Source organism: Mus musculus, chromosome 3 (genome assembly GCF_000001635.26).
Source record: "Mus musculus strain C57BL/6J chromosome 3, GRCm38.p6 C57BL/6J".
In the NCBI taxonomy this organism is placed as follows: domain Eukaryota; kingdom Metazoa; phylum Chordata; class Mammalia; order Rodentia; family Muridae; genus Mus; species Mus musculus.
Window position 1 is genome coordinate 10,150,128 of NC_000069.6, and position 60,948 is coordinate 10,211,075.

The 60,948-nt window shown below is 41.3% G+C and overlaps 3 protein-coding genes across 4 annotated transcripts; all 3 read right to left on the minus strand.

Annotated features, from left to right (window-relative positions):
* Window positions 1–29,723: 29,723 nt before the first annotated feature.
* On the minus strand, window positions 29,724–33,758 carry Pmp2 (peripheral myelin protein 2). The gene is made up of 4 exons (NM_001030305.2): window positions 33,620–33,758; window positions 32,255–32,427; window positions 31,994–32,095; window positions 29,724–30,673 (listed from the first exon to the last, which is right to left on the minus strand). The coding sequence occupies exons 1-4, from the start codon at window positions 33,690–33,692 to the stop codon at window positions 30,623–30,625; spliced, it is 399 nt and encodes a 132-aa protein (NP_001025476.1). The 5' UTR covers window positions 33,693–33,758; the 3' UTR covers window positions 29,724–30,622.
* Window positions 33,759–43,495: 9,737 nt separating this feature from the next.
* Fabp9 (fatty acid binding protein 9, testis) lies at window positions 43,496–47,156 on the minus strand. Its single transcript, NM_011598.3, has 4 exons — window positions 46,965–47,156; window positions 44,549–44,721; window positions 43,840–43,941; window positions 43,496–43,675 (listed from the first exon to the last, which is right to left on the minus strand). Exons 1-4 carry the CDS (start codon window positions 47,035–47,037, stop codon window positions 43,625–43,627), a joined length of 399 nt encoding a protein of 132 aa, NP_035728.2. The 5' UTR covers window positions 47,038–47,156; the 3' UTR covers window positions 43,496–43,624.
* A 7,058-nt stretch (window positions 47,157–54,214) lies between these two features.
* On the minus strand, window positions 54,215–58,489 carry Fabp4 (fatty acid binding protein 4, adipocyte). 2 transcript variants are annotated; one of them, NM_024406.3, is made up of 4 exons: window positions 58,312–58,489; window positions 55,823–55,995; window positions 55,114–55,215; window positions 54,215–54,443 (listed from the first exon to the last, which is right to left on the minus strand). In NM_024406.3, the coding sequence occupies exons 1-4, from the start codon at window positions 58,382–58,384 to the stop codon at window positions 54,393–54,395; spliced, it is 399 nt and encodes a 132-aa protein (NP_077717.1). In that variant the 5' UTR covers window positions 58,385–58,489; the 3' UTR covers window positions 54,215–54,392. The 2 variants fall into 2 exon arrangements, with proteins under 2 accessions (NP_077717.1, XP_006530111.1); XM_006530048.3 differs by lacking the exons at window positions 54,215–54,443; window positions 55,114–55,215 and having other exon boundaries at window positions 55,613–55,995; window positions 58,312–58,475.
* Window positions 58,490–60,948: the final 2,459 nt, after the last annotated feature.

Below are 60,948 nucleotides of genomic sequence, written 5' to 3' on the forward strand. Positions count from 1 at the left end.
GCCAACTGTCGGTTCAGTGTATACACCTGTTCTAGGATCCAACTTAAAGTCTGGGACCAGGGGGGCATGGTGAGGTGGTAGACATGGAGCAAGATGCCAGTTATGGTAACTATTGTTCCTAGTTTGTCTTCAGTGACATCATATTCATGGGAGGAATGGAGGCATGGTGTGAAATCATGTGCTAAACAAGTAACACATATTAAAGCAAGCTGGTCCTATGGCTGATACAACATCAGGCAAGGGTGTGCATTACTGACAAGCAGCAGAAGAGCTCAAAGAAGTCCAAGGCTATGCAAAGCCTGAGGCCAAACAAAACCAGCCGAAAACCCTGTGGCTTCAAAACATAGGAAAAATTAGTGATTTTTTATCTCATATCTTAAATTTTCTAAAGGGCTTTCAGTCATGCCCTGTTCGGTTCTCCTACCAAGCCTGTGTTGGCAAAGACAGTTAGCACATCTGGGTCACTGCTGTAGTCTTAGTTTCAAGTTAGTAGAGAAATGAGAAAGACTAATTTGTTTTTTAAATCAGATTGGTGTTGGCATTGTTTTTATAATGGGCCAAATAGCACATATTTTCAGCTTTTGATTCCACATGATCTCTTAGAATTTCCCAGCCCTCCCCACAAACCCCACAAAACCTCCAAGTTAACATACAAGTGAATGGATGCGTCTGTGTTGAATACAGTTCCAGGAGATGGTGTGAACAAGCAAAAATGTCCAACGTGATGCCTGGAAGTCAGTTTGGGATCACCAGTGTCCAATCAGCCTGGGCGTGCAGGAAAGGAGAATAAGAAGGGAAGTGTCTGTCTGAAGACACAAACTACGTTATTTAACTTCAAACAAAATATTCTTGGTTTGAAAACTGTTGTTCTGTTCAGGCATATCCATCAGAGAAGAGAACAAATCTCAAGCACTTGTATATGCTCTTGGGCAAACCTGGACACCACACCTTGTTACCATAGAGAAATGAGGGAGGAACCTCGGCTTTCTCCCTGACTGAGTGAGGCTGACCTGTTTGGGTGTGTTTTCTAAAGTTCTGGGTGTCCTCAGATACACACTGTAAAGTAATTTGTTATGAAGTGGTGTGAACAATGAATATTCAGGGTAAGAAAGAAATCTCTATTTACCTTCACATTCACAATTCCACAGTTGTTTTGTGGTTAGAGAAAAATTAAGAAGTGGGAGGAATCAGAGGAATTGATTGTTTTACTCCTGGGAATATCTCTCTCTCTCTCTCTCTCTCTCTCTCTCTCTCTCTCTCTCTCTCCCTCTCCTGTGCATGCACACGCGCACACAGGCACACACACACGCGCACACACACACACACACAGAGTAATATATAACATTATATATAATGTGTGAATAACTATGTATAGTCAATTTCAAATGTGGCTTTGACCTGTTCATTCATATCTTTCCCTTTGGGAGAAGAAAATGAGAATCTTAAAAATATCTTCTGAGAGCACAATTTTCAACAAGTCTGGTCCCATCGGGGGCTGTGGTTAGATGAAACAGCTTGCTTTGCAGCTACGAGGTAGATAAACAAGTCCTCCACAGCTGGAATGATGAACCCTTGCTGACTGTTCATATGAGAAACATACACTGGCTGTGAAAAGCTGGCAGACATAGTCTCAAAGCATCCGTTTGATCTCTTAGAACCACTCCATCGTCCTGATGCATAGCTCAGGTGTCCCCAACACTGCTTATTTGACCTCAAACTTTTATTGTGGTTTTGCACACTGGGTGGCAAGGCATGAAAACCCAGAGACACACAGGGTTTCCCACAGCATCCAGCAGTTTGAGATACTGCAACTCAAGCAACTCAAGCTTTTTTTTTTTTTTTTTTTTTTTTTTTTTTTTTTTTGGTTTTTCAAGACAGTGTTTCTCTGTACAGCCCTGGCTGTCCTGGAACTCACTCTGTAGACTATGGTGGCCTTGAACTCAGAAATCCACCTGCCTGTGCCTCCCAAGTGCTGGGATTAAAGGCATGTGCCACAACACCCAGCATGTTTTTTTTGTTTTTGGCCATTAACTGGTTTCTTGGACATCAAACTCCACCAGCTTGGCTGATGCTGGAGGCACACAAACAGTGCAGATTTCACCTTTGCCGTTTCTGAATCCTGACTTCCGAAGACTTAACGAGGTTTGCTTCCTGTATGTCACAGGGGTTTTCTGTTTGTTCCTTCTTGAAGAGGGACATTAGACTATGACCTGCTGTTTTTGTTTTCCTCAGCAAGCCTTGGCTCATCTAAAGACAACCTTTATGGAACAAAGGGCATTTAGTCTATAGTTGTGTAAACTTTGACAGAACTTAAAGGAAAAGGACCCTTCTGAGGGGTCTCATTATCTGAGGAAGACCCTCTTTGGCATCCAAAATGGGTCCACATTAATCCACAGTGACGAAAGTAGATGGTTTTGTGTTTGACTTTCAGGGCCTTATCAAATTTTGTTCCTGTTATCGTGAATTTCCAAACTTTTCTTAAAAATTTGAGTTTCTTAAATATGCTACCTATTTCCAGTGTATTTCAGGTATGGATTTACTAATTGTTTTGCCACTAAAAAGCATGCACTGCCATCTTTGAAAGTCCTACCTACCAGTTTCTTCTCGAACTGCTGCTCCGTTCCTAAACCAATGCCATATATTTTAGTTTGGCACAGAACCAAATGTGTATATAACAACTTTTAAGATTATTTTATTTATAGATATGGGTCTGTCTTAATTGGCATTTCCAATGGTGATAAAACACCATTACCAAAGGCAACTTGGATGAGAGGAAGAGTTTATTTCATCTTACACTTTCAGGTAACAGTCCATCATTGAAGAAAGTAAGGACAGGAACTCCACTCAGAACCTAGAGGTAGGAACTGAAGAATTCTGCTTACTGGCTTGCTCAGCTAGCTTTCTTATACCATCCAAGATCATTGCCCCCAGTGAGCGGGGCCCACCTACATCAATCAAGAATCAAGAGAATCCACTAGAGACTTGTGTACAGGCAAATCTTACGGAGACATTTTTTCAATTTAGAGTTCCTCTTTCCAAATGACTTTACCTTATGTTAAGTTGACATTAAGTTAACCAACACAGGGTGGTTTGCTCTGTGAATGTCTGTGCACCATGGGCATGCTCTCTGCCTGTGGAGGCCAGAATAAACTAGATGACTTATTCACTTGTTACTGGAGTTACAGACAGTTGTGAGCACTACATGGGTGCTGGAAATTGAACCCAGGTCCTCCAGAAAAGCAGCCAATGCTCTTAACCCCTGAGCTATCTCTCCATCTCCTGTATATAATAAATTTTATATCCATCAAGTTAGTGTAGATTATACTGAGATACCAAATACCCTCCATAAAAATAGTGGCCTCAATATCAAAAGAAATTTCTACATGTCATTATGTTTTGGGTCTATGTTTATTCATTTTAACCCCTCAGAGACTTAATCCCTCAGTGTCTTAGTTAGGATCTTATTGCTGTGAAGAGAAAGCATGACTACAGAAACTCTTATAAAGAAAGCACTTAATTGGGGCTGGCTTCCAGTTAAGAGATTTAATTCTTTATCTTCATGGTGGGAAGCATGGTGGTGTGCAGGTAGACATGGCTCTGGAGAGGAAGCCAAGAGGTCTACATCTGGATCTTCAGGCAGCAAAAAGTGTGTGATATACACATTCTCCAATAATGCCGCATCTACTCCAACAAAGCCTCACCTCCTAAAAGTGCCACTCCCTATGTTTATGGGTGACAATCACATTCAAATTACCACAGCAAGTTAATTAAAATGTAGCTACTATGTCAAATATTGAATGCTGCCATTCCTAAGAGCAAAGAAACCTGTGAGGGTTTACACATTGTCAACTAAATGAAAAATCCAGGAGACTCACACAGCCACTCTACCTACAGTGAGTCTCTACCCAAAACAAACAGACCAGAATCATAGGCCCCCCACTAAAGGGCTGTGTTGAAGTGTTGGCTGCAACATTAACATAAATCTTCAGATAAAACAGATTCTAACTCAAAATGTAATTCTTATAATGTTACTACTTTGGTACTGTATTGGAACTGTCTCTCACTCAGCAAGGATTCAGTTAGTCTATATCCTGGAATGAGACAAAGATTATGGAAAAGATCAGTTTGAATTGTAAATATATGACTTTATTTATAATTTGTGAAATATGTAAAACTCTTCCTCCTCTCCTCTCCTCCCTCTTCTTTGCATAAATCATTATCATCATCATCACCACCACCACACTCACTCTTTTATTATTATTAGGAGCACACATGTGGAGGCTAAAGGACAACTTTGTGGAATCAGTTCTACCTCCACCTTTAGGTAGGTTGTTCTAGCCTTTTGAGACAATTGCATTTATCATGCCCATCTCCCAGCCTAAAAGGATGTAGAGTTCTGTGTAGCCATCGTATGTGGTATGCAGACTTGGCAGCTGCATCGATAGTGGAAGAAACACAATAGCCAAGCCCACGCCAAGCCGCTTCCCTCGTGTAAGCCAGCTGGCTGGGACCTTTCCTTTTCTGTCCCTTTCTCCCAAGATGATTGCCTTCATCTCTGTGATACCACATGCTCACCCACCAAGTCCACATCCTAGACAGCAGAAATGAATGGAAAGAAGTATTCATCATGAAATGCAAAAAGTACAAAGTGCCTGAAAGTGGTATTAAGCTTATTTGAAAAATCTTGGATATGACCAAGTTTTAATTGCACGTTATTGAGAGAGATCTCACTTTAATTTTGTAGACACACTTTTTCTCTTCCACTCAGATAAAGATATATTTACTTTAAATTGAAGAGGATTAACCAGTATTTCTGCTAGACAAAAAGCAGGCATGTTTTCTGTACATTGAGAATGGGCTGTCTTCCAGTTCCAATTCTAGGGTGTGGGGCTGGTCTTCTACGTCTGGAAATTCCATTATGCTGAGGTCTCTTTGTGGCATGGCTCTTCTGTGCTTCCACGAAATCTCTTCAGAACGGATGCTTATGATACAAGATCTTCCCTTCTCAATTTGTGTCCTGGTCTTTTCTACAAATACTGAGAAGCACATTTGGAAAATTTTATCAAGGATTGCTTCCCTAAACCTACTCATATTATCTCAAATGACCAAATCACCATTTATTTGCTAATGGTGAAAGCCTATAGAGATCTGCTTTGGAATAAAAGCAGGAAGGCAAACCTCCACCCCTGTGGGCCATGTACAGTGCCATGTATGGGGGACATATGCCTTCAGGACACCAAGGTCAATATCAATGACTTAGCAAAGAACTTAACAGAAGAACTTGCCTGTATTTGCTTCAAGAGGAAATCTCAAACAATAAGGCTAAATTTTCCTGAAGCAAATACTCATGCATAGCATAGGTTTGGAGAGAATCATACAGGTGTCGAAATCTGCATTTGTCAAACGAAACTTTTGCCCAAAAGGAATAGAGTTGGGAAACATGGCGTTTGGACTATTTCTTACTGGCTGATGTGAAACATATAGAGAAGGTGAGAAAAGGTTCTGGAAACTTCCACAGGACCTGTGGCAGGGTTCCTGTTTGACTGTGTAACTCTCAGCCATGCCTGAGATGAGTCTGTGCAGGCAGGGAGTGGGCTAGTACCAGGACAGCTTGTTTGCCTCTCTTCCCAGCTCATGAGGATATTTAGCTTGAAGTCAGGAAAGAGCTGAAACTCTTTTAAAAAAAAAAACTATCTCATAGATCTTGTTTGTCAAGAAGACGCTGGAAATCTGTAAAACTATTTCATAGACCTCTTTGTGTGCTGTTAGAGCTAGGATAAAGTGATTACAACACACATAACTCATTTTCTACCTATTTCCCCCAATCTACTTATGTGCTGGCATTCACCTCTCCTTCACCAAAGGCTTAGTAACAGAGGGAGCACTACGCCTAGAGCTGATAACCATGTGTGACTGGGACACTATCTTAGCTTTGATCAATCATAATATCCCAATTTGTGAAATAAAAAGCATAGACCATACCAGTAACCACAGCACTTGAGTGACAGAGGCAGGAGGACCAGGAGTTGAAGTCATCTGCAGCCTCCTAGCTTGGGCTAGATGAGACACTGTCGGGGACAACAAGGAGGAGAGGGTGAGAGGGCTCAGTCAGCACAGTGCTTACCCTCAAAGCAAGAGCATGTCAGTTCTGCTCCTTGTCTGAGCTAGAAAACACACAGCTCTGGCAGCATGAACTTCTAGTCCCGACGCCGAGGTGGTGGAGACAGGAGGATGCCAAATCCCACTGATGAGCCATCCTGGCCTACTGGATTGGCCTAGCCCAGTGAGAGAAACTGCCTCAAAAACGGGATATATGGCAGCTGAGAAACAATGGTCAAAGTTGTCTCCAGCCTCCACATACATGCATGTACACATGCTCACACATATACATGCTCACACACACAAGTAAAACAAGACACCTAAAATTAAAATCTTTACCCCTCAAGCATAGTGTATTACCTGGATGTGATTGTGACAGTGTGATTGTGACAGTAAATCATAATTGGTTAAATGGATGTTGGCTCATATCCATTTGTTTTGCCATGGGAAAATGTGTTGTTGATTCTAGAATGTATATTCCTTGGATGATTTAAAAATGCAGAAATAAAATAGAACAATTTCTGTAATTGTTGGCAGGATAAAACATATCGTCAGAAGGGTTTCCTGGACACAGCACTTGCTTGGGCGTTACCTGGAGGATTACTGTTTCAGCGCAGAATTAGGTTTCAGTGGGCCTGACACTCTGAGTTCTTGTAGGTGACATCTGACCTGCTGGTTCCAGAGCCACCGTGAGTGGAAGTGAGTGGAGGAGAGTGGGGTCAAGGGAAGAGACAGGACAGGGGAGACAGTTTCTGACCTGGGTCTTCCTGTTTGCTGACTTTCTTGCTGATAGAATGACTGGTGAAATGACTGCAGAGTGACAGTAAGGTTCAAGAACACTGTTGCTGACAAGCAGACAGGGTGTGTCTTTATTGAGCATCTTTCTTAGGAAATATATCTAGTACAAGAGAAACCAAAGAGATTGGATCCTAACTCAGAGCATATCAGTGATGCTGTGGCCTTCAACTGTGGTATGGAAGTTTGTATTAAAAAAAAAAAACGGTGTATTCTGCCAACTGGCATGTGATCCCATGATGTTAAGAGTCACTATTTTCTTTGACCTTAGCTGTATTTAGAGAGCACTCCTGGGAGTCCCTCATTTAACATGCCTTGATTGGACATTGTGAACTAACATCCTTGTAATTCACATTTAGAACCAAATGACTTCCTTTTGGCATTGGCACATCCATTTGGTGGCTTGCCATAATATTATGCATTGTTCAGAATAATTTTCCATGTTACTCAGACTGATTTCCTTGATTTACAACTATTTGTAAAAGCTGGCTATCAGCAGAGGTGGAGAAGTTGGGAAGAAAATAGCTTTATAACAAAGCTCTGTGAAGGGCAGACAGAGCCGAGCTAGTGGCATAGCTCTGATGACCAGGTTCTAGTGTGTGATCACTGAACATCTTAAACATTCTGCTTGCCTGTTGTAGGGACTCAGCAATATGCTACTGCGATTGGTATCACAGCTACGTCGTTGAGATGACTGTCTCTAGATGTTACCACACTTAGAGACTTGACATAAATGATGTACAGGGAACAGACAGTGAAATGTCTACTCACAGTGGGAACCATTAGCACAGCTTTCTAATGAAGTCAGAAAGAAACTTACTTTGTTAAGTCAATTTCAGCTACGTAATGGAAGCTTGGACCTGCCTCTGACTTCTTTTTATTGTACAGTTTACGTTCTGTGGGGACCATTAGGAAAGAACAGTTGAACATTGAGTTTTATCATTAACGCTACACACTGAAGGCAGCCCTGCAGCTGACGAGCATCTGTATCCAGGCTGGTGACTTAAGACCCTTCAGATTGATTAATGGTCTACTCTGCAGCTGTGAGACAGGCTTTATCTTCCACAGATTTAGTTTTTGTTGCTTTGCTTTTGCTTTGGGATGTTGCCTTTTGTGGAAAGGGCTTTTAACAGCTGAAGAAATTCCCAAGTCTTCCAGTTTGCAATGAGTCAGAAACCTAGTGTGAACTAGGTTACGGAGTCCATTTTTACAGCTTTAGCGATGTCTGTTCCTAACTTCACACAGCTCACAGTGTGGGGCTATGCCCGTGTGTTTATCTGATGAAAGGTCTGCTGGCAACAGGATGTTTTCTTGACTTCACATGCTGGCAAAGGTGCTACACTCTCCAAAGAAAGAGACACCTGTAAAGCAATTATAATTTGAGAAAACACCCTTAATCTGTTGTAATATGAAAGTTTCTAGATGAAAGCATTACACTTCTCCATTGACCTGTATATGAAGTGCCACTTGCAAGAGGAAATGGTTGATTTCTAACCAGTTTTCTGTTTGCTGAGATCACCTGGTCTTAATATTTTTTGTGACTTTAGTATAAATTTAATGAGAAACCAAAGCCCCTTTTTATTCCTCAAAATAAAACACAGACTGGGGATATAGCTCAGTGGTAAGGTGCCTGGCTAGCAAAGGCTGGGTTCAATTCCCAGTACTTCAAAATGTAAATAAAAATTAGGCTCTCTCTGGTAGGATGTAAGTATTTATTTTGAAAAACATATAAACTCCAAGAAAATATTAGGTCTCATCAAATCCCATCACCCAAAGATAGTGTTTGCAATTATTTGTAAACACACTGAAGTATTTGCATCATGCATAAGTTATGCAGTTTGTAGCACAAAAAGTGGAAACAAAGTACAGTCATTTAAACATTTTGAGTTAAATGAATCAACACTTACAAGCCATGTGACGTACTGTCATAGCATAGTCATTACATGTACATGTTAGGCATGTTAATTTGTTGAGGCCAGCCAGCGGCTCACATGTCCATGTTTGAGCCTGGAAGGCATCTTGGAATCTGGAAGAAAAGAGGGAATCTAGGCGACAAGAGAAAGGATGGAACCAAGACAATAGTCTGATCAAGGTTCAATTTTAATATTGGGTAACACACTCTTATAAAGAAGGGGGGCATTCCCTCCAAATCATCCTTGGAGCCCAGCTGCAGGTGACCACGTGTAGGCTCCGGAACAGCTAGGCAGCAGGTAGCAGCAGAGGCAGTGGCAGAACAATAGGGTGAACCAGGGAGGCAGGCTCCACCCCAGGTATCCCCTAGTGACAACAAGTCAAGCCTGCCTCAGCCTGCTTCAGGCTGTGGGGGGAGGTTACATCTCCTCCCTGTTATTAATATAAAAAAGAAAGGCTGGGCTGAGGTGTAAAATTTATCTATGCTCTATAATTCTGCCTGAATTCTTAGGGCCTAGTGAAGAAACCTGTCTCAGTGGGATTCCCTAACTTTTCTCATGGTAAACCCTTATTTGGTTAAGACTGTCCTTTCTGTCCTAGTAAACATTTTGCAGACTAGCCCTGAGCTGTTGGCTCCATCTTTTATAATGCTTAATTAGTTACTGAATAGGTAACTTCCTTGCTGAATTCCTACTGAATTCCAAGTTGTCAGCTTCAAGGTCTTTCTAGGACATTGGAATACTTTAAAAGGCACTATAATAAGATAACACTAAAGAAGAGCACATGGATCCTCCTTAACAGCCTTGGGTGACAGGCAGGGAACAGGGAGGACCAGCTCCTTAGCATAAAGCCATTTGGCTTGTTAGGGTGAGAGACTGTGAGGGCTTGCTTTCTCACGGTATGGTCTCTAACATCTCCCCCTTTTGAATTAAACTTAATAAGGCCACACTTAACTGAGGTGATCAAATGATCTTCTCATCCTTGGATGAGTGGGCATTAACCATGACTGGGGGAGCATTGACCCGATTCCTCCCGTGGGTGCTGTCACGACCCACAATCATGGCTATTGGTATCTTTTGGGGAGGGGAGGCAGAGCCTCAGAAAGATTCTTTTGGTTGTAACTGGAACTAGATACCAACCTCCATCCAAACCGGGTGTGTCTCTCAGGGAACTCAGAAATGGTCAAGTTGGACCTTCCCCTGCAATGCTTAGCCTCGTACCCACGCTGGTGCCCATACTGGATTTGTATTATCACGAACTAGCATGCACAGTTCTGAGTCCTGTGCAGCTCCTAAAGGAGAATTGTCAACCTCAGATTCAGCAAGGCCTCTACAAGAATTATGCCAATTGTAAGACCACAATTTGTGGCTCTTAGGCTAAATTAGGAGCTGGAGGTCACCCTCCTCATCCCTATTGTCTCTACAGCCTGAGGAACCAAGGGGACCTTGCATTTGCAGCAAGGGTGGAAAACTGGAGACCAGCAGTTGCTCTTTTTGTATCAATGGGAAGGACATCTTCTCCATCTGAGTCTCAGAATATCCAGTTGATGGTAGTGAACTGCAACTGGCTTGCTTAAAGCAGCTTCAATCTGTGACTTAAAAAAAACTGGTTAATCTATTAAAGGTCCAAAGGCCAAAAGACAAAAGCAATAAAATATCCACTAAAGATTCCAAAAGGCTGGGAAGTAAGGTAGTGAGCCAAGGAGAAGTAGAAAACCAATTTTTCTACCAATATTCTTGTTTCATTCTGTTGTGTTTTCTCTCTTCAAAGTTCTAACTTTGTCTATGCTATCTTGAACTAAGCCAGTCTTATCAGAATAAAAACAACATTCTTCTAATATCTGAAATTTCTGCCTTTCTAGCCCTCATAGCAAACCTTAATCCCAAATCAGACCAAAAGCCACAATATGTACTGGAATGCTTTCAGAATGAAAATTAGTAGCTGCCACTTGCATGCTCTTAGGGGCTGGGATGCACACCTTCTGCAGTCAGGCTGAAGGGTGTTGATTGACCTGCTTGAAAAACAAAATCCAGACAGTGAAAGGCAACAGTACAAAAGCTTCTTTTGGAGAAGTTGAGGTACTCCATTCAATTGCAAATTAGCAAAGATCAAGCTCAGGCTCTGGCCTCCCTGTGGGGGGAGCTGGCTTTGAGAATTAGCAAAAAGGCCAGATGGAAGTGGAGGCTGTACTCCAAATTAACTTTGCTAGATAATTAAGATTTTAGCTATCTTCAATAGGAATCTCTAATATTGGACTTATTACTAGACCAGTCCAAGATTGAGTTACAATAACTGGTCACATTGAAGAAAAGAGAAAAGTCATTATGACTCTATTAAATGATTAATATTACTAAGTCAGAATATACAGTCTCTGATGTTCTTTTTGCCATAAGGTTAAAAGGTTGAAAAGCAAGGCAGCTTCACTAGTCCAAACTGGAAAAATGGCAAGCAAGGATAGGTCGAAAACATGTACCCAATTTAGCTTCCTTGTCACTAAAGTCAGGGTACTGAGCCAACTTACCTGCCAGCTTGTCACAGGAATTAGCCATCATGCTTTTGCAGCATTCTGTGGAACCTATGTTTTTCCCTTTCCTAATAAGGTAGCTGTTCATGATCAAGCCATATGCCAATAAGTTATTATTAAATTATTTATTAAATTCTTTGACATCAAAATTTCAAAATTCTAAAATAAAAGTATGATTTAAATAGTGTGCATGGGAATTCACTAAATAATATGCACGGGGATATAATTCCCCCTTCTTTGTCTTTTAAGAAGTTAAAGTTTTAAACTTCCACAATATCCTGTCCTTTACAATTAATAACTTGTTGACAAAACATCTCAAATACTTGACTGTTATAGTCAGTATTCATGTAACATGGGCAGTGACTAATTGCACTTTCAATTGTTTCTCTTAAGGAGCGGTTGTAACTAAAAAGCTTGAAAGGTTATTAATAGTCACATGTGCATAATTTATTTATTTATTAAAAGAAATAAGAGTATTTAATTACAGCAATTTATTAAGTATTATTAAGTCCTCAAGAATTAACACTATTATGTGGGAACAAGTAGTAACTGAGGACACTAATAGCAAAGAAATTGACATATACAATTTCCAAGAATATTAAAATATTATCTTAAATCATAACTGTTTTGAATATATAAAGAACGAGATTATATATCCAATCTATCTTATATATAGGACCTATAGATTGCCTGAGATATAAATCTAGCATGGCATTGCTTTAAGATGATCAGGCAATCCATAACAATTTATTAAATGTCTAAAAACCACCTTCTTAAAAGGACAGCACTTTTTCTATGAGTTGTATATGCATAAGCAATTGCAAATTTGAGAATTAATAGCATCTGAAGGATGAACAATCTTAAGCAATTGTGAGCTCTGAGATATAATATTGACTATTAATATACAAATTAAGGTTTGATTGTTCAGCATTTTAAAATACCATCCACAGTGAGCACACAACTTAATTTTCTGTGCTGAAACAGGGGAAACTCAAAAGAATAAGTGTGTGATCTAATTCACATGTACTTACTTCCCATAGAGGGGTTGTTTTTAGACACAATAATTGGTATGTATGCATGCATGAATTTATAGAAGATACAGAAGCATGCATAAAAACAATTTTTAACTTATCTTTGGGATATTGATTGTCAATCTTATTTAAAATGATGGTATGTAATAGATCAATTATTAATATTCTGTAATAACCAAATTAAATGTTGATTGGAGCAAGGAACAGACATTCTGTCAGGTTCTTAAGACACAATTTTTGTTATAGGTTTCCCAAAATATACGAATATATCTTACAATTCTTTATTAGCACCACAGTAGTTTTAATAGGTTTTTGAAACTGTGCTTTGAGGTGAGGGCTACCTCGGCCCCACCCACTTGCCTTGTCGCGGCTCTGAGGTCTTGGGCCTGATACCCACTGGGTACCTCGGAGGGGCCTGTTTGCCCTAAGTCCTCCTTGGCCCTGGCCGCCTGCCACCCTGGCATGTGGAGTCACTCTGAAAATGACTTTAACCCGCTGCTGAGCCCCTCTTCTCTGAAACGGAGGCAGTACATGCCCGCCACTCTCACTGACACAATGTCAAGTGGTAGCTCTGGGGTCCTGGCACTGGCAGCAGCCCCGGCCCTGCTGTTGCAGCCGCTTCTGCCACCACCGCTGCCACCTCGGCCTTCCTCTCAGGATAGGAAACCCAAGCGAAGGTGGCAGAGCACCCCGGGCCTTAGCAGAAATAATACGGCTACCCGGCAGGACAGGTGGAGGCTCATGGGGCAATGGAGAGCATGACCCTCTCCTGAGTTTGCTACAAAGCCACCTGCTTTCTGGCGGCCTCCCGCACCACTACAGCTCAGGGAAAGCTGTGTGCCCCAAGGCCCCACCCCACAGCAGCCAGCAGCTAGCCACGTGGTAATGTTTTCTCTTGCCAAAGAATTGTTGTGGGAACAGCTAATATTTAATTACCATTGATTATAATTAATAGCAATTATAAAAGCTTTCTTTATTTTCTGCAAAGCCTTCTGTAGTAAACTAAAACTATAATTAATAAAAAGATATTGCCTCTGAATCTTTTCAGGAGCAACAGCTACTCCCCAGAACTTAAAAGCTCCTTGTGAGAGAGCAAGGATTTAAAGTACTTCCCTTGAGAGGCATTAGCTAATAAAGTATTTCCACTTAGAAAACAATATACACTAAAAGATTCAAACTCTTGGCTTCTTGTATAGAAGCAGAAATGATAAAAAAAAATTCTCACATAATGTAGATCTATATTTAGCCATACCTAGAGGCAAAATTTTCCAGTTATTACAAACTCACTAGAAGCAAAACCTTTGCAATCATTAAGATGCAAAGGAGAAAAAACAAACTTTTGGATCTATAATAACTATATAAAAAGTAGGCAAGCCAGATTGTAATGCCTTTATAAATTTTAAAGTCTGATTGACCCTTTATAAACTATGAATTTGAACTTTATTAAAACAGCATCTGGCTAGATCTGCAAAGGTGCTCTTTTAGCTAAAAGGAATTTCCCTTGGAGGCAAATTTCCAGAGCTTCCCTAGGCACTGTTTACAAGACAAAAGAAAGTCACACAAACCAAGCAGAAGCTGCTCTGAGCTTAGTTCCTCTTGCCATGAGGACAGATATTAGAATTACTAAGTTTCTTTTGTAACATTAGATTATAACTATAACTTTGGGAAAGCAAAACCCAATTTCAAAACAATTTATCATTTATAGAACTAATATTAGAAGCATTACTATCATATTACGAAGTTTGACTGCCAATTTATACCTATAAATACACGTCAGTGTAAGCTTTAATGCTTCATTAAAGAGACATTGCTTTAAATCTTATCTTTAAATTTACTGTCTAGGGTAAGAATCACATTAAATATTATCTCAGCTAAAATATCTTAGGAAGCCCAGGGTTCTTTTGGTTTTGGTTTTTTTGTTTTTGTTTTTTTTTTTTTTTTTTGACTGCTTATGAAAAAACTCCTGAGTTGCCAATTTAAGGCTAACCTTCTGTTACCAATGTAACAAGTATTTAATCTTAACCAATAACTTATGAGCTGATTGTGAAGACACGCAGAATACCTTACCAGTAAAAACAAAACAAAAAAAAACAAACAAACAAAAAAAAAAAACCCAAATGAAGGAGTTACACTTAGACCAATCAGAGAATATTAATTTTTTCTATCTATAATTACAAAATAAAAAGCACTAGCTAAAAAGCATTAGCTAAAGGCAATAATCACAAAGAATTTTCTTAGGACAAACCATCTATCAGCTTTTTCTGCCCCCAAACCATGAGCTGCAGACTCCCTTTTTTTCTTTTTCTTTTTTCTTTTCTTTTTTTTTTTTTTTTTTTTTTTTTGTCTGAAAGAGAATCATTTATTTCCTGATCCTCCTAGAAAAATGAGATATATGGGGAGAATGTGATTTAAGGTTTTGGAAACTCTTACATTTCTTTTCTTTTCTTTTCTTTCTTTTTTTTTTTTTTTTGATATATTTTTTTAATTAGGTATTTTCCTTGTTTACATTTCCAATGCTATCCCAAAAGTCCCCCATACACCCCCCCACCCAGTCTCCTACCCACCCACTTCCCCTTTTTGGCCCTGGCATTCCCCTGTACTGGGGCATATAAAGTTTGCAAGTCCAAAGGGCCTCTCTTCCCAGTGATGGCTGACTAGGCCATCTTTTGATACATATGCAGCTAGAGACAAGAGCTCAGGGGAACTGGTTAGTTCATAATGTTGTTCCACCTATAGGGTTGCAGTTACCTTTAGTTCCTTTGGTACTTTCTCTAGCTCCTCCATTGGGGGCCGTGTGACCCATCCAATAGCTGACTGTGAGCATCCACTTCTGTGTTTGCTAGGCCCCGGCATAGTCTCACAAGAGACAGCTATATCTGGGTCCTTACAGCAAAATCTTGCTAGTGTATGCAATGGTGTCAGCGTTTGGAAGCTGATTATGGGATGGATCCCTGCATATGGCAGTCACTAGATGGTCCATCCTTTTGTCACAGCTCCAAATTATGTCTCTGTAACTCCTTCCATGGGTGTTTTGTTCCCATTTCTATGAAGGGGCAAAGTGTCCACACTTTGGTCTTCGTTCTTCTTGAGTTTCATGCGTTTAGCAAATTGTATCTTATATCTTGGGTATCATAAGTTTCTGGGCTAATATCCACTTATCAGTGAGTACATATTGTGCAAGTTCCTTTGTGACTGGGTTACCTCACTCAGGATGATGCCCTCCAGGTCCATCCATTTGCCTAGGAATTTCATAAATTCATTGTTTTTAATAGCTGAGTATTACTCCATTGTGTAAATGTACCACATTTTCTGTATCCATTCTTCTGTTGAGGGGCATCTGGGTTCTTTCCAGCTTCTGGCTATTATAAATAAGGCTGCTATGAACATAGTGGAGCATATGTCTTTCTTACCAGTTGGAACATCTTGTGGATATATGCCCAGGAGAGGTATTGTGGTATCCTCCTGTAGTACTATGTCCAATTTTCTGAGGAACCGCCAGACTGATTTCCAGAGTGGTTGTACAAGCTTGCAATCCTACCAGCAATGGAGGAGTGTTCCTCTTTCTCCACATCTTCACCAGCATCTGCTGTCACCTGAATTTTTGATCTTAGCCATTCTGACTGGTGTGAGGTGGAATCTCAGGGTTGTTTTGATTTGCATTTCCCTGATGATTAAGGATGTTGAACATTTTTTCAGGTGCTTCTCTGCCATTTGGTATTCCTCAGGTGAGAATTCTTTGTTCAGCTCTGAGCCCCATTTTTTAATAGGGTTATTCGATTTTCTGGAGCTCACCTTCTTGAGTTCTTCATATTGGATATTAGTCCCCTATCTGATTTGGGATAGGTAAAGATCCTTTCCCAATCTGTTGGTGGTCTTTTTGTCTTATTGACGGTGTCTTTTGCCTTGCAGAAGCTTTGCAATTTTATCAGGTCCCATTTATTGATTCTCGATCTTACAGCACAAGCCATTGCTGTTTTATTCAGGAATTTTTCCCTTGTACCCATATCTTCAAGGCTTTTCCCTACTTTCTCCTCTATAAGTTTCAGTGTCTCTGGTTTTATGTGGAGTTCCACTTAGATTTGAGCTTAGTACAAGGAGATAGGAATGGGTCAATTCTCATTCTTCTACTTGATAACCACCAGTTGTGCCAGCACCATTTGTTGAAAATGCTGTCTTTTTTCCACTGGATGGTTTTAGCTCCCTTGTCAAAGATCAAGTGACCATAGGTGTGTGGGTTCATCTCTGGGTCTTCAATTCTGTTCCATTGGTCTACTTGTCTGTCACTATACCAGTACCATGCAGATTTTATCACAATTGCTCTGTAGTACAGCTTTAGGTCAGGCATGGTGATTCCACCAGAGGTTCTTTTATCCTTGAGAAGAGTTTTTGCTATCCTAGGTTTTTTGTTATTCCAGATTAATCTGCCGATTGCCCTTTCTAATTCGTTGAAGAATTGAGTTGGAATTTTGATGGGGATTGCATTGAATCTGTAGATTGCTTTTGGCAAGATAGCCATTTTTACTATATTGATCCTGCCAATCCATGAGCATGGGAGATCTTTCCATCTTCTGAGATCTTCTTTAATTTCTTTCTTCAGAGACTTGAAGTTCTTATCATACAGATCTTTCACTTCCTTAGTTAGAGTCATGCCAAGGTATTTTATATTATTTGTGACTATTGAGAAGGGTCCCATTACAGATGGTTGTGAGCCACCATGTGGCTGCTGGGAATTGAACTCAGGACCCTAGTCGAGTGCTCTTTATGGCTGAGCCAGCTCTCCAGCCCGACCTGCCCCTTTCTTACCCTAGCCCTCTCTCTGCTGCATCTGGTGCCCCTCTCTCCCGTTTTTCACACGGCTCAGGTCAGGTCCACCCTGGGTTCTCCCAGATTTCCTTTCTATTACATTTTTCACTCGTTAAGTAAATATTGGCCTATGTCATCAATTTACACGCTAGCTAATATTCCACAACATCAGTACAGATCTGCTTCGTGCTTATGGCTTCAAGATAGCTTCCTGTCACTGCAGCTGTTCTTCTATCCACCATCCTGGACTCTAGCCCTCTGGAATCATAACTGCAAATAATCTCTTTCTTTTGTAAGTTGCCTTGGTCACAATGCTTTGAAATAGTAATACTTAACTCCTACAAGCAGCTAAAGCAAATTGCTGTAAAAGGAACTTACTGCCCCTCAGGATCTTACCTTATTAATACGGCATAATATTTCCAGAGAGTGGGTTCAGCAAGGCTTAGGTACTGTTTTATTTATTCATTTTTGAGAGAGGCTATATATGTAGCTCAGTTGATAGAATGTTTGTCTTGCATACACACAGCCCATGGTTTAATCCAGAGTACCACATAAAACTGGGGCTGGGAGGCTCAGAAGGTGAAGGAAAAAGATCACAGATTTAAGGTCATTTTTCCTGACATAGGTTGACTCCATAGGTCACCTGGGTCAAGTAAATTCTTGTTATTATAAGACATAAGTATTTACTGTAAACAAAGTTTATAAAATTGTGAATTCCCAGGAAACTGCAAGGACTTACAGATTAAAAAAAAAAAAAAAAAAAAAAAAGCAAGGCCGCCCTCACATTAAGACTTCAAGTACATTTGTGGCCTTTTAGTATTTTTCACTTTTATTGAAAATAGATTTTTTTATTCACATAATACATCCCGATTACAGTTCCCGCCCCTCTGTTCTTTCCAGTTTTTCACCCCCCCACCTGCCCATCCAGATTCAGCCCATCTGTCTCTCATTAGAAAATAAACAGGCTTCTAAAGGGGAGTAAGACAATAAAATATAATACAATAAGATAAACAAAAATTATACATGAAATAAGGAGAAAGAGCCCAAGAGGAGACACAAGAAACAGAGACCCATTCATTTGCCTATTCAGGAATCCTACAAAAAAACACTAAACTGGAAGCCAGAATGTATATGCAAAGGACCCATGGGGTAGAAAGAGAAAAGAACAAATGTATATCTGTGTGTGTCTGTCTGTCTGTCTGTGTGTATGTGTGTGCATGTGTGTGTGTATGTGTGTATGTGTGTGTGTATGTGTGTGTTTATATGTGTGTGTGTGTGTATGTATGTGTGTGTATATGTGTGTGTGTGTATGTGTGTGAATATCTGTGTGTGTTTGTGTGTCTATGTGTATGTGTGTGCATGTGTGTGTGTATGTATGTGTATGTGTGTGTGTGTGTGTATGTGTGTGTGTGTATATCTCTGTGTGTGTGTGTGTATGTATGCATATATGCCCTGACACGACACTCTGAGATGAGGAACCTGCAGAGGTGCCCTCGAGTCCCTTTTCTGTTGGAATCTACTGCTGGACATGCGGCCTACCCTGAGGAGTTGTTGGTTTCCCCAGTGAGAATCGCTTGGAGGGAACTACATTTTCATTTGCGAGTGGTTATCAACTGGGTTAGCAATGGAGGTGTGCATCCATGTCTCCTTTCAACCTCGTGCAGACCTGTGCCAGCCCTGGGCATAGCTGCCTCAGGATGCTGTTTAAGAGGTCTATCTTCTTAGTGTTCTCCACCCCCTGTGGGTCTTCACTCTGTTTTCTCTTCCCCAGGGGGCCCTAAGCCCTGAGGGGAGAGATTTGATGGAAACATCCAGATAGGTTCCTCACTAAGTGCAAACTATCTGACTGTGGGTCTCTGTATTTATACACATATGGTGCATGAGGATGCTTCTCTGATGGTGGAGCATGGTGCTGACCTTTGAGTATAGAAAACTGTCTTTAGGAGTAATTTTATTGCTACATTTTTGTTCTATCAATCAATCAATCAATCTATCTATCTATCTATCTATCTATCTATCTATCTATCTATCTACCTAATCTTATCTTTTTTTTTTGAACCAGCAGACTTGGTTTTGCCCTAGGTCTCTAGGCTATCTAGTCTCAGGATTTTCATTATAGGACGTGGGTTCCGTCTCATGGAGTGGGCCCTAAGGTAAATCAGATACTAGCTGGTTACTTCCAGACATTTTGTGTCACTATTGCCCTAGCATATCTTGCAGGCAGGAAGACACCATTGTAGATCAAAGGGTTTGTGGCTGAGTTGGTGTTTAAGATTGCATATTTGAAATGTTTAAAATGGATATTGTCTCTACTATAGGCAACCTTCACAGCAAAGTTAGCTAACTGAACTGCAACTGTTGACTCTTAGCTGCATCTACATCTGTCGGCCAGACTCCAGGGTAAGGGGCTTCCCATGTTCCTGTAACTTTCCCTGTCTTTCTCTCTTGCCGCTGCCTCATTGGCTCTCCCTCTCTACTGTCAGTTCAGTCTGTTTCTTCCTATTGAATTCACGTTGTAGTTTATCATGCAGCCCACTTGATTGAACAGTGTCTAGCATGTGACAATTACCGTGTGGAAGTTATGTGGTTTTTTTCATTGTATCCAATGGGAGCAAGAGTGGGGTGGGAGGGGCTACATGGCATCCTATGGGTTTGAACTGTTCTCTGCACTTTCTGAAGTAAGTTCTGCAAACAACAATGGCTCTAATAATTTACAGTTTGATGAGGTTGTCTTCTCTGCTTTCTCCAGAGAGCCAGCCCCTTTTCAGACAGACTTACATTTCTGGCTCATGGCTGTTAATTCTCACCTTTCCTTCATTAATGCCCAGAGCCTTGCTGATCACTGAAAACAAAGTGCTTCAGTTTATGTCTTCTCTGTCCGTGAGATGACCTGACTAAAACTCATTCATCTTATCTATGCATTAATTACTGAAAAAAAAACTAATTACAAGACATCAAGAATAATAGCATAATAACACCAAATGCCAGGGTATTCACATCACTCCAAATTCCAAGTCTTAAAATTCCAACAACATTTTATCTTTTTTTTCTTTATTTTTTTATTAGATATTTTCTTTATTTACATTTCAAATGCTATCCCGAAAGTTCCTATACCCTCCCCCCGCCCTGCTCTCCTACCCACCCACTCCCACTTCTTGGCCCAGGTGTTCCCCTGTACTGGGGCATATAAAGTTTGCAAGACCCAGGGGCCTCTCTTCCCAATGATGACCTACTAGGCCATCTTCTGCTACATATGCAGCTAGAGACATGAGCTCTGGATGTACTGGTTAGTTCATATTGTTGTTCCACCTGGAGGGTTGGAGACCCCTTCAGCTCCTCGGGTAATTTCTCAAGCTTCTCCATTGGAGTCCTTTCAGCAAAGTCTTGCTGGCATATGCAATAGTGGCTGGGTTTGGTGGCTGATTATGGGATGGATCCCAGGGTGGAGTAGTATCTGAATGGTCCATCCTTTCATCTTAGCTCCAAACTTTGTCTCTGTAACTCATTCCATGCCTATTTTGTTCCCTATTCTAGGGAGGAATGAAGTATCCACATGTTGGTCTTCCTTCTTCTTGATTTTCTTGTGTTTTGCAAATTGTATCTTGGGTATTCTAAGTTTCTGGGATAAAATCCACTTATCAGTGAGTGCATATCAAGTGACTTATTTTGTGATTGGGTTACCTCACTAAGGATGATATCCTCCAGATACATACATTTGCCCAAGAATTTCATAAAACAAATTCATTGTTTTTAATAGCTGAGTGGTATGTGAGAAGTCTGGAGTAATTCTAATAGGCCTGCCTGAGTAGTACTCCATTGTGTAAATGTACCACATTTTCTGTATCCATTCCTCTGTTGAGGAACATCTGGGTTCTTTCCAGCTTCTGGCTATTATAAATAAGGCTGAAAAGAAGGTATATCCTTTTGTTTTAGGATAAAATATTCTGTAGATATCTAATAAATCCATTTGTTTCATAACTTCTGTTAGTGTCCATGTGTCTCTGTTTAGTTTCTGTTTCCAGGATCTGTCCATTCGTGAGAGTGGGGTGTTGAAGTCTTCCACTATTATTGTGTGAGGTGCAATGTGTGCTTTGAGCTTTACTAAAGTTTCTTTAATGAATATGGCTGCCCTTGCATTTGGAGCATAGATATTCAGAATTGAGAGTTCCTCTTGGAGGATTTTACCTTTGATGAGTATGAAGTACCCCTCCTTGTCTTTTTTGATAACTTTGGGTTGGAAGTCAATTTTATTTGATATTATAATGGCTACTCCAGCTTGTTTCTTCTGGACCATTTGCTTGGAAAATTGTTTTCCAGCCTTTCTGAGGTAGTGTCTGTCTTTTTCCCTGAGGTGGTTTTCCTGTAAGCAGCAAAATGTTGGGTCCTGTTTGTGTAGCCAGTCTGTTAGTCTATGTCTTTTTATTGGGGAATTGAGTCAATTGATGTTAAGAGAAATTAAAGAAAAGTAATTGTTGCTTCCTGTTATTTTTGTTGTTAAAGTTGGGATTCTGTTCTTGCAGCTGTCTTCTTTTAGGTTTATTGAAGGATTACTTTCTTGCTTTTTCTAGGGTGTAGTTTCCTTCCTTGTGTTGTGTGTTGGTGTTTTCCTTTTATTAGTCTTTGAAGGGCTGGATTCATGGAAAGATAATGTGTGAATTTGGTTTTATCATGGAATACCTTGGTTTCTCCATCTATGGTAATTGAGAGTTTTGCTGGGTATAGTAGCCTGGGCTGGCATTGGGTTCTCTTAGTGTCTGTGTAACATCTGTCCAGGATCTTCTGGCTTTTGTAGTCTCTCGTGAGAATTCTGGAGTAATTCTAATAGGCCTGCCTTTATATGTTACTTGACCTTTTTCCCTTACTGCTTTTAATATTCTATCTTTATTTAGTGCATTTGTTGTTCTGATTATTATGTGTCGGGAGGAATTTCTTTTCTGGTACAGTCTACTTGGAGTTCTGTAGGCTTCTTGTATGTTCATGCGCATCTCTTTCTTTAGGTATGGGAAGTTTTCTTCTATAATTTTGTTGAAGATATTTGCTGGCCCTTTAAGTTGAAAATCTTCATTCTCATCTACTCCTATTATCCGTAGGTTTGGTCTTCTCATTGTGTCCTGGATTTCCTGGATGTTTTGAGTTAGAATCTTTTTGCATTTTGCATTTTCTTTGATTGTTGTTTCCATGTTCTCTATGGAATCTTCTGCACCTGAGATTCTCTCTTCAATCTCTTGTATTCTGTTGCTGATTCTTGCATCTATGGTTCCTGATTTCTTTCCTAGGGTTTCTATCTCCAGAGTTGTCTCACTTTGGGTTTTCTTTATTGTTTCTACTTCCATTTTTAGATCTTGGATGGTTTTGTTCAATTCCATTACCTGTTTGGTTGTGTTTTCCTGTAATTCTTTCAGGGATTTTTGTGTTTCCTCTTTAAGGACTTTTACTTGTTTAGCAGTGGTCACAGCCCTCCCAGGTGGCCACCTCTCCTCTGGCGTGGAAGGTGCCCAGATGTCTGGAGCCTGAAACAGTGGGTCTGTCCAGAAGCTGTGTCACTTCTCAACAACATTTTATCTTATAGGTGTGAAACACAGCCAGTCAGTCACTAGTTTAGTTTTAAAACTTTTTCAGGAGAAAAAGAACCATCAGTTCACTAATAAATTGATAGATTTGTTCTGTATCAGAAAGTAAATTGCAACTATTCTACTCTACTTGACTGAGAGAGGATTTTAGGCTCCAGGACAAACTACCCAAAGCCACCCATAGATAACTGGGACCACAGATAAGTTGGCAAGGTACTTTTTAAAAAAGATAGCCAAAAGTTCACTCCATGCTGAATAGTTTGAGTAATTATCTTAGTGAACTCCACTGGAATATGAGTTATATTTTCAAAGATTGGGGTCTCTTTAACCCCGTGTTCCCCTGTTGGCCCACATTTTTGAACCTTTACTTTTGTATATGCTTTACCCTGAATAATGACAGTCACATAGCCTCCAATGGAAACAGCAACGAGATAATAAGTAGCTGCTTCCCTAAGAAAGAACTTGAGGCACAAGACGCTTGTAAGATCATCTGCAGGCAGTGGTACCTTCTCTCCCAACAGTGACTTAATTTCATGTGGAACCCCTTGCTACCCTTGATGTCAACAGCCTTTTGCTGCATTTCCGTTGATGTTTTTTCAACTTCAGAAGACTTTGGTGCAGTGGCTTGCAATTAGCCACATATTGGGATCACCTGGGGGAGTTTAGAGACTGGAGTTAAAAAGTGGGAGGGCTAGAGAGATGGCTCAGAGGTTAAGAGCGCTGACTGCTCTTCCAGAGGTCCTGAATTCAATTCCCAGAAACCACATGGTGGTTCACAACCATCTGTAATGGTATCCAAAGCCCTCTTCTGGTGTGTCTGACTGCTACAGTGTATTCATATAAATAAAATAAATGAATCTTAAAAAAATAAAGCTAAGTGGGAGGTCATTATGCTTAGATGAACTCCCGGGATCTGAGTTCCTACTTAGCAAGCCAAAATGAACTCACGGTACAAGGCAAACTGAAGCTTAAAGCTAATTCCAAACCACCCACGCCCTGGCCCTGGAGTGCAGCTCAGTGATAGAGCAGTTACCCAGCCAGCACACGAAAGTTCCTGGAAAATCTTAGCAGTGCAAACACAAACAAACGCCCAGAAACGTTACCTTCTACCTAGAGACTTTCCACCTCAATCCATCAAATATTTTCCTTGTCTTGCTTCTGAAAACAAAGCTTTCCCCATTTCCCTCTCAGCAGAGCCTAAACTGCCTGTGGGGTAGCCCAGCCTGGCTCATGAACTGAAGCTTGCTATATAAACTATTTAAACTGTTGATATGCTTGTGCTTGCCTTTTAATGGCTGCAAAGTCTAGACCTTAGTCTTCACCCATGGCAACAAAAACAAAATTGTGCAGTATAATATTTTCTAAGATTCACTTTTATCTGTGTGTAGTGTCTGTGTGAGGTTATTCCAGGGACATTCCGGTGCTGCAGAGTCATTATCGTCAGCCGTGAGCTGCCCGAGGCACGTGCTAGAAACTGAACTCCAGTCCTCTGGAGGAGCAACACGTGTTTTAACTACAGAGCCATCTCCCCAGCACCCCAATGAATATAATCCTGAAATGCACATGGTCACCAATTCCCCAATGATTCCTAGTGTGCAACCATTGCTAGAGACATGTTGCATGGATAAGCTCAAGTAACTGTCAATTACACAGTAAATCCCTAGTCACATTAAACTGAACTCTTATATGGCAATCTAAGGGGCTGGAGAGACAGCTCAGTAATTAAGAAAGCATCTATATGGCTGTTCATAAGCATCTGTAACTCCTGTTACAGAGAAGTGTACTCTGTCATCTGACCTCTGAGGACACCAGGGATCCATATGGTATGCATACACACACACATTCAGGCAAAACATTCATACACACAAAAATGAATAAGGCGAGCCAGGCATGGTGGCGCATGCCTTTAATCCCAGCACTTGGGAGGCCAGAGGCAGGCAGATTCCTAAGTTCGAGGCCAGCCTGGTCTACAAAGTGAGTTCCAGGATAGCCAGGGTTATACAGAGAAACCCTGTCTCGAAAAATGAAAAACAAAACAAAACAAAAACAAAACAAAAAACAACAACAACAAAAAAGAATAAGGCTTTTGGGTTTTTTTGTTTTTTGTTTTTAAATGGGAGAGAAAAAAATCTAAGTGTGATGTCACATCTCTGCAATGGCATGCTAGTGTGATGTCACATCTCTGCAATGGCATGCTAGTGAGTGATTCAATTCAGTCCCATAAGGAGCAACCCCAATGGCTTGTGCTGGACTCTCTTGTGTAAAGACTCTTGTGCCGAATTTCAAACTACCAATTCTTTCTAACATCTAGCTTGCAAATTTCCTGAAAATCAATAATGAGCCTCTAAACATTTTTGCTTGTAGATAGGGTCTCACTATGTCTCAAATAGCTGGCCTCACCTTTCCCATCTGCCCACCTCTTCCTCTTAAATGCTGGGTTATAGAGATGGCCCCATGCCAGTCTCTAGCCACCAGTGCTCAGGCCAGTTTCAGCCAGTTCCTAGATACAATCACATCCTAAAAGCTTAGTCTTAAGTCAAAAATATGCCAGTCATTATACAACTGACAGCAGATAATTTATTCCTTTAGAATCTACATTTATCTTGGTCACATTTAGGTTGGAGTAGCTAATCACCAACTCCCATTTTAAATATTCCAATTTAAGTGTTTGTTTGCTTATCCACTAATTAATGATTCTTGATTTTTTTCTGAATAGTATTCTTGAGTTTTTCGCTTGGATTACAAATTACTTAAAACATATATAGTAATAAGAGCTCCTGTGTTTCTATTCACTTTGAACATCATGTGTATCATCCAATAAATAATAGTAGAACAGCCAGGAATAGTGTTGTGAGCCTGTAACCTAAGTATTCTAGAGGCAAGGCAAAAGGATCATGAGTGGAGACCAGACTAAGCTATAATACAGAATCCTGTTTCAAGACATACAAACCGAGAAAAGAGACAAGTAAATAAATAAGTAAATAAGTAATAATAGAAGATACTTCTGCGATGTCTTTTCTGAACACTGGTCTGAGCACCTTACATGTATTAGCTCATTTGTTTTTCACAACTCTTTGAAGCGTGTTCTCTAAGGAACTCGGGTCTGTGTGTGTGTTGAGGCATATGCTTGGGATCACAACTTGTAAGGAGGGATCAGAAGCTTCAACTAACCAGTCTGACTGTCCTTCACTACAACGCTATATCAAAAAAATACTGAGCAATCAAAATTATATGTTGAGCCAAGTTTTAAATATTATGGATCCTAAAGTGCTGGTTTGATGATGTTTGTGTTCGTTGGATTTCCATCACAGCAGCAAGCACCTCAGATAAGCCAACCTCAAAGCGGGAAGTGCACATTTGGTTCACAGTTTTAGAGATTTGGGTCCCTTGGATGCTTTGTCCCATTGATGAGGCAGAACATGGTGGCAGATAGGTAGAGAGGGGGGACCAAAGTGACTTCACCTCGTGATGCCTAGGAAGCAAAGAAAGTGAGGAAGGGCCCAGGAGCTCAGTACACTATTCCATGAGTCACCCCAATGATCTTACAGTTTTCCACTAGGCACTACCTAACTCCTAAAGGTTTTGACACCTCCTAATAGTGCTATGGGCTGAGGACCCAGGCTTTAGTGTATGGCCCTTTGGAGGACAGTTGACATTCAAACCTTAAGTGTTCTCCCCAAACTCACATATGGAAATCTTAACTCCCAGGTTTAGTAGCGTTAGGGAGTAATTAGCTCCCTTGAACAAGTAGCACCCTCCTTGGATGGATTTGTACCTTATAAAAGAGGCCCAAGGGCGGGGGGCAGGGGTCATTCTCCCTGTTCCCTATGTGAGGAAGCAGACAAGTGACGCTTCTGTCAGTGGGGAAATGCCCTGCACAGAGAGAAAACTGCAGGATCTCCACGCTGAACTACCCCTGCCCAGAACAGCAAGGCGCAGCTTTCTATTGTGACTCTGACATGGGGCATAGGTTGTTTTGCTACAATACCTGCAATGGGTTCAGACAGTAGGTTTTTCCCACTCCTTTCTCTGTGGCTACTGAGAATTTTTTTTTTTTTTTAATTTAGGAACATTTACAACCTGCTGAAGTGATCATTTTCTCTTCCTCATTAGTAACATAATACTTTTCCTGTTATGAAATTTAAAAGTACCTGGGGCTTTTGTACAATAGTGTAATTATATTTATTGACGGATACATTTTATGGCAAGTCATAAACCTCTAAAAATAGAGGTGCAGTTCTAAACAATCTTTTTAATGGGTTGCCCTGGCAGAAGACAAAGAATGAAAGAAAGGCTCACAGTGCCCACCAGAAGCATGCCATGGAGACCTGGAGGGGGAGGAAGGCTGGCATAGTGTGCCTTCTTAGGAAATACTTTTAAAGATACAAGGAAGTTGGGAGAAGCATACCAGTTTGCAGAAAACAAACATGAGAAACAAAGTAATTCAGAGAAAACAAGCACGATTCCATTCAGATCATGCTACTGCTCCAGTCTACGCCACTTGCTTTGTCACTATGAGTATGTGTGTGTGCACATGCAAACACACGCGTATGCTGCTCTGAGGCATTGACACTAAATCACACCCATACTACGTAAGGCCCACTACCCACAGTTTCCTGGGTTTTCCAAGAATAGAGGTAACCTTTCCCTTCATCAGAGTTCACTGTAAACTAATCCCCAATATGTACTCTAATTCACTTCAGGCTCTTGTCGCATTTACTGTCTCTCCTGTAAGGCACACCCAGGATCATTCACTATAGCTAGTTACCATGTAATTTGGAAGACTCCCACAACCTCTCCATCTTTTATGACATTGACATTTTGAGAAACTCAGTCGACACCTGCCTTCATTTTTAAAATACAAAATTCCTCATTTTGAATTTCCTGGTTGTTTCCTCATTATATAGATCTCATATAGATCTCCAAATGCAATGTTCAGTATCAGGGCACATGTTGCTTGGCTGCCCTTCATTGGTGGGGTTAATTTTGACAACCCTGTCAAATGGCTGTTCTATTTTGACATCTCATGTGCATTCCTTCTTTTTCCTCTTGTGTGAGAACACTTTAAGACTGTGATGTCCTTAGCACCTTGAGAGGGTTTGGGGAAAACTCGGTGCTTGAAGAGTCCAGGAGGACACTTCCAGAGACATTCAACTGAGGAACGAGCCACTCTGTGTGTCGGTGGCATCGACCCATGGTTGAGGTCCCAGACTGGCTGCAAAGGAGAGAGCACAGTGAACACAGGCATCATCTCTCTCTGTTTCCTGGCAACAGATGCAGTGTGAGCAGCTGCGCCATGGTTCCATCTCTCTCTGTTTCCTGGCAACAGATGCAGTGTGAGCAGCTGCGCCATGGTCCTATCTCCCCCATCACCCCACCCACCACAATGAGCTCTATCCTGGAACCGTGAACTGAAATTAATCCTTCCTTCACAGCAAAGAGAGAAGTAACTAGTGCAATCCAGATCTAGGATGCTTCTAGTCAGTTTCTTCTAGCTTTATTGTTCATTGATAATTCTTACTGGAGTCCACGTTTGCTGTAGTCGTTGAAAAGTGGCGCCTGTTTTTCAGAACTCCTTCCACATTTACCAGCTGTACATGTGGTCTATGCCCCTTCTCTGTGCCATATCTATCATCTCGCTACAATATCAGAGTCTTGGATTACTCTCTTTCCCAATGGTTTACCATTCATAGTGATAATTTATGAATTTGTGATTTCTTAACGGTTTTAAACTTGTGATTTATCAAGTATTTTATACCCAAGCTGTCCTAAGTTTAACCAATGGAAGTTTCTTTATGTTCAGGCAACACACCTCTATCATGTCTTTGAGTATTTTAAAAAATATTTAAATCTTACAGTACCTATTCTGTCCTGGTATGTCATCATCCATCTCTCCAGGGGACTTTGGTTTCTTCTAGTGAGAAATGGCATTAGAGATCAAGCTGCGAGTACTATGTGTGCTCATAGTCCTGAGGTATCTGTTCTTCTGAGCTCTTTTGGGAGACAAAGCTAGGAGCCCTCAGCACATGTATGCATACTCAAACACACACTAGGTACATATATGGATCACATACATACACATGTAGTTATGCATGTACAGTTGTATCTACTTATGAACATACACAGAGCTTAAAAACTGTATTAGTCAGACTTTGTCATTGTGGTAAAACACCTGATATAAACAATGTGGGGGAGGTTTTATTTTGGCTGGGAGTTTCAGAAGTCAAAGTTCAAAATGCTTAGTTACCTTGGTTCTGAGCCTGAGGAACATCATCACAACTGAACTATATGACAGAGGCAACCCAAACTCATGGCAGACAGGAATTGTAAGAAGAGGAAGGGTGCTAGGAGTGACCTTTATTTTTTATTATTATTATTATTATTATTATTATTATTATTATTTTATTTTATTTTATTTTATTTTATTTTTTTGGTTTTTCGAGACAGGGTTTCTCTGTATAGCCTGGCTGTCCTGGAACTCACTTTGTAGACCAGGCTGGCCTCGAACTTAGAAATCCGCCTGCCTCTGCTTCCCAAGTGCTGGGATTAAAGGTGCATGCGCCCCCACGCCTGGCTAGGAATTACCTTTAAAGGCGTGCCCCAGTGACCTACTTCCTCCATCTAGAACCCACCTGCTAAAGATTTGACCATCTCACAAGACAGCATCAGAGCTAGGGGGCAAGACTTCAGCCTCTGAGAATGTAAGGGACATCTCATGTTCACACCGAGGTAGAACCATGGATTTGCACTGACTCCACTGGAGTTCTTCATGGCCTTTTTTTCCTGCCTTCGCTTATTCTGCATTTTGTATGCGCATTCTTCCACAGTGAACATCTGATTTCCATAAAGAATCACAAAATCATTTACTCAAATCATATATTGCAGCTTCACTCTTACATAAGCACAGTGGCTCTCGTTCTTATAAACGATTCAGTATTTTATGACTAGTTACTTAGCTAACATGAAAGAGGTCAGATGTTCAAAGCCTTGTACAAGAACGTAGCAGCTTTATTCATCATATACAAACACTGGTTATAACCCAATTGTCTCAGATTGTCTAGAAAGATGGATAACTATAATGATGCAGTTATACAATGGAATAATACTCAGCGATAAAAAGAAACAAATTACTACTGCATGCGATAACCTGGATAAACCTGAAAACCATAGTGCTAAGTTTTAAAAGGTAAAAAGAAATGAATACAGGAGGTCTGGTGCGATTTTAAGCAAAGCTCGTCTAGGACCAAATCAAAACCATCCTTGCTTCTGGTGGATTGATATTACCTGGGGAGTGAGATGAGGAAGCCTGCTAAGATGGAGGAACCATGTTTGCCTCAGGTGGGATGGGCAGGCACATAGGAACACGCACCTGTCAACATGCTTAGTGGCTGTAACAGCTGTGCATCATACTGTTTGTGCATTACAAAACTTTGGCCAAGTGGAATAGAGGCTGCTCCTGTTGGCTGAAACAAGGAACCCCACCCCCGTTAGAGCGACTCATCCTCTTGCTTTGTTTTCTTTAAGATTCCCCTGCCTCCGAACTGTCCAGGCCCCCAGGCACTTCTGTCTGCCCAGAACAAAGCTCTTACCTTCTTATCATTATTTAAATCAGAATGAGCACAGCCTAGGCTGTCACTTTGCACCAAAGATTTTTATGGGATGTCTGTTGTCTAGTCCATACAGAAGGATTAACATGGTAAAGACATGGGTGAAAATGGAAAATATCTAAATTAATATTTTAGATTAATCCTCATTTAAACCTTTACTATAGAACATAGTATGACGAGTGCAGAAGAAACCAGACAAGCCAGCTACAGAGAATTCAGGACATGCTGAATATTTCCAGTCTTGGATTAGCAAACATCATTTGGATGATCCAATGGTTTTTCTCAGACTTTCTCATAAATTCTGGTGCAGACCACACCCTTCATTATACACTCCTGAAGAGAAGAGATTGGACATTTAAAATACAAGTCAGAGAACAGGACATTTGGAATAATATAGCAGTTTACAATGAACCCACAAGATTACATTTAGAAAACACCCGGATGCTAACTTTCTAGTAGTTCACAATTACAACATAGAAACTCGAGAAAAACCATTAGAGTTGAACTGTGTTATTATACATGATCAAGCAGCAGTTTTTAATGCACAATTTAGATGCATTTAAATCCAATAAAATTGTCATAGTTATAATGCGCAATGTTGGTTGTCAGCTTTGTGGGAGTTAGAATCATCTATCACAAAGACAAACCAAACCTCTCGGCATGTCTGTGAGGGGCAGTCTCCGCCAGGGTAATTGAGGTGGGGGACCTGAACACCTGACACATGCTAGCATAGAGACATGCCAGTCATGCGTTAGCCTAAGGCAGAGGCAGTGGGCTGGGTGCCAGTGTCCATTTTCCTTTCCCCCAAATGTGCACCACCAGCTGCCTCAAGCATCTGCCTTCCTGTCTTCCCTGCCGTGATGGACAGTCTCTAACTACAGATCAAAATGAGTTCTTCTCTCTGAAGATGCTTTTTAGCTGGCTCTGGTCACAAGGAGAATAGTGACTAACATCAAAATGGCTTTCACATTTGCCTTACCCAAAGAGCAGCCAAATATACTCCCTGAGAGATTTGGCTTGGTTGATCCGTAAAAGGGACCTTGTGTTGAATTGACTCTTATACATCTGTTGTGGAGCTAGAGCTAAACCCAGTGCACAGTAATAGAAATACTCAACCCACTAGAGGACTGTATGTATATTCAGTGTGTGTTAATTAGTGAGCACAGACTCACAGTCTTAAAACTCCCCTAGAGTCCATCTGGTGGACTCCTTTGCCTCATTCTGATCTACTAACTAAAAGGTCTCCAGAGCTTAGAACTTAAATTGTGTTTTTGGTATAGTTTAGGATAAGTTCCTATGGACTCCGGAAAAACAAAGTGTTTTTACTACAATATTCTATAATTGGGCACGCCAGGGTTATATTTTACTTTTGAAGTATAGGCTTTTTTGGCAGTAAGTTTAAACAAGTGACATTCATCCATATTTTCATTAACTTTATTGTTTAGATACTACCACTTAAAATCTTGACCTAGCACACGTAGGACTCAAACATGAATTTTTAAAAATGGTTTTTCACTCAAGCACTAACCCTTGACTTTATTCTTGGTGTTATTGTCTATTTATACTCCAAAGAAAAAGGGACATTTTGCAACAAGCACAGCCAATGAATATATACGGCATTATTTCTGCTGCGAGGACTGGAAATGCTCTTACCACTACCATTCTCCCATCCAGCAGCGTTCTCCTTATGGCTGTCTCTTTCCCATCCCACTTCTGCACTTGCTTCAGGGAGCCTCTCTCCAGTGTCACGATGCTCTACAAAGACACGTTCACATGCTTGGCTTATCTCAGTTTCCATGACAGATGTCTCATCAAGTCACATTCATTCCCCAGGTCCCTAACTCTGAGAAGGGATCATCCTAGCTCTCAGTAGTCCACTGGACCAGCTTTCAGGAAAACAGTATTACAAATTACCTTGGCTTTTCTGTTGTCAGCTGTGGTTTCATCAAACTCCTGGCCCAACTTGAAGGAGATCTCTGTATTTTTAAAGGCACTTTCCGTTCTAATGGTGATATAATCCCCCTTTTTGCTGATGATCACAGTAGGCTTGGCCAAGTTTCCCAGTTTTCTGTTGGCTAACCCCACACCTGAAAAGCAAGGTATGTCAGTTTTGGGGGGTTTTTGTTTGTTTGTTTTGTTTTTTGTTTTATTTATTTATTTATTGATTGATTGATTGATTGGTTGGTTAAGGAGGCATATCTAAGAGACAGATGCCATGTCCATAGGTTTAAAGTTCTTTATTCAGTGATACCTTCAATGAGTAGATGGTGGGGCTTCCTCCCAAGGGCTTCCTCCCAAGTTTCAACAATGAGAGAAAATGCATGTTGGTGACACAAGCATTTTAGTGTACTGTTACAACAGTGATGCCAACAGAGTTTACAGCATAAAACTACACAGTTGCAAAAGTTTAGTTTGTCCACTCTGTCATGTCCAGTGGTATCCTCACCATAAAATAAGTCATTTCAGATTTGTATAAAGCATTAGAGACATTTGAGTTTGTATTTACAAACATTATAGCTGCTTTCAGCCTAACTATCTCCCATCCACATACCTTGCTATAACACGTTCTCTGTCCATAAGTAGCTACGGATATACAGAACACCCCCTCCCCCCATTTCCTTGGTAGAATCATATTTTTGACATTCTGTAGTTCATACTATGCCTGGTAAGAAGAACAAAACAGAACAAAGTCTCCACCACACTCTTGTCTGTAGTCCCTGCTCAACACTAGGATGGGCAGGCATTGGTGGGACGGAGTTTGAACTCACAGCATCCAACTAGCTCTTTTGATCTCAACAACTTCCACAGTTTTCAAGCTTCCTCATCTAGGAAATGTGTTATCTGTCAAGCTTCACACACTTAGATGATCATTTAATTACAGACAAACTCAAAGCAGAGACAAAATTTTTAGTTTGGATAAAGGTTAAAATTTTAAATTGTGGCTTTCTAGTATTCAACTCATAATCTTATGACCACATTAATTTCTATTAAACAAGCTTTCAGAAAATGCCAGAATATGGATTGACTCAAATTCTAATAGTTTTCCCCAAATTTCCAACGGCAAACCTGCAAAACTGTCTTCAAGTTCCATGCATTTAAATAGCTTTGTGTAAGTTCTAATTTATTTATTGCCAGTGAAATGGAAGTAAATTTTATGAATGAGACAGAAGATTGCACTCAGCCCACGAAACATTCCCCAGACTCGGGGGAGGGGGAATATTGGAAGAAAACCCTGTGTATCTGTCTTTCAAGGGACATTTGTCATAAAGCACTTCTCACCTAGAGCTTTCATGTAGTCATCGAAGTGCTCACTGGAGACAAGCTTCCAGGTGCCTAGGAATTTGTTGCTCATTGTGACAGATGAGAGAGTTCAGTAGAGTTCCTGGTGGGATGCAGCAGATGCCTGGGAGATGATGAGAGAGTTCAGTAGAGTTCCTGGTGGGATGCAGCAGATGCCTGGGAGATGCTGAGATCTTGCACAGCTCTTTTCAAAGAAACCCAAAGCATGTGACTCACCCTGAGACCCAATGAGGAAAGGCGGCGACCAGGCTGAGTGATGAATGGCTCTTAAGTCGTACACTGCCTATCCATGGGTGAAATAATCCTCTACACAATGTCCTTGTGTTTCCAAAACCACAAAAACAACTGAAAGTATTGTTTGAACCTTTAAGATATTTTTGGTTCATCTTACATTGATAGGCATGCTTAAGCCCTTCTATATATTATATGAGTGTGTGTGTGTGTGTGTGTGTGTGTGTGTGTCTGAGTGTCTGTGTGTGAGTGTGGATGTGTGTGCACACGCACACGTTTGCATGTGTGTAGGTATCTTACTGACTTTTAATTCTGACTCAGCACGATTAAGAGTTCTTGTTTTGCATTAATTTTTATTGATTATTTGGGAATTTCATATAATACCACCCTAATCACACTCACTTTCAGTCTTCCCAGGTCTGCTTCCCTTCCTTACAACTCCCTCCCTCAAGAAGAAGGAAGAGGAGGAGGAGGAGGAGGTGGAAGAAGAGGAGGAGGAGGAGAAAAAGGAGGAGAAAAAGAAGGAGAAGGAGGAGGAAGAGGAGAAGGAGAAGAGAAAAAGGAGGAGAAGGAGAAGGAGAAGGAGAAGGAGAAGGAGAAGGAGAAGGAGAAGGAGAAGGAGAAGGAGAAGGAGAAGGAGAAGGAGAAGGAGAAGGAGAAGGAGAAACAAACCCAGTTTGTGTTGTTCATATACTCATTGGAGCATCTTTATGACAAGTTTTAAGCGTTCTCTTCATGTTTCTCTAGCTAGGTTGTTACTTTTTGGGTGGTGGGGTGGCGTAGGGTAAGGGTTGTCACAGAATTCTTAAAAGGGGGGACAGTCTATGAGTATTGTAATAAGTGTCTCAAATATGCTGTGGGAGGGAAATGGGAGCCCACACTTTGAGGGCCCATTGAGAAGTTAAGGAGGCTTGGCATAGTTTACATATTCTGGGCAGGCAGAGTAGGCAGACAAGAAAGTCAGTCTGCCACTGTAGAGCACAGACGCTGTATTCATGCATCAGGATGGGAAGCAGCACTCTAGCGTGCCCTTTGACTGTGGTTTAGATTCATCTCTTTTTAAAAGCATACCTGAGGATAATAATTCTTAGTTTCTATGACAACCTTGAATTTAAAGCATTTTATTTAAAGTCCACAGATTTATAGAGAGATGATTTCCTACCAAATAATCCTAATGAATTCTGAGAGCTCAGTGTAGGATAGTCCCATGTGATTTGCTTAGATTGTCTCATTTCATCCTCTCAGACCCAGTAGAGACAGGCAATATTGTTATGTACAGCTTGACAATGAGGAAAACTGCATCTTGAAGTTAGACAACTTATTCCAAAACTAAAACAAAAGTCCAGATTTAAACTAGCATTATTCCCCAGTGCTAGATCCTGACTATGGACTAGCTTCTTCCAACACACAAACACACACACACACACACACACACACACCACACACAAACCATACACATGCATATACATATACACATATATATATGTATATATATATATATATACATGTGTGCACACATACATTCATATACACATACATATACATACACACATAAATATGTGAACTCACACACAAGCACATTCATGCAGATATACATATACACACATACAATGTGTGTATGCACACACATAAGCACACATACATGTACACACAAGCATACATCCACATACATGCACATACAGACATATACACGCACTCACATGCACACACTCACACAAACACACACAGACCCTGACTGACAATGAGAGATCCTGATATCACCATGGCTTTTTAGAAGTACTCTCTCTCTTCTCAATATCAAAAGTGACAGTCAAGGAAACCATGTGACATATCAGAATCCCAGTCTTTGACGAGAGGGAGCAAATGTCAAACAGTTTATACATACATGTTGCTCCCAGGAATGGCTGGACAGCTGCCATGCCTTCCTAGCAGGTTTTTAACACTAGCATTAATTTCTGGCTGAGTGATGACTAATATCTCCAGGTTTTACATTTTTGGTATACAAGTTACCAGCACTGACAGCCATGGAAGTGTATACCCCACAGTCGGGTCACTTCAAGTCCATAGAATCCTTGGCTTCAAAGGCTCAGGCACCTAGTACTATATCTGGATCATCACTATCCAGTCATGAGGTTTGGTGGTTAGGCTTCAAACTGACTGAGAAATGGGCCATGTTTACCAGTGTCTGATGGTGAACTCAACATGTGGCCAGATGGTGAACAGGAGAGTTCCTTAGCAAACCAATCTGCCCCCAAACCCAAGGTGATATGAGGGCAGAAAGCCCACTGTATTGGAATAGGGGAAAAAATCAGCGATTAAAGAAGCTTTTGTGGAAAGTTAAGGCAGGAAGATCTCAAATTCAAGGCCATTAGGATACACAGTGAGACTCTACTGTCTTCTTAAACACAAGCAAAGGCACTGAGTAGTGAAGATGGTACTTTCTTTCCCCAAAGCTTGATGGAAATGATGGTGTCCTCAGACCTCCAAGGCTTTTGTTGTCCTTATTCTATTAAGAATTACAGTAGTCAATTTGTAGTTTTTTCTGCACAAGTCAGTGAAGGTTTTCATACCACCCTACCAGAGCTAAGATTTCAGGCAGTTTAAAAGAGAGAATCCATGTGGCTTTGAATGGTCCCTGAGTTTAACATGAGACTAATGATGTAGTTCAAGACTCATAACAAGCCATATCATAATGAATCCATAGTCAAATAGTGGTCAAGGCCATTCATAATACTGCCGTGGTAGAACATTTACAACATGGATGCAATTTTAGATCAAAAAAATAAACTCTTTTAGGTGAATCACCAATTGTATCTGACTGCCAAGGTTGAACGGATGAACTTGGATCATGACAAGATTCTGAGGACAATGTATGGGCCAAAGATACAAATGGATGCCATGGAGGAACTGAAGAGAGCTCGAGACATTGGAAGACGCATTATAAATGCCTCAGACAGAAGGTGAAGAACAGAGACCAGAAACGATCCTAACTGGACATGGATCCTCAGACTTAGACTAAGTTTTAAGACAGTAGATAAAGTTTGGCTACACTGTGGTTGTGACTCTTTCCTTTCCACCGCTGATTCCCCACGTTCATTCTTGACACAAGTAAGGCTTTGAATCATACACTGAAAATCACAACAAAGACTCAAAGAGGTGGGTGAGGAGAGCATGCCCAGGAAGCACGTTCTTGCCTTTCAGTCCCGTTTTCCGGCTGCATTACAGCCACTCATTGCAGAGAAGAAACAATCATTCTGCAGCAAATGAACAGAAAGAGTATTCATGGTTTTCTACAAGGTGGCATGTTTCACTGCCATGATACTGCATTTGTATTTAACACACTTATAGCTACTGTAGCACTGTTGGAAATGTTAGTGGTACATCATTGGTGCCTGCCTTCATGAGTCTTATACTCTAATTGGGGGGACAACTATAAACTGGACAACTATAAACAGCTATTGTGATAGACAGTTGCTGTCCAAGGCAGCTAGCAGATGGGGGCCATGAGAATGCCACTGATGGGCCACGTTTTGAGCCACACAGGAAAATGCTTGGTACAGCTTTGTTTTTAAAATCTTTGAGTATGTGGTGTGTGTGTGAGTGTGCACACCATGGAGCAGTTGTGGAGCTCAGAGGACAACTTTGGTTGTCAGTCCTTGCTTCCTGCCTCCTTTGAGACCCTGTCCAGTGAGCTGCCTGGGATTTTTTTTCCCCACTTGCTATCTTGCTGTAGGGATTCTGGGGTCACAGGTGTCAGCCTGCATCTCTAGCTGGAGATTCAAACTCAAGTCCTCACTCATGCATGGCAGCCACTCCCCCCGCTGAATCACTTCCAAAGTCCTCATTTATTTAGCCACTAAGTGTATTATGAGCAATAATCTGTTTCATTCGCCTTCAGAGAATAGTCAACTAGGCATCATGCTCTTCTCAGGCCTGATTATGAATTCAAATATCCAAATCTCTGTCTTGCTTGCTTCAAATAAATACTTTTTGAAATGTAAGAATGTTGAGATTAAAATGGTTGCTTAATGCAAACCATACCTTGTAGCATCCTCAGGTACTAGTGCAGTCTTTTGGTTACCATGGTGATAACCGAATTTATCTGTCCCAAGGTAGCTAATAACTGTGCTTTCGTGTGATGGTAATAAAAACCAGGAAGAAGGTGCTATGAGCTCTCCAAATAATGCGATTAGCTTTGTCCTTAGCTAGAATCGAGTGCACTCAGGATCTTCTCCAAAGTGTAAGATGCCACCTCATCATTTCTAATAGAAGAGCTGAGAATTGAAGGCACTCTCCGGGGATGGATAAAAGACAGGGAGGCCCCTACATTCCAACCTCTTCCCCTGTCATTCCAGCATCTGCTGAGCGTCCCACAGCCAAGCTGCCTCCTTTGTCTTTGCTCTTGGGAAGGAAGTGATGTTAACATTTTCCAAATACATTCATGTAGGCTGACCTTTCTGGGAGCAGCACGAAATGCTGTAGAAGACATTTTTAGGATGCAGCCTGGCCATAGTGCTGATAGAAGAAAAGGATCTCTTTAAAACAATTCATTTGCAAAACATACTAGAAAGTGTATGTATGTGTGTGTGTGGGGGGGGGGGGGAGGCAGGGAGAGGGAGAGGGAGAAATAGGGAGAGGGAGGGAAATTTCAAAAATAAAAATTCATCAAAATTTAGGTGATTTGATCCTATATTGCCCAGGCCTGTGTCTGCTCCCTCCTTTATTTCCTTGATTGAACCTTAGACTTTGTTTTCAGACGTCTCAAGGCCGTGAGAGCATAGTTTGCATGTGACCTTCAAGTGTAAAGAGTTGAATTTGGTCTGGGGGGGGGGGCTTTTATCCAGCTAGTCCAATCTTTATTTCTTCCAATGGCTAAAGACGTGTGTTTTTCACATTCTAGTTAAGTCTGGAGAGTAGTGCATGCGCATAACTGTTGATTTTCTGTGAAAATGAAACCTCTTGAACTGGATGGACTTGGAGTCACAGTAGCTGCTGCAGCAAGGGTCAGGATTTCAGCAGCACAACTGAGCTTCAGGTATTGGTGGATGCGATCCAGTGGCAAGGGACCCAGGCAGCTTTGCTCCATGAGGACACTTGGAGTTCCAGATACCTTGCCTTTGGGGTTGCATGATGTTTTGTCTTTCAAGGGTCTCCATGCCAGAAGACATCAGCTATATGATACCTGGAGGGACAACAAGCCATCTCTGCCAGAGTGGCTTTAAAGTTTTGAACATAGAGTCCTCTCTCTGTTTTTCTCTCTGTCTGTCTCTGTCTCTATCTCTGTTGTGTGTGTGCGTTTGTGTGTGTGTGTGTGTGTGTGTGTGTGTGTGTGTATTCAAGATTGCTCTAATGGGGGGGAATCTGTGTGTGAGTGTGGAGGCCCAAGGACAACTTCAGCTTCATGTGTTGTTCCTCAGGAGCAATCATTTTTGAAGTAGGGTCTCTCACTGGCCTGGAAATAACAGATTAAGCTAAGCTGGCTACCTGCAGGCTTCCTCTTGTCTCTGCCTCGTTAGTGCTAGAACTGCAGCACGCTCAGAGCACCCAGTTCTGTCATGCAAGTTCTAGAGGCTGAGCTTGGATTCTTATGCTTGGAAGGCAAACACTTTGACTCAGTGGGTCACATGTATATCCAGTCCCTAATACCACTCTTTTACATTTTTAATTATTGCTTTATTTTTATGTGGTTGGATGTTTTACCTGCAAGAGTGTCTGTGCACCGCTTGTACGCCTGGTGTCTATGGATGCCAGAAGAGGACATTAGATCCCTTTGAATTGTAGTTACAGATGGATGTGAGCCAGCATGTGGGTGCTGCCAATAGAACCCAGGTCCTCTGGAAGAACAGCCAAACACTCCTAAACCTGATCTATCACTCCATCCTCCTCCCCCATATAATTTCTTTTTTTTTTCTTTCTTCCATTTGCTTGGTTTTAGTACATGGCTTCACTGTGTAGCTCTGGCTTGTATGTAACTCATTATGTAGAATGCACTTGCCTTAAGATTGCAGAAATCCACCTACTTCTACCTCCTGAGTGTTGGAACCACCACTCTTGGCATGTGGAATCATTTCTTAAAGTAAATGTATAATGAGACCCTGAATTTAGAGTGAACATTAATCTGTGTTTATGGCTTACTACATGGGTGGGAGCTGAGTTCAATTCTATCATCTGTAAAATATTTATTGATTTGAATGGAGCAAGAAAGACTACTTTGATGCAGCTACTTTGTAAGTTATATGTTGATAGGTTATTTTAATAGAATCTTCTGAAATCTGTACTGTTTTACAAAGTAAAGCAGAATCCAGCTTCCCTGTTCATTTTCTTCATAGGAAACTATAACGTGACTTTCATGGACCTGCCAACTCTCTGTCCAGATAAATCTATTTTTCTCATGTCCCTGGAGAATTCTGCCAACTCAGATCTCCTCCTAGAGTCTCTATCTGGGTCTGAAATCCTGCCTTCCCTTTCTGCTTCACCTATTGGTCTTCAGATCTTTATTATACCAATTAAAAGGAGAGGGAGGAAAAGGGCTGACACAATATGATATTGGTGATGAGCCATGTTTCACTGAGCAGCCAATAAAAACTGAGACCCACAGCCAAACATTAGATAGAGCTCGGTGAGTCTTGTGGAAGAGTTGGGGGAAGGACTGAGGGACCCAAAGAGGACAGGGACTCCACAGAAAGACCAATAGAGTCAAATAACCTGGACCCTTGGGGGCTCCCAGAGTCTGAATCACCAACTGAAGAGCTTATACCTGTTGCACCTAGGCCTCCCGCCCCCCAATGCCCTGCACATATGTAACAGAAGTACAGATTGGTTTGCATGTGGGTCCTCCAACAACTGAAGTGGAAGCTGTCACTGAATCTGTTGCCTGTCTGTGAATCCTGTTCCCCTAGGTGGTCTGGGAGGGGAGGGGGGAACAGGGAAGGATTTGTGTGAGGGATACTGAGAGGAGAGGGAAGACTGATATTGGGATGTGAAGTGAATAAATACATTCTTAAAAGGAATAACAATACCAAAGCTCTCTGCTGGTACAGAATTAACAATAAGACAAAGACAATCTCTACACAGTATGCAAAAATGTTACCCCAGCAGGAAACTTCTTGTGAGTTACCTTAGGCCAATGCTCTAAGCTGCTATCACTGAGATCCATCTTGCTCTGACTTCTGCCCACTGTTCACCAGTGACATCATTCCTGCTCTTCGTGCTTGGACTGCTTTGTCATAGGGAAGGAGATGCAGGAGAACCAAGATGCCGGTGACTATGTGGGCTGGACCATTTCAGAGCATCACTATGCTCACCACACCCCTGAGGAAGGCAACCATCTCTGTTTGGGATATCAAAGGCATCAATGACTGAAGATGACAATACAAGACTGGTTCTGACAGTTCCCTAAACCAGTTCAACTCCTCTGCGCATCTCTCTGTGACATCACCTGATCTTTCCTACTGTTGGGAATGATGGTTAGATGGTTGCTCCACACAACATCATGGAATGAGTACACAGAGCCTGGAGACAGAACTGCAGAAAGAATCAATGTGGCCCTTCTGGCAAGGGGCAAAAAGACACCTTGGTAGTTGTGGTGGTAGGGGTGGTTTTATATCAGTCATGGGCAGAGCAGTTGGCAGTTTTTGTTCTTCATAGCTTGATGCCTGGCTTGGTGATAAAAGCTGTTTTATGTCTATTCTAGTATACATAAAAATAAAATAAATAAAATAAAATAAAACAAAACCAAATCAAATTCAGGCAGTATTGCACAGTAAGAGGAAAGCAAAGACCTGTGTTCTGCCACGTGACACAGTTCAGGAGGGGGAAGATGCCCGTAGACCTTCCCTCTTCCCAATGGCATAGGTAGGACACAGACAAACAGAACTGTGCCTATCACCACACAGCACAGCGAGAAAGGAGGAAGACAAAGACCTGAGGATCACCACGCCACCTACAGATCTGCCCTCTGGCAAACAGCACCAGCAGACCGTACATACCAGGTTGCCACCACATCATGCAGTGTGTACCGAGAATGTCACTCATGTGCCCACCAGCCATGTGGGTGGCCTACAGCAGGAGCAAGTATGCAGTGGACAGATAGGAGAGAAAGAAGTGAAGCAGCTTGAGCATTGTGGAGAGGGATGGAACTGGAGATTTGAGGGTGGAGAGGAAAGCCTGTTGTGAATGCATACCACTGCCACCTGGGGTCACCTCACAACAGACAACTCACCAGCACCCGCACTACCAGGGTCAATTCTGCTGTGCAGTCCAGGCAAGGTGCTGGACGGCTGTAGCTGGTGAAGGGCTGGGATGGCTGTCCAGCACATGACCCTGTAGGTGCACATGACCCTGTTGGGGTCAGCTATCACAATCTCATGACCAGGCCTGGCTCACCCACACCCCTGCCACCAGGAACAACTCCACTATGCTGTGTGGGGCGCAGGGTTCTCTCTTCTGAGTGCTGCTGCAGGTGAGAGGTGGGGCCACGTCTGCACAGTTATGTCCTTGTGTAATTATTGCATTTTTGGTACAAATTCATGGAAATTAAAACCTCTTAAGGATGTTGAAAGTGACTCCTCAGTGATTTATTAAATACTGCTGTATAACAAAAAGAACGTGATGAACTATTCTTGGGTGGTAGTGCTAACAGTAGTATTAGTGTGATTGTTGTCTGGTTAATTAATACTTTCCTGTAAACTTCAACATGTCTCTCAGTGTAATAGTTTACTACTGTTATTCCGGGTCAAAACTTTCAAAGTAAAACGTATTTTCCTGTATGGGTTATAAAGTCTTCTCTCATTTGTATTTCAAACTTTCCTGAAGAATAAGTAAATGATTTTACCTCATTCACTAGAGTGAATATTGTTATTTTTCTTCTGTACACAGTTCAAGGGAACAAGGAAGATTTATTATGCATATGTGCCAGCACGTATTTAGTGTATTTATGTGTGCCACATGTGTACACTAAAAGGCTGTCATCAGAGGCATGAGCCACTCCTGGGTGCTGGGAACTGAACCCAAGCCCTTGGCAACAAAATCAAGTGCTTTTTCTTTTTCTTTTTCTTCTTTCTCCACCTTTTTCTTGGATCTTCCTACCCTTACCCCTACCTACCTTGGTTAACCTAACAAGCCCAGAGGTTTGTCTTCTGGGTGGCTGTAGATCTTGTTGTTTTAACAGAAACTTCTTGTCTTGCTAACTCTGCAGACCACTCCTGTAGTGATTTGAATATGAAATGCCCCCTATAGAGTCACATGTTTGAACACTTGGTTTCCTGATAGCGATGCAACCTGGGCTCATTAGGGAAGTGTTACAAGGGGAGTCTTTCTGGAGGAAGCATATCACTACAGCAAATTTTGAGATTTCATAGTAGTCTAGCTCCAGTTCCTGCCCTGGCCCTGAGCCTTCCTGTGTGGGTATTAAATGGGATCTCTCTGGTTCCTGACTACCAGGCCGGCTCCACACTTCTGCTACCATGACTTTCCCATCATTTTCAAAGAACAGTGCTTCCCCTCTGGAACTGTGAGCTAAGATAAGCCTTCCCACTGCAAGTGGCTTTCTGTCAGAGTATTCTACATACAGCGGGAAAGTCGTGCAGGGCATAGCCTTCATTATCAAACAGCTGGAAAACAATGTTTCAATTAGTGCTTTTATTGAGCAAAACTTAATGCTGGTGATGTCTTAAATCACTGTCCCTGGGGCTGGCTTTCTTGAGCGGCAAGTTCTTTGTGGTGGCCAAGTTCTTGCTGGTGTCTACCCTTCTGCTACACCCTTTCGTAGATCCTAGTGCTGACAACATTGTTCATGGTGCACTCCTAAAGGTAGAGAGATTTGTTAGGCGTGACTGATGACAGGTCAAACCTGCCCTTTTGTCTTTCTGCAGAAGAAGCCTCAATTCAGGCCGCAGAGACAAATGAGTAGCTTGGTGGGTAGTCATTCAAAAAAATTAGGTAAAACTGTAAACTCAGGGAACACTCACCACTACCATTTTTCCATCCACAATTTTTCTTTTAATTGTTGTCTGTTTGCCAAGCCATTTTTGGACCTGGATCATTGACCCACCTTCAAAGGTTATAAGGCTCTATAAATGACGAGACAGTGGTTAGAAGGGGCGATTTAATACTTTGTACCTATTACCACACTAAACGTCTACCTTTTAACTTCAAGTCTGAAATTCTGTTTTTCACACTGCTCAACTCTTGTTATATTTTAATGCAGTCAATCTAGAAGTCCCAGACAATAACTAGATTCATGTTCTCATAGACAAGAATTCATAAGTTATTTAATCTTAATAATTGTTCTAGTCTGTATGATCTTCCGTACAATAACAAAGTCAGTTGGGGGAAGGTGAGAAAGGAATGCCATTTGCTAGGTTTGCATCTGTAACCCTGGTACTTGAAGGTCAGAAGCAGGAGAATCCTAAGTTGTAGGCCAGCCTAGGCTACATAGCAAGGCCTTGTCTCAAACAGCAGCAACAAAAAGACTAGTAAGAACATTTTAGCTCCATTAAGCTGAGTAATTAGCAAAAGATTGACTTTATGTATGCACAGATTTTAAACAAGCCCAAAATCAGACTTAGTAATGAATTAACTGAATTAAATTGAACCAGTAAAATACGTTGAATGAACTATAACTAGCCACCTATTTCCCTCATTGGTTGAACACAAAAAGAGTTAGCTCCAACTAACCTTCACTTTTCGGTTGTCTGCAGTGGTCTCTTCAAATTCTTCCCCCAACTTGAAAGAGATCTCCGTGTTCCTGCATGCACTTCCTGCTTGGATGTCCATCCTTTCCCCATTGAAACTAATACTAACGCTTGGCTTTATTAAACATGCGACTTTCCGGGGCTCACATTCCACTCCTGGGGGACAGAGAAAAAATGTACCTGATTCACACATTTAGGAGGATATGTCAAGCACCATCTGGAGCACCAGCTCTTAAAGAATACTTCCTCTCCCACTGAAATCTTGGCTAACATACAGCCTTGTTTATTTGCAGATAGGTTCTCATTATGTAGCCCAGGCTGGCGTTGAGGTCAGGTCCTCCTGACTCTGCTCTGACTTGCAGACATGAGCTACCATGTCGAGGCACAGTGTCTTCTCGGATGTTTTCTGTAATCTCTAGAAAAGCCAAGGTGAAGCTAGTAATTTTGATATCTTGAAAAGCTAAATTCACTTTCTCAAACTTTTGTGCTTAATGTGAAGTGTGGATTTGCAGGACAGCTTTCAAAGGAGCAAATGCTTGCTTTTAGCCTTGTGGAAACTTGCAAAGACAGTATGGGGGACCCTCGGCTCAAAGGTGTTCAGGCTGGGGACTTTCCGCTGTCAGTGTGACCATTCACAGTAGGTAGACAGACACTGACCCTCCTCTCTGAATACATACTGAAGTCTACTGCCCATTCCATCTGTGGATGCAGCACACTTCCCTATAGGAAAACAGATCTGTGGATTCCAAGGGAGAGCGAGAAGGTCGGAATCTGGCCTCCAACCCTGACACTTGACAATTCTGCTCCCTTTGAGCTTCCTCCATAGTAAAGTATAGATGACTTGAGCCCTCCTCACCCTTGTTTTGGAAGACTACACCAAAAGCTTAGAAGGGCCCCAGAGCAGAGAAAGATTTCAGTCGCTCTTCCTCCTTGCTCCAGACTTAGCTCAGCTTCTAGTCAATCAATACAGTGCCATTCTGGCCATAAGCCCAAGCTCCATTCTCTCTCTCTAGATATACATATGTGTGTGGGTAAATAGACATAGAAATATAAATGCATGGGCAGATAAAAACATATACTATATAACATGCATAATATATATTAGATATGTAATGTACTATATATTTTTCGTACAGGTTCATCTATGTAGCTAGGCTAGACTTGAGCCTGGTAAGACTGTAGGTGAGACTGTCGGTGTACACTGCCACATACACTTCCATGTTTCTTACTTGCCATCAAAGTTTTATTCAAAACATTTGTCTATAATCCATGAAGAGATATGAAAGTGTCTTAAGTGTTGTCTTTGGAAGAAGAGCAAGTATTATATTTATGATCATGTTAACTTCTTACTGGGGGTAAAACATTGCTGCTTCACTGCCTAGAATGCGTAAATACATTGATAATTGTAAGCAATCACTGGTCATTCCAGGCAAAATGTAAAAAGGGAAGAAATCTGCATTTCATATGGTTTATTATTATCAAAGAAGTTGTTAATATGAGCTGACTGTTTTTCCAGAATTCATAGGGAGGTGTAGCTGCTACAGACACTACTTGTTATAACTCATGGTTGACTACAAAGCTAGAAATAGACATGAAGGACCCCATTCTTTTGACTACACCAAAGGCTTAGCCAATGGTGAGACGTTGGTCAGCAAAGAAAAAACATTCTATTTCTCCTCTCAAAAAACAAAACAAAACAAAACAAAACAAAAATACCTTCAAAACCATGTATTAAATAGTTGTCATACATGAGTGAACATTCTAGAAAATTCTAGACTCTAAATTGATGGCTCTCAAATTGTGGGTTGTAACTCCTTCAGAGGTCAAATATCAGATATCCTGCATATCAGATACTCACAATATGATTTATGACAAATTATAGTTATGATGTAGCCTTGATTATGTTTGGTGGCCATGACAACATGAGAAACTGTATTAAAGGGTCCCAGCATTAGGAAGGTTGAGGACAGCTGTTGAAAATGTTGTTGCCACTGTGCTTCTAAATTTATAATTAAAGTAAATCCCCAAACAAATTCAATCGATATATTAATTATAAGGATTCATTTACACAAATTTCGAGTTGAACAAAAGCTGCTCAGTGAAATGATCTAAGGGGCAATTGGAGCAGAAGATCAGTATGACGACCTTCCAGCGGGGCCTGGGTAAGCGCACGTGGACTATAAACTAACGGTGAGCCTAGCTCAAAATTTTTCATGTTAATTATTAGTTATAATTTAAAACATATTAATAGTAAGCAGACTTATAAACTTTGTCTCAGATGAGTATAACCCAAGGTAACAAAGTGAAAATCATTAAAAATTCATCGTGAGGTACAAAGCCAGCCACAACACAAAACCCGCTGGCCACCAATTCCCGATTCCCGTAATGGTGTCTCTCACCCAGTTCTCTCACGTAATTCTCAAAGTTTTCGCTGGAGATCAGTTTCCAGGTGCCTAAGAAGGGCTCAATCATCGTGCACAGCTTTCTGGGCAGACCAGGCATTCACAACCGAAAACCATGAAGTGTGGGCATCGCTGTGCCGCCAGCCCCTTCTTTTAAAGAACATCTTTGTCACGTGGCATTCCTGAAGCAACCAATGGGCTGCCAGGAATCTGAGATTCCAGGCACCGGCGGTTGACTCATTTTATATACCACCAACAGAAACTAACCTGCAAAGTTTAATTCAGGGAGCCTCTCTAAGCTTCTAGCAACGGGATTTATATCCAGGAGTCACCTGATAAATCTTATTTGCCGAATGAAGGCAACTGCCAATGGAGCCCAGACTTGGAACACTAAATGCTGACTAACCCTAAGGGGATATCTGACAAATGTCTAACGAACACCATAATCAGAGGCTTTCCCACCTCAAATAGGGACATCCTTGCTTGGTCTGACTCAGCTGTTTCATTTTCTGTTTGTGCAAATCATGGTGTGAAAACTTCCCCTTCATTAGAAAATTATTGTCCCTTCCCTTGCTTCCAGGGTTGATGTACTCATATTGCTAATGTAATTTAAAATGTCTACAGTTGCTTGCAGTGAAGCTTAGGGTGTTATTAACAGTATCATTTTTGTCAATCAAGGATAGGTGGGGACTGGGAAGAAAGGTGGCAATTATTACGATGTGATATGAGCCTTAAAAAGGAGGAATACAGTGAAGTCAGTGCCTAGAAAATTCGCCTTTCAGCTGGGCAGTGGTGGTGCACGCCTTTAAACCCAGCCCTTGGGAGGCAGAGGCAGGCGGATTTCTGAGTTCGAGGACAGCCTGATCTACAAAGTGAGTTCCAGGACATCCAGGGGAACACAGAGAAACCCTGTCTCAAAAAAAGAAAACTCACCTTTTGTGTTTACAAAGTAAACTAACTCTCTCTCTCTTTCTCTCCCTCTCTCTCTCTCTCTCTCTCCCTCTCTCTCTCTCTCTCTCTCTCTCTCTCTCTCTCTCTCTCTCTCTCTCGAGCCCCCCCCCCATTGTAGGTCCTGGCTGCCCTCAAATTAGCAATCCTCCTGCCTCAGCCTCCCAAGTGCTAGGATTACAGATGTGTTACATCATGGCTGGTTTTCAAAATCATTTTTGTATTAAAAGATGATGCAATTTAAGATGTTACGGGTAAACTTTTGTAAAGTTTTAGGCCGGGGAAGGAGTGATACCTCACAGCGACAGTCTAAAAAGGAAAGGAGGACACCAGGAAGTTAAAGCTCGCTGTAATTCCTTCTTGCTTTATGCTCTGCACTCCAAGCAAGTGTAGTGGGTTCACAGGTGCCAAGTTTTCTACAGTACATTAATTGAATGGATTGATGTTGCTGCCCACAATCCCAGTTGTTACAGAGCTGGAAATTTAGATGGTCAAGAACAAAAAAAAAATGAGTATTAATTTTTTCATCTCTTCTATGCCAAATCACCCTTCGACCCTGAGAAATATCTCTTCATCTTTGTGTATGAAGCCATCTCTTTACATGTAAAACAAACAAGACATTGCCATTTGAGCACAAGAGAGATATGATAGTTTATGCGGGACAAAGAATTGCTTTTGACGAAAAGGAGTTCCGAAGAAGTGGGATGTATTATATTTTTGTGAATTGAAAAGATATTCTACTATCTGGGAAGGCCAAAGAGGACAAGCAAAAGGAAAGATCATGCTAATAAGTGCCTTAAGGGTCAATGACAAAATCAGATTCAAATACAGAGCGAGTCACAGGAGCCTGCCTTACAGCATGAGTCTGCTTTACCGCTTGCATCTGTGTTCTCCAATTAGAAGACAAAAAACATCTATGTGTGCATGACGGCCAGTGGGGTAGTGGAACAAAAGCCAACACCTGGGCAGCTGTTTTTGTTACTCTCCTGATATTGATTCAGAAGTCAATACTGCAGTCCCTTTTAGAACTCAGTTGGTGTTTGTGGCAAAATGGACAAGTCACATTTCTAGCTTCTGTAAGATTCCCCAGTTCTGGGAGGGAGTCAGAGGAAGAAATGGCCTGGAGTCTTCCTCCACACACTGTTTCTCCTATGATATTACACAATGGTATCCATTGTGATGTAAATTAAAATCTGAAGCCAGAACCAAATTTGTAACCTCTGTTACACGAGGTCACAGTGACATTGTTACTTAACAGTCTTGTGCCTAAGATTTTTATTTTTGCTTGATGATTAAGCTTTTTACTGTTGACACACCTTTGTAAATAACCTCATTAAATGGTTTATGTGGCTCTGGCCAAGTACTTATATTACAAGCAGCCAGTTTCATGCACACAATATACCCACCTTCACAGACCCAGCTCTAGTATGTGATAATCTGGTTCAGAGCTTTTCACCAACTATGATAGCACATTTAGACCTTAGAAAGAATTGTATTAGAGAACATAGCTTATAGAATTGCATTTCTATCAGATATCTGAGAGCAATCGAAAAAATGAATCAAAAGACAATACTTCAGACTCATTTCTATTCCTAAGATAGCACCTGCCTGTAAACGATGCTATAGATTTTAGACAACACATATATAAATGAGTAGCCAAAAAAAAATGGGGGGACTAACGACAGTTTTAGGACATGGTGCTTCTCTGGTACTGGAATAAGCCTTTCAGTCTCTCACTGGATGGAGTGTTGATATCACAGGACCACAATGCCTAACAAGATGCAGCTTAAGCAATGAGTGGCTTATTTTGGCTCTCAATCTCAAAGGTTTTAGTTCATGATGGAGAGGAAAGCACAGTAGAGCTCACAGTAGTGGAAATTTGGAGGCAGTGGCTCAGCACATTTTAGTAGACGAGGAAGAAAAGAAAAGCAGGAACTTGAAGCCAGGTTAATGGCCTTCACGGACCCATCCCTAGTTGCCTGCATCTGCAAGCCAGGATGCACTTTCTGAAATTACACAGCCTCTCAAACATCCGAGTAATGCTTGAGAACATTACAATACATGAGCTTGTAGAGGATATTTCAGAGTCAAACCAGAACTGCTGTACTTGGCTTCCAAAAGCTCATGGATGTCTCATAATGTGAAACACATTTAATTCAACTTCAGCAAAGCTTTGATATGGTTCAGGATTCTGAAATCTAAACTCTACTGAGATTAAAGATGATGTTTTAGCTATAAACCACTACCTACTTCCAGTATACAATAGTATAAAGTAAGCAATGTCATTCCAAAGGGAAGATGTGCAAAATAGACACACACACACACACACACACACACACACACAAAATGATTGAACCAAAACAAGGTCCTGTTGTTCTATGTCCAGTATCTAGGGTTTTGTGATATGAAGTCCAACAGACTTAAGGCGGCAGCCCTACACTCATAGCCCTGCTACTTGTGGCACACATGGCCTGTTTTAGAAGCTGTCTCCTCTGGTGGCCAGAAAGTTTCATCAGCAGGTACTCCACATTCTTGATAGCTCCAAAACAATATGTTCTCCATTGTAACCGCAAGCATTACTGCTTGCATGATTTTTACTCTTTCAAGGACTCTCTCTCTGAGTGTGTGAGTGTGTGTAAGAGAGAGAGAGGGGGGGTCACATATTATTACATATTTTTATGCAGGCTTATTTTGCTTAGCCTATCCTTAAAATCCATCTATTACTTTTAGCCTGTCAGAATGTCCTTTCTTTTTTAAATAGGGAGGGGGAAGGAACGCAGTATAAAGGAAGGAATATAGAAAGGGTCAACTAGCACTGAAGGTTATTTGTAAAGCCATACAGAAACCTACTACAGTAGAAGCTTCTGGCATATACACACATAGAAAAGGAATAGAAATTGAGTCTCCAAATAAGAGGGAAGCTGATTCTCCAACTAGATATCCTACACTACCAAGTAAAAGCTCAGGTTCCAGGAACAAGTTACATCTTGTTAGGCCAAAAGGACCCCATTGAAGAGTCCAAGCATTACAGGATATTAGTTATACCCCACAGACTGCTGGTAAGACTTCATTGCTGAAAACACTTGTTTATGTCATTGAAATGGAGAGGTTGACCTGGCGCCTAACTCAAATGTTCACCACTCTTGGCTGGCATGCATGGCAGTGGAAGGTATTCTATGGGTTCTTAGAGGCAAAGGTGATCATCAGTATCACCTAGCTACAAACCCTGGGACTTGGCGAAGATACATTCACAATACCACCACAGTAGCACAATACCAACCACTTTTTAAACTGGATTTTAAGGCACACTCCATGAAATGGAATCTACACCCTGCTAAAATAGCCAAGAACTTGAGACTAGATGATTCATAGGCCTAAAGGAAAAAAAAAAAAAACCTACTACTATTATTCTACATAATTCAAGAGTCTAGGGTAAAACCTACTGTTATTAGTCTTCTAAATGGACTTATCAATAAAATGACTCATAAGGATGTTTGCTATTTATGTAGATCAGTGCTGCGCAAAGCGCTCTTCAGCAAAGCTTCCTCCTTCCAGTACATGGGAGCTAACAAGAGACTAACAGATGGACAATGTTGAGAGGATGAAAGACTTTGGAACGCTCGGTCCTACATGGGATGTCTTTGCTGAAGGCCTCCTCTCACAGCCAGGAATCTATGCAGAGGATGCAGGAAGTTTGTGAGAGCTGGAGTGATGGGCAGCTCCATGGGAACTGTGTTGTCCAGACACAACAGGACCAATGCACATACCAGCTCAGAGACTGCAGCAGCACACACAAGACCTGAACAACTTCAGGCCAGACAAGGCTCCAGCACTGAGAACAGAAACTGGACATGAGGTCTCACCCTAATTAAGAAGCTATCTGTAGTTGATACTGACTGGCAAAATGAAAATCAGTTTTCTCCACTGGAGTCTCACTGTGTAGGTTTATGAAACACACTTGAGTGCACAGTCCATACCTAGGTATGGTTGGCCAACATAAAATGAACCCAATGGTAATTATTATTTTTAATCTTATTGTATTTTGCTTATTTTGATTTTTGTGTTTCTAGGGTTTTTGTTTCTGTTTCTTGTTTGTTTTGTTGTTAGAGAGAGAGAGAGAGAGAGAGAGAGAGAGAGAGAGAGAGAGGGAAAGAATGTAACTATGGGTAGGGGACCTGGAGGAATTGAGGGAAGGATAAAACATGATCAAAATACATTACAAAATGTCTCAATAAAAAAGACTTATTATTATTCTATGAGCAGAAATTTCCCTTCCTTTATAAGGCTGACTATAGTAATTTTATTGTGTGTACATGCTATGGGTGCGTGGTCATATATGTGCCTGTATGGCTGTGGGTCTATGTTGCTCTTTCCTTGACTTGCTGATGGACATTTGACTTTTAGCTATTGTTAATGACATTTTGTGAATGTTATTGATGCCTTTGCCATCCTTCTTTCGCTCTGCAGACCCACACAGTAATTCTGTTTTATATTTTTTGAGTTGTGCCGTGTCTTGTGGCAGGTGTGTCATTATGCATTCTCATCAACCACTCCCAGATTTCCAGTTCATCTTCTAAACGAATTTTTTTCCATTTCTTTTCATGTCCTGAGATTTTTATTGTTGTTGATGTTGGAAATTGGGTACTTACATCTAGTATTATCAGATTGCAGCAAGGTCTTAGGAACTGCTTTTCCTGAAAAGCAGCGACTTTTCGCTTGTGTCCTACAAATGCCACAGATACCCCTGCGTGATTCACCGTACCTGACACATGATATTTTTGCCTTCGTTTTTATTTACCCCCTATACCTTGGGTCTGACTCCTATTCAACTCTCTCTATAGAAGTATTAAAATATTAATGTGTTTCTGGCAAGGTTGTCAGTGACAGTCAGCTGTCAGTTTTCATGTCTAGCTCCAAATCCCCTGGTATAGTGTCTGGAGGTGTCCTATCATTGAGATAAGCGTAAAGTAATCTTGAGTTCCAAGAACAGCTTTGCCTCTCAGGCATATCACTCTAGGAAGACATCACCCTGATTAGGATGGTGTGGAAAAAGAAAGTAAAGCTGCCCCCTAAGCAGATCCAGTCATAGGGATTTTCAGACTGTCCCTTTCCTGGTAAGGACTGAAGCCACCTTGCAGGCCCAGGCCTGAGGTCACTTTCAGTCAGTGAGCACCTTGACAGAGAGGGCTTTGTAATGTATAATGCTTGCTCTGCCTCAACTTTCCCTCAGTTTACAGCTGAGGCTCAGATCCATACACCTGAAAATGGGCTGTGATGCTCAATGCCCCCCCCCCCAGCCTTTACCAATGTGGCCATATTAATCACACTGTTTTCCTGACTCTTCATAATTAGTTTTCCATCTGATTTCTGGCTTGTGTGCCAGCCTCAATGTTGAGACCTGGCCCAGAATCAAACCTTTGCTGGAGCATTAATGGATGGGATTTACATATAGGTCCTTCAGTCAGTGTGGGTTTGCAGGTGAGCGGGATGGGCTTGCAGGTGAGAATCTTCTCAGGTAAGGCTAGAGGAACGTTAGGTCTCTCAAGAATACGTTGTTACAGATGACAAGAATGCTCCTCTCTGCTGCCCCTCTCTCTTATCATTTTCCCGATGACACCACCTACTAGGAGCTCAGCCAACTCTCTGGGGCTGTACTCTCTTGAGCATTCAGCCTCCAAAACTGGTAGCCAAATAAATTTATTTCTTTATAAATAAACAGCCTCAGGATTTTCGTTAGTCTAAAACATTTGTTTTAGACTAAAAATTTCAGACACACTGAGCATTATAGTACATACCTATAACCCTAGCAGCACAAGGCACAAGAGGCTGAGGCAGAATTGTAATTCAAGACCAGCCTGGACTACTTAGTAAGAAATGCACACACGCACACACGCACTCGCGCACTCGCGCGCGCACACACACACACACACACACACACACACACACACACACACACATGCACGCATGAATGCTATGGAGACCAGAGATCTTTTCTACAGCATTGTATGCACTGCTGAATTACAACAGTCCAGGACAGGGCAGAAACAAAGCTTCATGCTTTAATCATATGGAGATGAATAATTTCACTGTGTCTAGGATTACCCAAGGTCTTGTATGCCACAGCGGACCTTAGTATGCAGACTTGGTAAGTTCATGGACATTGGCTTTTTTATCATGCATTATTAAGAAAGATCATATTATTTGTACCAGAACCAAAATAAAAGTAATGCAATTTGTTCTATTATCTTCACAATTACAAGTACAAAATTAGACACACAATAAAAGTATCATTACACAACTTTCTAAGTCTAAAAAGGTTTTATTTAATCAACATAACCATATCCAATAAAATGCATCTTCAGAAAAAATTAATTGCTTGCTTATTAGTGGAAAATCATATCTTTAAAAAAAAACAATAAATCCGACTGACTATTGTAGTGTTTGATGCAAATTTCCATCCAGGCCTCTTCCTTTGGCTCATGCCCTTTCATAAACTCTTGTGGAAGTCACGCCTTTCATAACACATTCCTAGACACAGGCACAAAATTGACATGGTCAATCAGAGAGATAACAGCATGGATTTAACTTTTTACTCTCGGTTTTGGAAATGAAATGATATTCAACAATAACAACAACACCAAAACAAAACAACAACAACAACAACAACAACAAAAAACCCACAATGTGTTCTGGAATCTTATATTATATTGCTCATTCATCTCCAAGTATGGTAGTTTAGGGTGGTACAAAGACCAGGAAGATTCAGGTCCTCCTTTCAGGGAGCTAGAAAATCTGCACGGTAAGTGAGTGCCACGAGACAAAATACACAACACAGTCCCGTGATGATCAGTCTGTGATGCCAGAGAGGAGGCTGGGATTGCTTTCTAGGGGAAACCGTGTGTGGGTGGAGCCTGACTGTATGGGAGGGTGGAGCCTGACTGCATGGGAGGGTGGAGCCTGACTGCATGGGAGGGTGGAGCCTGACTGCATGGGAGGGTGGAGCCTGATTGTATGGGAGGATAGAGTGCACCTCAGAAGGGGCAGAGTACTTTAAGCAAGTGAGAGAACCAGGATTCAACCCTCAGCTTCAAAATAAACATATAGTACAAATGAGCCTTTTTGTTCTACACAGCAAGTGCAGTTTCTAGAGTTCTGTAATGTTCTCAGGCTCTATAGCTGAGTATGCAGCGTAACTCACCACCACCAGCTTGTCACCATCTCGTTTTCTCTTTATTGTGGTCGACTTTCCATCCCACTTCTGCACCTGCACCAGGGCCCCGCCATCTAGGGTTATGATGCTCTGTGGGCACAGTGAAAAGAGACTGCAGTTTGCACATGGAGGTCAAGACTGAAAAACATGGAACCTGGGTCCAAAGGACTATTCTGATGTTCTCAGTAACTCTACAGGACAAGAACATAATCCAGCAAGAAGGTATAAAGAGAAACACATCTTGAAAAAATAATGTAGAACTCATGTATATGTATATCTACTTATATATTCGGAATAGAAACCGAAAATAGAATTGGTTTTTGAAAAAAAGGATATACTGTGAAAGAAGTTAGATGGCAGACACATGCAGGTGGGCACGGTAATGTTATGGTGGGTTTCTTGCTTTCAGCCTCGCTTTTATAAACTTCCCCTAACGTTTTACTGCTCGAATTTACTCCACATGCACTACTGTATGACTCATAAAACATGCTAATCATTGTGAATATCGGGACAGCTTAAGAGCAAGAGGAAATGCGCCCTCTGCGCACTGACGGAGCTGGGTTAGGTATGGGAGCTCCGAGGCTGTCAGTCCACCAAGGGAAGCTTTTGTCCTTCCCCTTGAGCTGAAGTCGCTTCCTGCAGGCCGTGGAATAGAAGCCTGGCCCCCCTCACTCTGCATCAGCTCCTTGTTCCTCACCTTCACCTTCCTGTCGTCTGCGGTGATTTCATCGAATTCCACGCCCAGTTTGAAGGAAATCTCGGTGTTTTTAAAAGTACTCTCTGACCGGATGGTGACCAAATCCCCATTTACGCTGATGATCATGTTGGGCTTGGCCATGCCTGCCACTTTCCTTGTGGCAAAGCCCACTCCTACAGGGAGAAAGAGAACGCATGTAAAGCTAACATTTGTGTGTGTGATGAAGAAGACACCAGGGTGCCGGAGGCTCCTTTGATGCTCTCAGAACCTGTCATCCATCCAGATTTACTGTGCCTGTCTGCTAACTACACTCCTTCAGATAAGTCCTTAATTTCAACAAGAATGTATTAAGAGATTAAATCTTCATATCTCGATGTCTATGTGTTTTATATAGGTCTGTATGTCTATATTTATTATAATATGCTAATAATAAGTGTATGTATATTATCTCTATTTTCTATTTGTGATTGAGGCAGTTTGACCATTTTATTCTTTCTTAATTACTAAAAGTTTTTTTTTTTTTTAAAATCTAAGTCAAAGGCCAGGCCTCACTTAGAGTTATTGTGTTAAAAGGTCATCTATTTTTGAGTGAACAAAAATCACATTTCACAACACTTGTTGCCAAATTTAATTTTCTAGGCTTCTTTCCCATATTACTCCCTCATGAAATGAATTGTCTGATTAATTTCTGTAGAGTGAACATGCTGTTTCACATTTCATGTCCTTTTAGAATGGTGATCGCATTCTCAACAATCAGGAAACGTAAAGCAGACTGGGTAAGTATCTTCTGAACTCAGGAAATCAGAATGTCAGTGTATAGAAAAGTTTGGAAACTAACACTCTGCATCTCGGTCCCTTAAGCTGTGAACTTTGTTTGTTTAGCTTCCCTGTGGAGGGTGAACAACTTAGAACCTTAGTCACCCTGTCGGCATGTTACACAGAATCCTTCTGTCTCGGGTGCACTGACTCCTTCAACACAAATGCTTAAATAAAGGCTATGTCTTTGACAAAAGGTGACCCAAAGCTAGAACTAAGGATGAACTGAGAGACAACCACACCACAAGATAAATGATGCAGAGGGTACGACTTAGTTCTCTGTCTAAACAGTACCACAGTGAGGAAATGGTGTGTCTCTGCCTTGAATTGTCACTCTGCCACACAGCACAGCATTCTGTACAATCAATCAGCGCAGGAAAGGGACACAGCACTGGGAAATGATTGCAGAGAGACCGTGCCGGGGACAAATAACAGCTTCACTTGTGTCTTCATTTTTATCTGACTGCAGAAGCCAATACCTGCCTACTCTGCCTTAATTACGGTTGCCAGTTCCACTCAGGAAATATCTACTGCCTTTAATCATGGGTCTCTCACAACTTAAGTAGTGTCATTATAATTTAGATAGGAATGGTAGCAGTATGAAATGTTTCAAGTGGTCAAGAGCTAAAAGTGTCTCAAGCCCTGGTATTTCTGGCTCAGTGCATAGTAACTACCACACTGAACAGTAAACAGTCGATGGGCTAAGTCATGCTGAAATTCCCGATATTCTTCTTGTCTGCAAACAAGACAACAATATTGACAGACAACCAAAAGTTCCCACTGTATAACTGAGGGAAGGTTTGCAGGTTGAGGGGAGTCTGTCCTAACGGAGATACTCTGTAATATGGGGAGGTCAGGAGAGAGGGCTTCAAAGCAGACGCTTCCTGATGAAGTACATCGCTGGCTGGGCGATGGCCCCTCTATACGGATAGGCAAAGCTGTTTGGCCACACAGCAGCCTGTGGGCAGTGTTGACAGGACATAGACCGTTGTGAGCCCATATCGTGGGAAGGGCAAGTTCTATGTGTGCTTTGCATGCCCTGCTTTCCTTCTGAATTACTCACAAATCTATGACATCACATATCACTCTAAACCAACGAAGAAACCTTTAAGTCCTTGAAGGAAAGTATCTCCGGAAGCCAAGCTTTTGTCAACTGTAAAATAATCACACATTCTTAGGCCTTGACATTGAGACAGAAAAGAATTTGCTAAAATATATTTTCCAACATGATTTGTTTTCTAAGAGGGGCAATATCATGACTTCAGTTTTAAGTAAAAGTTGCCCCCATCCTTTAAAAAAAAAAACAAACGGAAGGAATATTTTTCTCTTTAAATTATTACAAATTTTTCATGTAAAAGGAGATGTTGAAAACAGGCAAGTAGCCAAATGAACCTCAGAATCGCAAGCTTGGCAAAGAAGGCCACATCTTGTCGTTCTACAGAGAGTAAAAGATTGTCCTGTAGACTCTTTCTTGCGGGTTCACCTGGAGGGATCACGAGCTTGAAGCTTTGAGAAAACTTCTAGGACAGACTTTTTCTTGTGGCTTCTACATACACCCTCCATGCGGGAAGCAGCATTTTCTCCCACCACAGCTCCATCCTGTCCCCCCGGGCTGCAAGGCAGCTGCAAGCCCTCTCCCCAGCCCGGGGGACCCCGACCCCCACAGCACTCACCCACTTCTTTCATGTAATCATCGAAGTTTTCACTGGAGACAAGCTTCCAGGTTCCCACAAAGGCATCACACATTTTGTAAACCTTCGAGGAGGAGCTGTCTTCCAGGTGAGAAAGGCTGCAGCACAGGAGGGTGCTATGAGCCTCTGAAGTCCAGATAGCTCACTTTTAAAGATGCCCTGACCATGTGACTGTAGGAGTGACCAATGGGGGCCAGATCATTTCCTTCATGACCAGACCCTGTATGTTTTCCTCTGAGTCATGTTTTTAATAGAAATTTCTCAACTTTGGTTCTCCCTGGCAATGATCACTGGACTTAGAGTACAAATTATTTTTAACCATGAACAGAGTATTTTAAAGGTTCCTGTTTTGACTGTCAAAAGCTAATGCATTGAACTTCCCCCCATTATTCCTTATGGATTTGCCTCATTGTGGAGGAGACAATTATCTTGGACACATTTGACCTTCTTATCTTGAGTTTTTATTTTATTAATACTGCAATAATGTGTTTAGTTCTTCTGAATTTGAGAACATAAAAACTATCTTAGAGATTCTTAGTCTTAATGGCTCTTTTGTTAGAATAGTGTTTATCTCAGGAATTTTAACAAAATAAATAATGACATTTTAAAGTAGCCTAGTTTTTTGATTTTTGGTTGTTTTGTTTCCTTGGTTTTTTTGGTGGGTTTTTTTGTTTTTGTTGTTGTTGTTTGGCTTTGTTTGGTTTGGGTTGGGTTTTGGTTTGGTTTGGTTTTTGAGACAGTCTCGCTGCACAGCTCTGGTAGTCCTGGAACTTACTACCTAGACCAGGCTGGTCTCTAACTCAAAGAAACCTAGCTGCCCCTGCCTCTGGATGCGGGCTACAGCGGCCTAGATTTATAATTTCAAATATTTAATACATACTTAAAATACATTCTGCTCATTGCTCAGGAATGTAGTGCACAGATTTAATTACATTAAAAGTTAAGCCTTATTCTTCCCATTCGTAAATAGCCATGTAGTACTCATTTTTACAGACCCTTCAAAAATGGGTCCCAATGCAAAATATGTCCCTCATTTCATTTTTGAAATATATTGTAAGTTTTAATTTCATGCAGACCTAAAGATTGTGGGTTTATGTGAATGATCAGAAGTAATGTGGTCATGAATTATCAAAACCTGTTTTCTTCTTTGACACAGTGACTCATCTGAGATAGCTTTTATAAAGTAATCCAGTTTCTCAGCCTCCCTGCCTCACAGCAGAATGATGGGAGATGTTCACATGTACACCAGTGCCTGCGAGCACACCCACATTTCAGGGTGTTAGAGAGAGATGGACTGCTGTACAGGGGCTCGCTGAGAAGTACCTGCTCCCAAGTCCCTACCAGCCCCCAAAGTCTGGGGAAACAGACTCTGAAACATGATATTTTCTGTAGGAAAATGGGCTACTGTAAAAGTTTGATAAATTTAACTCACAGTAACAACTTTTAATCGCATCTGCTAGTGTCAGGGGAACAACTTTCACCCACTATGGACTACTCTCAGACTCAGGCTTCCTACTGGATAAGACCCCCTGGATTGCAACTCAAATAAAATAAGCGATTTTAATGCAGGAATAATTTTGATAATGTTCTAAATTGTTTTATTTGGAAACGTATGCTGATCCCTAACTTAGACATGTTCTCAAGCGATTAGCCCGCTGTGCTGACTGCATGTGGATTATAGTGCTATGGGTTAGACGTGCTGTAGAGCCAGCCCATGTAAACTTCTGCACTTACACAACTACTTCTGCCTCCGACAGGTGGCTAATATAACAAGAAAGCTCAACTTTAATTAAATGTAAAAATAAAATGTGTGAAACAACTTGAATTCATCAATCTAAATTTTTTAACTATAATTTTTGTGAACTTTAAATAATGAACAAGTATTTCAAAAAAAAGAGTCTGACTCAAGATGACTGTTAGTGTACAGTATGTATCACAGTTGAAGTTAATATAAAATGCAATGCATCGTGAAAATTTCTTACATTGAATATATGTTGGAATAACCATAATTAAGGCAAGCCAAGTGAAATATTTTACTAAAACTAATTTGTTTTTATTTGCTTGTTTGTTTGTTTTTACTTTTCTAATGTGGTTGCTAGAATTTCACATGTGCTCTGTGCTCTGTGCTCTGTTTCTCTTGGAACTGGTAGCGCAGCACAGTGACACCAAGTCCACCCGTTTATTCACACATGCCTTAGGCACAGGCTGACCACTGGGGATCCACGGAGCAAGGAACATGTTTCCCACACTGGGAAAGACGGTGTACAGGGGACAGTTAGGGACCCACTGTCCAGAGCATCCGCACAATGTAAGCTGACATGACACCAGAAGGGCCTTCCAGAACAAAGGAATTGTCAGCTGAAGATAGATGACAACCGCCACAACACTGGGGAACCGAGGAACTACAAGATGGCTGGCTTAGTGCCATGTGCAGTTAATTTCACTCAACTATGGCCATGGGGGGTATCTGTAAATCAGGGCAAACGTGTGAGTTTGTTCCTAGTAAGCAAAGACCAACCGTCAGGCAGTAACTTTTAGCCAGATTCATTCACTATGAGATACAATCGGATATCCCATAAGATATACCAAGGGAATCTTAACAGACCAGGCTCCTGAGGG

Excerpts from the sequence above, each read along its gene's own strand:
- Pmp2 (NM_001030305.2), bottom strand. The coding sequence starts at position 33,692 with ATGAGCAACAAATTCCTAGGCACCTGGAAGCTTGTCTCCAGTGAGCAC. Across the intron at positions 32,096-32,254 it reads CTGACAACAGAAAAGCCAAG|AGCATCGTGACACTGGAGAG; the intron begins GTAATTTGTAAT and ends GTGTCTTTGTAG. Across the intron at positions 30,674-31,993 it reads TGGATGGGAGAATGGTAGTG|GAGTGTATAATGAAGGGTGT; the intron begins GTAAGAGCATTT and ends TCTTCTCTTCAG.
- Fabp9 (NM_011598.3), bottom strand. The coding sequence starts at position 47,037 with ATGATTGAGCCCTTCTTAGGCACCTGGAAACTGATCTCCAGCGAAAAC. Across the intron at positions 44,722-46,964 it reads GAATTACGTGAGAGAACTGG|GAGTGGAATGTGAGCCCCGG; the intron begins GTGAGAGACACC and ends TCTGTCCCCCAG. Across the intron at positions 43,942-44,548 it reads CAGACAACCGAAAAGTGAAG|AGCCTTATAACCTTTGAAGG; the intron begins GTTAGTTGGAGC and ends CGTCATTTATAG.
- Fabp4 (XM_006530048.3), bottom strand. The coding sequence starts at position 58,384 with ATGTGTGATGCCTTTGTGGGAACCTGGAAGCTTGTCTCCAGTGAAAAC. Across the intron at positions 55,996-58,311 it reads TGATTACATGAAAGAAGTGG|GAGTGGGCTTTGCCACAAGG; the intron begins GTGAGTGCTGTG and ends TTCTCCCTGTAG.